General features: G+C 35.1%; 2 protein-coding genes across 2 annotated transcripts; one reads left to right on the plus strand and one right to left on the minus strand.

Annotated features, from left to right (window-relative positions):
• Window positions 1–38,487: 38,487 nt before the first annotated feature.
• Window positions 38,488–38,652, minus strand: K441DRAFT_534107 (uncharacterized protein; the record flags this gene model as incomplete). Its single annotated transcript, XM_067642316.1, has 1 exon — window positions 38,488–38,652. A coding segment is annotated over one exon (165 nt), but the record flags the coding sequence as incomplete, so codon positions are not given.
• Window positions 38,653–52,448: 13,796 nt separating this feature from the next.
• On the plus strand, window positions 52,449–52,625 carry K441DRAFT_533485 (uncharacterized protein; the record flags this gene model as incomplete). The annotated part of the gene is made up of 1 exon (XM_067642289.1): window positions 52,449–52,625. A coding segment is annotated over one exon (177 nt), but the record flags the coding sequence as incomplete, so codon positions are not given.
• Window positions 52,626–72,089: the final 19,464 nt, after the last annotated feature.

Below are 72,089 nucleotides of genomic sequence, written 5' to 3' on the forward strand. Positions count from 1 at the left end.
CGGTAGAAGTTACAAAAGCTAAGGAAAGATTGGATTCCTTTTACTATATAAAGGGGCTTCTAGTTACGGATTGCCTCTACCTTCTTAGGGTTAACCTTAATTCCTTCCGTAGTTATAATAAACCCAAGGTATTTTATACGTTTTACCTTAAACTCGCATTTCTTAATATTAACTTATAAGCCTGCGTTCTATAGTCTCTCCAGGACCTTCTTAATATAAACTTAATATTTAAGTTTGTCGTCTAAGTATATAAGAATGTGGTCTAGGTATGCCGTGCAGAATTCGTTAAGGTAATTAAAAAGAACGTTATTTATATACCTTTAGTACGTAGCCGGTTCGTTTATTAGTCCAAAAGAAAGAACTTTATATTTATAAGAACTATAACGGGTATAGAATATTGTTAAATCTTTAGATGCAGGGTTTATCCTAATTTAGTAAAAAGCTTGGCGGATATTAAGTTTGGTAAAGATCTTTGCCTAGCTTAGACGTGTAAGGGTCTTATTAATTAAAGGAATAGGATACTAGTCCTTTTAAGTAATAGCGTTTAGCTTCTAATAGTTAATATAAAAACGAAGGCCTTTATTAGGCTTTTTTATAAATAGGATAAGGGAAGTAAAAGGGGCTTAACTTAGCTTAATAAACCCTTTATCTAGGTTGTTAATTAAGTACTGCTTTATTACTTTTAGCTTATCCGTTAATTAATAGTAAAGGGGGCTATAGCCTAGTGAGTTATTGGCTTCTAATTAAATCTTATAATTATATATCCGGTAGGGGGGTAACTTATCTAAGGCCGCCTTTGAGAATGCATCCTTATAGTCTATATAAATGGTAGAAAGGAGGCATTCGACTAGTTCTTTGTTGGTTTCCTTAGCTAGCCTTTCCTCTCTATTATTAATAATTTGGTTAATCTTATATAGGCTCGTTATAAAGACCTTATTGTCCTTCTGGTATATATTAAAGTGGAACGCTATAGCGCTAATTGCAGCGATGTTTATGGTAGGGGGGTTGCCTAATAATAGGGGCGTACGTGACTTTAGGGACTTCTAGGGTACTAGCGTTATTATTACTTCTTTTAGCTTTTGTTGCATCTTTTGGAGGTCATCCCTTATAGCCTGTTAATACGTTCTTTTCTATACCGGTTAGATCTATATAATTTGGACGTTATCTACGCCACTATTTATCCCGCTTCCGTACGTAGAGTCCTCTTTAAACGTAGCGCTTTAGGAGAGTATCTTTATCGGTATAGAGTTCTTTCTAGCTTCGCGGCGGGCGTCTTCTTAGGTAAAGGCTAGGTCACGGGCCCGGACATCCTGCTAGTAGGTAGGGTTAGCCCTTACAGCTAGTGTCTTGCGGTTGGTTTAAATCTCCCTAATAAAGGAGGATAACCTTGGTCTATCCTCCGGCTAAACAAACCGTCTTTATTACACGTTTAACTAAATATTAAAATAGGACATCTATTTTCGTCTAAGGATTATATTGTGGGACCCCAGGTCTAGGATGCAAAAGGGGATACCGTATTAGCGTTGTCCGTTAAGAGTAATATATAACTTTAAGACGTGGGTAACGGGCCGGCTAGCTTAGCTATTATAGCCTTTTACCTAGATAGGCTTCTCTAGTCGGATGGCTTCTATATTTAGAAACTTGGCAATATTATTTATATAGGTAGTATTTATAAAGGCGAAGCCATTTGCTCTAGTGTTAATAAGGGCGGTTGTATTAACTCTATATCCATTTTAAGATACTATATATAGAACCGTAAAATACTTTCCACCTATTAACTGACTAAGATTAATCTCTTTAAGATTAATAGGGTACCCTAGGGGGGAGTCTTTCCCTAGGGTTCTTCTTTTCCCGACTTATCGGATATTTCTCCTTCCTCTATCTCCTTAATATTGCCTATATCCTTTAGCTCCAGGCAGGATAAGATAAAGTAACCCTGCTTATTACAGTTATAGTACGTAGCCAAGGTAGGGTTAATTGGAGTATTACGGCGAATACTAGTTGATGGCGTAGTACGTAATTAGTTAGGCGAGGCTCGCTAGTGCGTAGTTATAACTGCCTTTAGTATAAGAGTAGTTGTAACTTATCTTCCTGCTCTAGCTCCTATAGGTATAGCTAGCGAGTTCCGATCGTTACGGAGTTACTTTTACTAATTAGGGTGGGCGTTAATCCGCTTTAGTTCTAAGTCTAATAATAGGTAATAAGCTGCGAGTCTTTTATAGGTTGGTAGGTTATCTAATATTATAGTAATCTTTTCTTATAGCTAGATTGTTAGCTTATTATATAGGTCTAATTGGTAGTTCTTAAGGGGAACCTAGCCTTCTTCTGTAAGGTATAGGAATTAAGTCTAGAATTTAGTAAAGGGTTGGTTTAGTTTTATTATTAGGCGATTATAGTTATAATAGGCATCCCGTACTTTGTTCGGGTTAATATAAATAGCCGCTAGGTACCGTATTATCTCATTAACAGATATAAATTAGACAGGGGAGTCGTCCTTAAACTTGGCTTAAAGGTGCCGTTAGGCGTCCCTAGTGGTTTAACTAAAGAGGTAGAGCATTTTGGCTTCCTTAGAAAGGAAATAGTTATGGTTAACGCGGAGCTTTCCTTATACTTAAATCCTCTAATTCTTAAAGGTAGGGTCTATCCCGTCGGATAATAGTAGGGGGTTAGGGAGCTTAACAAACTTTAATTGCTTCGTTATTATATCCGTACTCCCTAGTATATTACATTTAGTAAAGTAAATAGGTCAGCTAGGGCTTTAAGAAGGGGAAGCTGGGCTATTTTATAGGGCCGCGAGGCTTTCTAGGATCTCTTATAGGGTCTCTTGTATATTTCTCGCTTTAAGATAATTGGCTTCCTGGCTGGCTGCAAGGGCGCGAATCTACACGCGTACGTTTATAATAATATTATTATCTTTAATTTCTAATCCTAATTAGATCTTAGGTTCCTCTTAGGTAGAGGCAGCTCTCTTAAATAAGCTTACTTTAGGTGCCATTATTAGCTTCCTAAGGTTCGTTAGTATTATACGCTTTAGTTTCAATTCTAGGGGTACAGGTCTAGTCCTGTCTAGCTTATAAGGTGGAATATTATTTAGGCCTTCCCAGGTAATATAAAGTTGTTTTAGTGTCTAAGTATAGCGCGTTAATATATTATTACAGACGAAGTTTCTTTAGGGTGGGATATTATTAAGGCCTTCCTAGGCAAGGTAGGGTGAGCTTAGTATAATATCACGGCTTATACAAATGCCTCTAAACCAAAGCTTGTAGAATGCTATATTACGAAGATACTAAGCTAAAGAGAAGGAAAAGGGGTTGCTAGGACCGATGTAAACAAATATATAGGGTAAGCCGCCAAGGCGCTAGCTTTAGGCGGGCCAATTGCAGGTCGGCAGAATATGGCAGAATTTGGTAGGTAACGCGCGATAGCGCCGTTATATAGATTCCGTTAATAATATACTCCTCTTAGAGTCTTAACACTAAGCCCGTAGCTCCGTTGTGTCCTTAAGCTAGTCCTTTATGGAAATCTTCTATAAATTGCTCTGCTATGCTTCTTAGGATGTACTTTACTTCTTGATTTTTGTATATATCCGACTATAGATCTTCTAGCTATACTTTTAGAATTCTTTATACCTAAAAGCTCTCTAGTAACTTATAAACTTTCTCTAGTTCTTCCTAAGTCGCTATAATTTTTAGATAATTGTATCTAATCAGTCCATCTATATCCCTTTATAGTAAAGCCCCTAATGGCTTTTTATTATTTTATAATTCAGCTTTTTAACTTAGAGCATCTGCTCTTATATTGTCTATACCCTTAATATACTAAATCTTAAAATGGTATTCTATAAGCATCTCTGCCTATCTAACCTATCTTTAATTAAGTTCCTTCGTTATTAGGAATCCTGTTAGGTTCTTATAATCCGTCTTAACTATAAATGGTTTTTCTATGCCTTATAAGAATGCTCTCTATTCCTTTAGTGCTGTAACTATACCTAATAACTCCTTATTGTAAATGTTATAGTTTAACTTTAGTAGTGTTATCTTCCGACTATAGTATGCTACTGGATGCTATCCGTTTAGATACTTTTGCATAAAGTATACTCCTAGTATAAAGTCTAATGCATCTGTTTCTATAACTGTCTTTAGATCTAGTTAATAGATCTTAAGAACTAGCTCCTAGGTAAACAACCTCTTGACTTCCTTAAATAGTTTTTATTACTCTTTTCCCTATACCTATAGTTTTTCTTTCTTTATTAACCGCGTAAATGGCTTAATGTCCTTTAACTATTGCGCTATAAACCTTTTATAGTAATTATAAAACCCTAGGAACAATCTTAACTATATAACGTTTTCTGGTTTTTACTAATTTACTATAGCTTTAATCTTCTTTAGATCTATGCTAAGTTAGCCTAGTTTAATAATGAATCTAACAAAATCGGTCTTCCTAGTAAAGAACTCGCATTTTTTAATTACTACTAGCATCTGTTCTTCTTATAGTCTCTTTAAGACCTATTTAACGTGTTCTCTATATTCTTCCTTAGTTATTAAGTAGATAATAATATCGTTAAGATATACTATAATAATTCATCTAAGTGTTCTCCTAATATATTATTAATACGCTTTTAGAACGTTGCTAGTGCGTTTATAAGCCTAAATTGCATAACTAATAGCTTATATAGTCCTTCCTTTGACCTAAAGGCTGCTTTTTATTTGTTGCCTTCCTTAATTCTAATCTAATGGTACGCCTATCTTAGATCTATCTTTATAAAGATTTGCGCGTTACCTATCCTGTCTTAGATCTTACTAATTAAGGGTAAAAGATATCTATCCTTTCTGGTAATGCTGTTTAACTATCTATAGTTAATATACAGCCTTAGTTTGCTATTCTTTTTTGGTATAAAAAGTACTAGATAACCCGCTGATAATTGTAATGGTCTAATATATCCCTTTTATAAGTTTTCCTAGATAAACTCCTTTAACGCTCTACCTTTTTCTTTAGTAAGCTTGTAGATTGGAAAGAACCTTAGACTTGTTTCTGGTTCCAATTCTATCTTATAGTCCTATACTGCATACTCTAATAGCTTTTTACTTTCCAATGACTATAGTTTCTTGCTATATTTATGGTATCTCTTTAGTATATAGCCTAACCCTTTCTCGGTTTCTTTGTAGGTTGCTCCTGCTTAGTACTATACTAACTTAGCTTATTATTGCATTTTACGGCGTTAAGTATTCCTAATATTGACCTAACCTGTAACCTAATTAATCTTTAGATTGTATTCCTGTAACTAAGGCATTCCTAATACTGCCTTATTATTCCCTAATGGTAATATGTTAAAAGATATCTTAATTTATCTTCCTTTAATAGTTATCTAAATAGGTCCTATTTTAAGATTGATGATGCCTCCTCTATAGGCTATCGGATCTCCTAAAATTATTACTAATAGGTAAGAATATTTCTTTTTCCTGTGTGGTAACCCTATTCTTTTAACTGCTGCTAGCGAAATATAGTTCCTTGTTGCTCTACTATCTATTAATGCCTTAAACTGTTAATCTTACCACTTTACTTATAAATTTAGGTATTGTCCTTAAATTTCTTTAAGGGTCTAAGGCTCTATTACTAGTTCCCTCTAGTTCCGTGGGCCTCTACTTTTCCTAACTATTAGCTGCTTAATCCTATTTATACTTAGTCTAACTTAAGCCAATACTTAGTTCGCTTTTTGTCTTCAATATACTATAGATAGGTATTCTCTAGACATTCCCACTATTATTGTCTATCTAGGTATTCTTCTATAAGGAATCTTCCTGGTTAAAGTGTTAAGTCCCCTTATTCTTAAACTTCTACTAGGTGCTAACTATATATATACTTAGCGTTTTAATATTTTGCCTTATCCGTTATCTAATATATTCTTATTAGATACTTCCGATTTTTATCTTTAGGTACTCTATGTATGTTATACGCATTATTTACGCATACTATTTATAATAGTGTGTAATGTACTTAGTGTCTTAGGTTAACTTTTGGCTTATCTTTATCCTAGAGTTTAAACCTATCTCTTATTAATCTGAGCGTTGCGACTTTATTTATAAGTACTAAAATTCGTCTTTCGCTTCTCTAGATCTTTTAATATTATAATTAAGGCTTCTTTAATGTGAGTTATAGCCTTTTCTATAATCGGGTGGTCTTAGATAACTTTTTTATCCAACTATATATAGAAATCTTTTTACTTATTATTATATTGCTGTTTATACCACTTTTAGTATAACCCTTTAAGTGTATACGGCTCGTCCGTAAGGAAATATCTTCTTATTACTGCGTCGTGATAGCCCTTTATATATCGTTCCTTAAACCTAGTTAAAATCCCTAGATCCTCTTCTTATTCTAGTTTAATAAGCCACTTAGCTCTTAGTATGCCTACTCTTGGCCTATTAGTAATTCTTTATATAGGTGCTCTATCCCTTATATGATCTAGTAAACTAGATTTTTTATCTAGTTTCTGCTCTTGCCATAAGGTAATTCTTGCTCTAAATTCCTCTATAGTTTCTTTCTTTTTGCGTCTTATAAGTAAATCCTTAAAGTCTTTATACTTCTTAATCTTAGTATTAACTTTTCGATCTTTAGGCTAAACACTATATTCCCCTAGTAAGTCTTCTAGGTTTATATATCTATTTCTTAGTCTAACTACTGTTTATATTGTAGATTCTCTAATCTATAAAGAAGCTCCTTACCTCTTACTTATAGGTGTCCTTATTTATACTCCGAATTCTTAGTCCCTTAGATTCTTTAATCCTAAGCTTGCTTTTAACTTAAGCTTAGCTCCCGCCTTAGTCTAACTAGGCGTCTATAGTGTTCTCATCTTGTCTTAAGAGTCTTAAATCTTATTTATCTCGTCTTAAGAATCTGATGCCTGTAGGAAACTCTATCCCAAGCTTATTTGTATATCTTTAAACTAAGATATTACTCTACTCTATTGGTTGTCGTCCGTTATAGGTCCTTAAGCTATCCTTATCCTGTCTTTAGAATCTTAGATTTCTCTTATCTTATCTTAAGAATCTTAAGCCTTTGGCCTTTTGCCTTTATCGAGTAGTGAGCTAGTACTAGCAGTCGTCTGCTTGCTTAATCTTCTTTAGATATTGCTCCTTCCGTCTTATAAAGCGATGGATGCCGTATCTAACGGTGTTATAATGCCCGTTATTAAACCTTGCTCTGTAGCGGTCTTAGTCTCTACTTCTATTATAACTTCTTTAAAGTTTACACGTTCCCAGTAAACTGCCTTTATTTCCTCGTTATCTATAAATGTTTTGCCTGTGTTAAACTCATTATCTTCAATATCCGATCTGTGTAATGGTTTATTAGTTCCTCTACACTCTATAGATTTTGGCTCCTATAGCTAATAGCTTACGCTATACTTAGCGTCTTTATAAATTTGGTATACGTTATTGTAACAAAACGCGAAACTTCTAATTAAACATTCTTTTATTCCTCGCAGTACACTATCATCCCTCTATACGTGTATGTATTCTACTAGTTAGGTTCCCTTTATTATATAGTAACTTTAACTATCTTTATAATCCCTCGCGAAATGACCCTGTTTCCCGTAATTTATATAAGCTCTATCTCTAAACCATTAACTTTACTATAGAGTCTGCCTAAATATCTTCTACTGCTAAGATCCCTAGTCTAGCCTATGCTTCTTAGTCCTGTAATTACTAGATCCTTAACCTCTAGGTTTTTATAGTTTCTTACTCCATCTCTTGTAGGTTTCTTTAGTACCACTTAGGTCTATTAGCTCTACGCCATACTATAGTTTTTAACTTGGCTTTAATTGTTATATACTCTACGCCTTATATAACTATAGAACTCTATCCTAACCCTTCTTAGCCTGTTCCCTTTAGAAGATCCTATTATTAATCTTAATCGCTTAATCTATTAATTCCCTTAGGGTATCCGCATCTTCTATCAGAATAATTATATCCTAGACTTTAGCCTTAAGTCCCTATTTATACTATGCTATAAGCGCCCTATTATTCCACTTAACTTACATTACTAGCGTTTAGAACTACGTTGTGTACTTAATTGCTAAGGTTCGTTGCGTAATATTTTAGAGTTTTCTTTCCGCTATAGTTGCTAACTCTAGGTCTCTAAACATCTGTATAAGTTACTCTATAAATCCCTCCTAACTTAAGAATATAAACCGTACGTCTTAGTTTATTATCGTTATTCCGTTTACTTATATCTCTATAAGGTAAGGCTTAAACTATTTAAGTGCTCTTCCTAATAAGAATAATCCCGCATAAGCTATCCGATCCGTGAGTATTACTAGCTTTACTCCTTCCTACGCTACCTTAAAGTGCATTTACGTAAGAAATCCTTTAAGCTTTAATCTTTCTCCTAAGAATCTTTTAATTAATAGTAACTTAACCTTTGCTGCTCCTATCCTATTAATCCTTTATTTAAGTGTCGCATTATTCTCTATTAACTAGTCAACTATCTCTTATAGTTGTCCGACCGTTATAGGTTGCTGTGAGTTAGTATCTGCTATACTAGTGTTACCTCCTAACCTTAAAGTAGTTGCCGCCGTCAATAGCGTTGTGGTGGCTACTTTTAGTGGCATATTGTTTAACTTATTAAAACCGTAACTAGGTAGTAATTATATAACGGAACCTTATAGCAAGTACTACGGTAGGCTTGTTATTGGGCTAGGTGTGTAGGTATTACAAGTAAATTAACAACGTAATAATAACTAGTGGAGTAGTTGCCTAATAGATTAACTCTAATTATATTCTAAGAATTACTATAAGGAAGGAACTATCTAGGTAGGGACTAAGGGTCCTTAAATACACAACTATACTCCTATAAAATCCTTCTTATACGTAATATACGTGTACTCTATTTACTCTGTCGCGGATTATACAGATTACACAGATTATACAGATCACATCACGTGACTCGGTTACCATTCCTCGTTACATAGTTCTACCGGATCCATCCTAGACCGTGCCTATATTAACTAACTAGCTTCTTCCAACTCTTCTCTAAGTAGTTATAACATCGCACTTAAAGCGTCCGTAACAAAAAAGGTCTCTATTATTTTTATATTTAGGCCTTTATAATTAAGGCGGGCGTTCTATACCTTAAAGGGGTCCTTATAAATAGAAGATAAGTAGTTAATTATTTCTTCTTTAGAAGTAAAAGGGTTTACTAAGTCCTTAGTGTATTAAAGGCGTAGGTACATCTAAGCGTCCCTACTAGTACGGCCAAAGACATAGGCCATTCGGGCCTAAGGGGTAGGAAAGTGGTCGGTATTAACTTTAAGCTTATCCTATAGTTAGAGCTTCTAGTTATTAAATATAGGGTCTATTCCGTCTATAAGTAATAGGGGGTCCGCAACTTTACGGACCGCGATAGTGCTATATAGGGCTTAGTAGGTCCGCTAAGGCGCTAGGATAAGGCCTTAAGGACTATAGCAAGTCTCTAGGTGTTTAATAATTCGTTACTAGATATGAAAGTAGGGGTATCTCTAGCTTTAAGCAGCTCTCGCAGTTATTTAATCTTAGTATTAGCTGCTGCTAGCTTTGCCTAGGGGTTTAAAATATTAACTATTTCGTCATCTAAGGTATTTAAAAGTCCTGCAGCTACTTTACTAGCTGCTATGTTTTTTAGTATAGTAGTAGGGGTATTAGATAATTTTGGGTAAATTCTTTAGGGATTCTGGTCCGTGCTTATCCTATTTTTAGGGTTTGTATTCTTTTTATATTTTTTAGTTCTAGTTCTTATTCTAGTTTTTATTCTTTAGATATATTTAAGTTCCTTCTTAAGAAGAAAGGGTGGATAAGCTTTAGGTAATATTAGCGACTTAGTTAATTAAGGTATAAGCACGGTATAAGGTACGCGTAAGCCTATATAATTAGATTGTCTATAAACGAGAATCTAAAGCTAGGGAAAGGAAAGGAGAAGAAGAGTAGCGCCGCTTAATGTTTTATAAGATCTTCGCGTCACGTGACCGCAATATGCGGCAATCTGTGGCAACTTGCTAGTGCGAAGTTCTGCTAAGTTCTGCTAGTGCTATAACAAATATATTCTAATCCTCTTTTTTATCCTCCATCCTACCGTACCCCATACTCGCATTCCCACTCTTAGTTATCTATTCCATCTACTATAGGTCTTAGATAATAATCTCTAAAAGTGCTATTAACTTATCTTAATAATAGTAATGCTTGCGCGTATATTACTAGTAGTTCCATACTTAATTTCCGCACCTATTAGTAACTTAACGGCTTTTAGTAATAGTGACTTAATAGTTTTTAGTCCTTCTATAGCTATAGCACGTTTCTACGTATCTCCTATATATAGAGTGCTAGACTTCTAATCTAAAGAGCTTACCGTCGTCCCTACGTAAAATGCCATAAAGTATATAAGAGGGAAGGTCTCTTTCTAGATAAGAAGTTACGGTGCTATCGGTCTATTGGTTGGTCGTAGTTAGTTAGTAGAAATTAGTAGGAAAGCAGTTAGTAAGAAGAGAAGAAAAGAGTGTATTTTTCAAAAGAGACTCTCTACCTGTTGTGCCTATTTAAGTTATTAAAGACTCCAGGGCTGCGGGCCAATCTATATATCTACGGAAGGCCTATACACTCCCTAAACTATACCAAAACTAGATATTAAATCTAGTGAGCCAATTTACCCCACTATACTAGTACTAACTTACCACTTAATAAAGGTAAAAAACTATAGGCTTAAGATTATTAAGATAAGATAAAATAAGAGAGACCTAAGAGTTTAAGTAGACTAGGGTAGCGGCTTACTTTAAAGATAAATAAATAAGTACGGAATGAGAGTTTTTAGGGACCTAGATGTTTAAGGAATAAATAGGGATTACTATAATAGGTAAGTATAGCGCTTAGCCTACAGGTTAAAAGGCTAACACTATAATTAAGAAATTTAAGAATCTTAGGAATCTACTCGTTAAATATAACCTAAGAGAAAACTAAATAGGGCTTAAAGTATAAGTTATAGCGTAGTAGAAACAGTAAGGATACTAAGGGCTAAGTATACTAAGATATCTAAGGGGTAGGGTATTTATTGACCCGAGGTACGAGTGGTCTATACTTTCAGGTGGGTGGGTGTCCTAGAATTCAAACTTCCGCCAAGCCAGCTTTTGATTGGTTTGAAAGTTGGCTTCTAATTGGTTAGAAAAAAACTTGCGGGCGGTAACGTCTTAGCCACCTAAACGAAACAGCTACCCACCTGAGACAATGCACGGACCTCCTACTAAAATCAAAATCAAAACATCAAAATACTCCTTTACTACACCACCACCATGTCCTCTACTACCCCCTAATTACTGTCGCTTAACCAAGAAAATCGAATGCAAGTTATTCTTTAATTATTGGAAGCCAATCCTAATTAGTTTACCCGTTTGCTTGCCCGAATATACGGTTTATCGCCTTCTTCTATTTACCATTGTTGTAACGGCCGCCAATTAAGTAAGGAGTATTACTAAAAGCTTTAAAAACTCTTAGTTATTAAGGAGGACTCTATAGTTAAATAAATTAATATAATAGGAGCCTAGGGTTAGCCACCTTAAATTTAATACCTTAAATCTATAGCTAAAAGTATCCTTACTATAAAGAAGCGTCCTCTAGAGCTTAGCCAATACTAGTATAAAAACTTCCTTACCTGACACCTAAAGCTTAAAGTTTAATTTACCTAAGGCCTTAATTAAAAGTAAAAGGATGCTGAGGATCTAGAGATTATTAAAGAGTGGTTTAATCTCTATAAAGCTACTATTACTAAGTATATAATTCCCCTAGGCGATTAGTACAATATAGATAAGAAAGGAATTATAATAGGGTTAGGCGATAAGGTTAAGGTGCTTATTCCTTAATTAGAGGCTTAAGCCTTTATTATAAAGCTAGGTAATCGCAATTAGGTGTCTATTATTAAGTCTATCTCTCGCACGGCATAAATAGGTCATAGTCCATTTCAAATATATCGATTGTGGGGGGTGCAGGCTTATAGGGCGGGATCTAGGCAATATCGTAGCGTTTATAAGGCTTTTTAGGCCTAAACTTCGGAGATCTGGCCTAAATCCTACCCGGTGCCCCTAATAGGGTAGCCTGCCGCTAGACCTAAATAGGACTGCAAGTATCTAATCTAATATACATCGGAAGGGGGGTAGGTAGGTAAAAAGAACGACCTATTAAGTACAGTTATAAGCGATAATGCTATTAACCGTGTTAAATATCTAGTTAAATACCTAAGTTGCAGGGTTTTCGGCCAAGTAATATATAGACACGTGATATCTATCTCTTGCACGGCACGAATAGGTTATAGTCTATTTTAAATATATCGATTATAGGGGGTATAGGCTCATAGGGCGGGATCTAGGCAATATTATAGCGTTTATAAGGCTTTTTAGGCCTAAACTTCGGAGATCTGGCCTAAATTCTACCCGGTGCCCACTAGCGAAGCGCCTACTACCTATAAAGAATTAAGTTAAAACGGGGGTAATTTCCGTAGTTTGAAAAGTATAAAGTCTTAATTCCACCTTAGGCTTAGCAGTATAGTAGAACGGCAGACGGCAATATACGGCATATTGCGGCAATATCGCGGCAATATGCTAATGTTGGTATGCTTTAACATAGTATAATAGACGTAGTATATATACAGTGTCGCGTTCTACCATGTTCTGCCATATTCTGCCATATTCTGCTATATTCTGTTATCTTCTGCCTATTACCTTCTGCTATATTCTGTAGATATGGCAGAACGTACTAGGTAACGCGCCTCTAGCACCATTACATAGCCAGTATAGGTACACTCCGCTGGAAATTCGAGTTTAATTAAAGTCGTTTAGTTTCCGAGGTATTATAGTAAAGTTTAACCGTATTTAATGTCTATTAACCTAACTGCGCTATTTATAACTCTACGAAGCCATAATTATATATATACTATACTGCACCCTTATAGAAGGAGTAGTTAGAGTAGCCGTTAGGCAGGATGCCGCTAGCGGCTAAGTAGGTTAATAAAATCTTACGCACTACTAGCGCCAAAAAAGCTCTATTATTAACGCTAAATAATAAATCTAATAGAAGCCAGGGGTTATAGTTAAATAACCGTATTATTACGGCTATGGGGTATAGACAATCTCCTAGTATAGCGGCGATCTAAATATTAACGCCACTATAGGTTTTATCTGTCTTGCTCTATTTTAAGTAAAAGACTATTAAATAGCTATTAGGGGCGATCCTAACGTCACTATAAAGGGCCTTTATAGTGCTAAAGTCCTTAGCTTTCTTATTTGGGTATATAATTTCTCCTATACGTAGGAAACCTATAAACGCTATTATAAATACCATATCTATATTTACATCCGCCTTATAGGGCCTAAGCGTAATAATCTTGTCTAGGATATCCTTCGTAATCGGTAATTTAGTCTTTTTAGTAGATGGGAATAGTAATATAGCCCCCGCTAGGGCCCTCTTAATAGTATAGTCTTTAAAGGCAGCGATTAAGTAACCTAGATCTATATAACAAGATCGGATTATAAAGATATAATTAAAGAGAGTTTCTAGCTTAACCCTACTTATTAGAGGGGCGGCTGTATTAAACGCTTATTAAGCAATCTATTCCCCTAAATCTATCTTCTTAGCTAGATACGGTAATAAACCATTTAGGGCTAAGAAGGCCTCCCAGCTCTTAATAGCGGAGGAGTAGCCCTTCCTTATATTAGCTACTAAGCCATGCTATATAAGTAGCGAAAAGCAGTAAGACCCACTAATCTCGCTTTAGAAGGTTAGGGGAGGTTAATTAAACAACTCTAGGTTAACTGTAAGAGTTAGTAGCCACCTAAAGAGGTATTATTTTTCTAGCAAGAAGCCGTTATTTATTTGCCACTTAGGGCANATTAATAATAATTTCTNNNNGTTAAATNGCNAGAGAATATTAGTAAGCCTATTTNGCGCTAGAGACCTATATAGTNATTATTTATCTAGTAAGAAGCCNTTATTTATTTGCCACTTAGGGCANATTAATAATAATTTCTCGCGGTTAAATTGCAAGAGAATATTAGTAAGCCTATTTGGCGCTAGAGACCTATATAGTCATTATTTATCTAGTAAGAAGCCATTATTTATTTGCCACTTAGGGCACATTAATAATAATTTCTTGCGGTTAAATCGCAAAAGAGTATTAGTAAGCCTATTATTGGCGCTAGAGACCTATATAGTTGTTATAGTAATATTATTTATTATTAACGATATAAGTATCTCTTAGAGTAATTAGTTTCTAAAACCTTTTATAACATTATTCTAAATACCGCTATAAGTAACTATATTATCTATATAAATATAAAGAGACCTATACCGCTATACCAATAACCACCTTTTAAATGCCTCTACAATAGCATATATTTCTTTTAGATTAATATAGTTATCCGCCTAGTCTAATAGGGGGTAATAGCTAAAAGCCTAGGCCTAGGGCAGGGAAGCCATATAATTAGGCTAGTAACTATTCTCTTTACTAAAGTAAAAGCCTCTATAGCCTTTAAGCGATAAGGCGTTAGTAAATAAGTAAAACTATAGCCTTTCCTTATTATTAAAAAACAGTACACCGTTACTTAATATAAGAACCTTAAGCCAGAGGTTAAGGTCTTCCTTAAGCTCTAGGAGAAGGCGCTAGTGCGTATATCTTAATAGCCTAATAAGCCATTTTATTATAAAGTCCTATAAGGAGCAAGAGTACGAGCGCCTAAGGCAAATAACTTTTACACACTATATTAGGCGGCCCGCCAGTTATTAGGCTTGCTATAATAATAGCCAGCCTATTTAGAGAGCTTTAGTTACCTAATTAATATCTTTCTATTACTTAACTGGTAAGAGTTTTATCTCTATCGCCGCGGTATTAATCATATAACCCAGTACTTTAGCCTCCATACCTTTAATATTTTTAGTATTATTTTAGGGTACCCCTAGCTAGTCAATAACTAAGAGGTATACCTCCCTTAGTAATAGTAGTATAGTTAGATACTTGACCACAAATATAAAATTATTAAGGTAGTACTTAATAGCAGAGTTAATCTATTATGCTAGGATCTAGTAAAGGCCTTTAGTAAATAAGTTAAAGAGAAATAAGGCTGTTTATAAGCCAAATAGCAGACAGCATTTAACGTATATAACTCCCTTCTAAATAAAGCTAAGTAGGTAACGCGACCGCACTAAGACGGNCATGATCCGGAAGGCATCTCTAATATCTCGTTTAACTAAATAGCAGCCCCTACTAGCTATAATTACGTGTGCTAGTATAGTCTCTACCTAGGTATAGTGTAGTGTTACCTAAGCTAGGTTAATAGAGTTATTAACTAAGGATCCCTTAGGTAAGGAGAGGTTGTAAATACAGCGAAAGCCGCTATCTACCTTAGGCACTAGGCCTAGGGGTAAGGTAACTATAGAGTCGGTGGCCTATATACGGCCTAAGGCTAGGTTAGTAACGATCTTTTTAAAGATAAGGTCTTCATTATTATATAAGAAGAGGTGGTTTTTATAAACACTAGATAGTATAGGTAACGAGGTACCTATCTCTGCCCCGTAGGTAAGAATACCTTATAAAATTACTAAGAGATTTCTAAGGTACTTATAAAGAAGCGTGCTCCAAGTGAGAGGCCTTAGGGGTAATAGTAAGTCGGCTAGAAAAGTCATTTATAAGTAAGTTTTAAAAAAAGGTACTAAATTAGGCCTACCTTAAAGCCTTAGCGCCTGTAGCAGGTCTATCTAGATAGTTAAACCTAGGAACATATCTTTATCTACCATTAAATCCTAGGTCTAACTACTTACGGCGGAAAGCTACCTAGGGCACGACTTTAATAGGTAGTCTTTATCGCATTTAGAGTATATATAGCGGTAATAATATAAATTATCTCTATAAGCCTACTAGTTGTTCTAGCTATAACAGGGCTTATTAGAGGTAGGGGGAGGGAAGGTATTCTTTCGCGATCTCTTTAATGCTATACTACGGACTTTAAGCCCCTAGCTCTATGCCTTTATATTAGCCGCCCGGCAGTATAGGGCCTTAAACTAGATAGGCATGTCCCAGTTACTAGGCTTAAGCTAATTGCGATCTATAATATACCCATAGTAGTTAAGTGCGAGGTCTAGAATAAAGGTCCAGTTATAGGTTATAAAGTAGTCGCAGATCTTATTTATCTAGAGTAATATCCTTATATAGAGGTTAGTTAGGCATATATAAAGAGTACTTATAATTACTATATAGTTTGTAAACCCAGTAAACCAGACCTCCTTATTCTTGTAGACCTTGCGGCTAATAGTAGGTCTCTTTAAAACAAGTTTTCCGTTTTTAATAGTAGCCACATTAGAGAGGTCTAGGCGGCTAGAGTGTACCTATAGACGTGCTAGATTCTCTAGGCGGAAGGATCCTTTCTATATATTGTAGAGGTCTCTTCTAGCTAGGCCAGGGAGGTTAAGCTTAAGCGTGCCTAAGCCTTCCGGCAGGTTATAGAACTTACCTAATTTGTCCGCCTTGGCGGTAGAGGGGTGCTTTAGTGAAGCAGGCTGCTTTAGAGCGGCTAGCCTTGCCTAGTGAAACTCCTCTTCCTATTCCGTCTTTTGGATCCGTACCTATTCCTCCTATTCCGTTTTTTAGATCTATGCCTATTCCTCCTACTCTCTCTTTCAGATCTCTAGGTTATAGAGTTATTAGGCCCTCTCGTCTTATTTCCTAGCTCTTTTTTCTTCTAAAGATAAAACTATGGTGTGTTTAGTAGATGGGATAGTAGATAAGGAGGTAGATAATAGGGCGGTTAAGCGAGGAGTTTTCGAGCGAGTGCTATTGGCTAGAAAGTCGGTCATGGGCCTTAATAAATTATGTAGGCTACTCAGAACACTAATCGCAAGCAATCTATGATGAAAAGAACGACCTATTGAGTGCAGTTGCAAGCGATGATGCTGTTAACCGTGTTGAACATCTAGTTAAATACCTAAGTTGCAGGGTTTTCGGCCAAGCAATGTATAGACATGTGATATATATATTAAGAAATTAATATCAATTACCTCTTTACCTTATCTTTTAGGGGAAGCAAATATAACGATCTTAGATATTACCTAGACTTAATCGCGAGACAGTAATTTAAGTAAGCGATTTAGGGTGGACAAATTCGGATATTATAGTTAATTAGTTAAAACACTTTAACTAATATATAGAGCCACGCCTTTAAGGAATCTATCACCTATTAATTCTTAACGGATACGAGAGCCACGTATTAATATAGTTTGCTAAGTATTGCGAGGCTTATAAGATTATCCCTCTCTATCTACTACCTTATTTAATACACCTACTCTAACCCCTAAATATTAGTATATTCAGCCCCTTATTAAAAGCCTATTAAAAGCATATCTATAACTTTGCCTTTTATAGAGCTGTTAATATTACTAAGCCTAAGTTCCTTAAATATTACTAAGCTATACGATGCGAAGCTATATTATTAACTAATATAATAAGTGCATAGCAGGTAACTGGCCTTCTACCATTCAATCCTTTGGTTATTTTAGAAAAGATTCGGCTAATAACTCCTTCCTATATAAGCTTTACAGATAAGAATGGCCACTAATTTAATATACCCGTGTCTCCTTCCGTAGAGGAAAGACTTACTAAAATATTTGGGCAGCTCTTGTAAGGTGCATTACCTCTATATTCTTAAGTTATGCATAATATTCGGCAGTTTATATTAAGTACGGTAGCTAATAATACAATCCTTAAGCGAACAAATTAGGAGCTTCTTAAAAGATAGAAGAAGGAGTGTTGTAATAAGACAAAAGCTGCCTATAGGAAGGCACGAGTTTTATTAGTAGTAGAGGTATAAAAGAAGAATAAGGAAAAGCTTTAAAAGGAGTAGGAAGAGAAGAGGGTAAAGGAAAGGAAGGCTGTATTATGGGGGGTTATTACCTTTACAAAGAAGGTTTAGAAGGAACTACCAATGGATTATAGTGTATTTATATAATAGGGTAGATTTGGGTTGATTTTGAGGTTGATTTTGAGGTCAAATTAATTTTGATTTTGGTAGGAGGTCCGTGCACTGTCTCGGGTGGGTGGCTGTTTCGTTTGGGTGGCTAAGACGTTAGGTTGCAGCAGAATCCACGTGATGAACATCAAAACATCAAAACATCGAGTTCTACCAAAGCTCTGCAAAAGCTCTGCACCGAGCTCTACCAAAGCCCTGCAAAAGCTCTACACGAAGCTCCGTACGAAGCTCTGCAAAAGCTCTGTAAAAGCTCTACTAAAAGCTCTACCAAAGCCCCTACTAAAGCCTCTGCAAGAGCTCTGCCTACGCAGTAAATGGAGCACGTAGTACGCAGGGGGGGTCTAAGGGGGTCTCCCCCTTGAGCTTAAAGCTCTACTCGGATCTCCACTTAAAGCTTAATACGGAGCTCTAAAGCTCTACTAATACACAGCCCTAATGTACTAGGAAGGTTCTATAATTAGCCGTATAAGCGCCCGTACAAACGCCCATACAATCAATCGGTTAATTGCCTATATGAACGCCCGTATAAACGCCCATACGATTGATCAATTAAACGTCCATACGATCAATCGATTAAACGCCCATATAATCAATTAGACGCCCGTATAAACGTCTCTATAAACGTCTCTACAAACGTCTATAATCGCCCATACAATCGTCTGTACGAACCTCTGTACGATTTTCTCTACAAATGTCTGCACGAACGCCTGCACGAACGCCTACACGATTGCCTGCATGATCGCCTATATAAAGCTCTGCTCGAAGCTCTACTCGAAGCTCTATTAAAGCTCTACATGGAGCTCTACTAAAACTCTACAAAAGCTCTGCACGAACCTCCGTACGAAGCTCTGCAAAAGCCTCTGTAAGAGCTCTGCCCACGCAGTAAATAGAGCACTTAGTGCGCAGGGGGGGGTCCAAGGGGGTCTCCCCCTTGAGCTTAAAGTTCTACTCGGAGCTCCACTTGAAGCTTGATATGGAGCTCTAAAGCTCTAAATACGCAGTACTAATATACTAGGAAGGTTCTACAATTGGCCATACGAATGGCTCTACGAACGGCTCCATAAACGTCTGCATGATCGCCTGTACGAACGGCCATACGATTGATCTAAACGTCTACGATTGGTCGTCTGTACGAACGTCTGCACGCCTGCATATGGCTCTATAGAAGCTTTGCAAAAGCTCTGCCCAGGTAGTGAATGGAGCACGTAGTGCGCAGGGGGGTCCAAGGGGGTCTCCCCCTTAAGCTCGAAGCTCTACTCGAAGCTCTACTCGAAGCTTAATACGGAGCTCTAAAGCTCTACTAACACGCAGCACTGATATAATAGGAAGGCTCTATAATTGTCTACACGAACAGCTCTATAAACGGCTCTACGAACGTCTACACGATCGCCCGTACAATCGTCTATACGAACGCCTATACGAACGCCTATACAAACTCCCATATAATTAGTTAATCAATTAATTAAACACCTATACAATCGATCAATCGAACGCCCGTATAAACGATTAATTAAACGTCTATACAATTGCCTATACAATTATCTCTACAAACGTCTGCAATTAATCGCCAGTATAAACGTCTGTATATCTGCACAAAGCTCTGTACAAAGCTCTGTATGAGGCTCTACCAAAGCTCTACACGGGGCTCTTTTAAGCTCTACATAAGCCTCTATCAAAGCTCTGCACAAGCCTCTACCTAAAGCTTACCCCCTACTGTAAAGCAGCCCCTATAGCATAGTACGACGGAGGTATAAATATATTCTAAATTAAGCCTAACTTAAGTAGGGCGCCTCGGTTACTATAGTAGATCCTTTTAACAAGATAATACTACCTAGTAGTAACTAAGGCGCCTTAGCCTTACTACTACTTTTAAATTAAGTAAAAGCTCTATATAGGGGGGGTCCAGGGGGTCTCCCCCTGGAAAATCTCCTATCTATATATATATTAATTAAACTCTATATAATAAGGCTATAAGTTAAAGCTTTGGGTTAATCAATCAGCTTATTAGTTATAAACTCAGGTCAAAATTTTCGTTAGCGGACCCCAATAATCCGCATGTTATAAAAGGTTACTAATAGACTAAAAGTAGGTATTGGAGGTCCGGGTTAGGCTTAGTATAACCCCCTAAGGTCCGCAATATATCGTCTCAATATTACCCCCCCCCTTAGGTAGTAGTCCCTACTTTTTAGACGCGTTTTTAAGGCCTAGGTTAGTACTAGGTTAGTATAGAGGGCCTTAGCGCGCCTCTAACCTTACTATCGCCTTAATAATCTATTTTCTACCCCTCTCCTATTTTTATGCCCGCGTTAGCTTATATAGAGCTTCTAATTTTATATAGAAAGGCCTATTATAATTCTAATTCTATAATATAGAGCCTATTACGGACCTTATATTAGCAGTAGTAGAGCTACTAAGGAGAGATATGTACGGGTTGGTTATAATAGTATAGGAGGCGCTAGAACCGATTAAGCTATAGGATGAGGGGTAGCTAAGTTATATAATACGTTACGTTATAAGTTTAGAACGTGGGAATGTAGGAATGTGGGAACGTGGGACGTACTAACTTACTAACGTACTAACGTACTTAGTATATTTCTTAGGCGCAGTCTTATATATTTAAAGGACTATAGTCCCTACCTAGATAGTTCTCTTCTTTATAGTAATTCTTAGAATATAATTAGAGTTAATCTATTAGGCAACCACTCTACTAGTTATTATTGTTATTTAACTATTCTATGCCTATATACCTAGCCTATTAACGAGTTAACTATAGCATTCCTATAATGCTTTATTATATAATTACTACTATAGTTATAGTAGAAGAAGTTAAAATAATATAATACTAAAAGTAGCGGCTATAATACTATTAATAGCAGCTATAATATTAAGGACAAGCGGCGATACTAGTATAGCGGACACTAACTTATAGTTAGTTACGGTCGGATAATTATAAGAAATAGTTAATTAGTTAATAGATAACAATGCGGTACTTAAAGTAAGACTTAATAGAATAGGCGCAGCTAAGGTTAAGTTACTATCTATTAAACAATTCTTAGGAGAGAGATTAAAACTTAAGGGATTTCTAATATAAATGCACTTTAAGGTAATATAGGAGGGAGCTAGACTAGTAATACCTATAGATTAAGTGGTATACGCAGGACTATTTCTAATAGGGAAAGTACTTATAGAAATACTGGCCCTATAATAAAGCCTTATAGAAATACTACGGTTAACTTATTAATAGGCTAGGTATATAGGTATAGAATAGTTAAACAATAATAATAACTAGTAGAGTGGTTGCCTAATAGATTAACTCTAATTATATTTTAAGAATTACTATAAAAAAGAGAACTATCTAGGTAGGAACTGTAGTCCTTTAAATATATAAGACTGCGCCTAAGAAATATACTAAGTACGTTAGTATATTAGTATATTAATATATCCTATATTTCTATATTCCTATATTCCTATATTCTATACTTATAATATAATATATTATATAATTTAGCTACCCCTTATTCTATAGCTTAATTAGTTTTAGCGCCTCCTATACTATTATAACTAACCTATATATATCTCTCCTTAGTAGCTCTACTACTGCTAATATAAGATTTGTAATACTATCTCCCTCCTCTTTATCTTTATCCTTAAAGATATCCCCTATCTCTAAGTCATTAATTAGAGGTATAGCATTCCTATCTTTAATCTAATAACCTTTATTATTTCTAATGCCTCCTATTAGATTCTTTATATTTAATTATTATAATTAGCTAGTAACTACTATACTTTTATTTAGTAAAAAATAAGATAGAGACCACGTATTAGGAAATGGAGGTTCCTTTACGGGCAAGGCGCGCTCGCTTTCCCACCCCAGTTTGGCCAAGACCCAACCTTAACCTCGACCATAAAAGGCCTTCTCCCTCGCTGCTTTTGCCCTTATGCTCTATCTCCTCTTTTCTTTCCCGCTACCGTGCTACCTTGGACTCTAGCTGTTAGCTATAAGGCATTTTCCATCCCCTTAGCGTCTATATAGGTGCTCTGCCCTTTCCCTAATCTCCGTATGTTTTATACTAACAATCACCTAGCGCTGTAACTCTTTAGCCCTTTTTATAGAATATATTTATACTCTTTTCTAGTGTTAACGCATGCTTTAGTCCTACCATATTCCTTCTTTCTTCCTCTTCTCTCTCCTTTTCTCCTGCCCACGTCTCCTACCAATTAGTATACCGGAATAATATTTCCGTTTATTCTCTTCTTTACCTCCGCCTCTAGTAGTGTCTTAGATGTAACTATAATATACAACTTAATCCCTATTGGAATAGATATAAATGGCTATGCCAAGAACCGCCTAGTAATGGATTATACGGGTTATAGCTGCTGCGAGCTGCGGGACGCGTTAGGTAGTGTTACATTACAGCGTTATAATAAAGGCAAAGCTAGACGCCGAAGTGGGTCCTTAGTAAAACCACAGGCTGATACTAGTTACTTAGCTTAGTTAAAGCTGCGCCGCCGGAAGCTGGAAGCCTTTGCCCTCCTTAGCACTTTTTTAACCTAGACCTAAACCTTACTCTTCCCTAATAATTAGAGGATTGTATTACAATTAGAGAAGCCGCCGGGCTTTAGTCTAATCTAGCTCCCTATTTAGCTGAGGAGGTATAGGTTATATAGAAATATCCTTTATATAGACCTAAGACTTATAAGGTGGAATCTAGGGATAAACGGCCTATCTAGTAGTATAGCCTGGCTTCTAGTAGAGCTAGTATTATAATCTTGCTCTTAGCTAATAAATACTAGAGAAAAATTCGTGCATTTAATCTCCTAACGGAGACGGACTTTATGCGGTGGCTGCATTAGCTAAAAGGATGCAGTGAGATGGATATAGGCGTAATTGCCTAATCTACTCGCGCTATCTGGGCCCTTATGTTATTTATAACATCCGGCTATAGGTAAGGATAAAAGCGAGGCTTTTGTATATATTTAGGAGGTTAAGTAGCGGCTATAGGCTCTATAGAGTGTGACTAAGGAAGTTCCTTAGATTTAGGGGAGAGATTTAAGGATGCCCTTATTACTCGGAGTATCTTTTAATACTTATAGTAGAATTACGGCACGCCCCCTACCTGTCTAACCCTAGGAACTATGGTCTTGTAGAAGATCTAGCACGGAAGATCTAGTTTACTGGTATAATCGGGTTAGAAAACGGATATATTAGCGCTAGCTTTAACTTTAAGGAATAAGGGTAGAGGCACTTTACCACTAACCTCCTTAATAAGAAGGCTTGGTGTAAAGCCCCTGTTAGAGGCTAAATGTGCTAGCTTAGTTAGTTAGGTCTTAATTATAGTTTTCTAATAGGCGTTAATCTTATAATAGAGTTTAAGCCCATGTAAACCTTTATATATTATAAACGGTAATTGCTAATAGAGCGTAGATTACACGTTTTAATTCGCTATTAAGTTAGTAGGGTTATTTTGGTGTAAATGCTGCGGATATAAGCTAGTGGCGAAGAGGGGACTAGTATAGACTTAAAAGCCTAGCGTAACCCGTTCTTTAGGGCTATTAAAAAGGTATAAGGCAATAACAATTCTAATAATAATGGCGGTAATAACAGTGGCATCTTCTTAACCCCTTCGTTTTGATTTACAAATTTTACTTAATAATATTAATTTCTATACTACACCCCCTAAAAAACTGAAGGCTTCTTAGTATTATGCGATTACGGCTTTTAAGTTAAATGTAAGTAATATACTTAAAAAGAGGACGAAAAAGGGGAGAGTACCTCGCTTCCCTTTAAGAGATAATTCTGTAAAATATTTGGCCTAGTTATGCTTAGGCAAGTTATTTTATATTGCCTTTTTTAAATATTCTACCTAATAAGGCACCCGTAGATCCTAAGGCTTTTAATAAGTATAAAGATATTTATAAGAATATAAGTAACAGCTAAGACGCTAAAGGAAGTAATTAAGGTAATTTAGTAATTATCCCCTCCTTTTTCTAATAACTATAAATATGTCTAATGGGCAGCAGCGAATCTAATATTTATTAAAAATAATATAGCCGACTTAGACTTAGAACCTAAAGCTAAAGGGGATAGAGCTAGTAATACTAACAATAAAGCTAATAAAGTTGGCGATTAACTAGCACCTTATAGGTTAGGTATATACTTCCCCCCTATATAACGGCCTTGCTTAACAATTATTAGGTAGCGGAAATAACTATAGCGATAAGGACGATAAGGATAAGGGGTTACCTTCTTTAGAGGAGCTAGAAGATCTCTTTGGCGTATCTATGTATAACCATCTTAAACCTATAGTAGAAGACGTTAATGAAATGGATAGCCTAGCTAAGGGAATTAATGTTATAACTATCTCCTAGGCTATATAGAAGTTAGAGACCTATGTGGTAACTAACTAAGACTCCTTAATAGCTAATAATATAGATAATATTGGTAAGTTATAGATATTAAAAATATTGTTACTATAACTTAATAACTATAATATATAGACAATCCGCTTATTAGGGAGGGTAATTATAAGAAAGAGAATATAGGAGGTAAATTATTCTTTATGTTAAGGAAGCGGAAGCTTAAGCGGGATAACGTTACTAATTATAATTCTAACAACCCTGCTAAAGAGAGTAGTAGGGGTAGTAAGGGTGGTAATAATCCGCGTTCCTAGAAGTAATAAAGGCCACCCACCTATTGCAAAGACTTGTCTTCTAGCCCCCCTATACCCGACCTCAACTCTTAATACCCGCAAGTTAACTAGTAAGTGGTATTTACTCCACGGCCCGCTAGCCCTTTGCTTTAGGAGCCTACCCTTCTCTATAGCTCTAAACCGCCGCATAATAAGGCTAGTAATTATACTTATAATAAGGACAAGGACGGTAATAGCGGTGGCGCCGCTAATAACTAGAGCGACGTTTTAAACCTAGAGCCTACTGTAAAGCGTTATACCTAGACTAAAAAAGATAAAATTAATAAAGTGAGCTTAGATAATGAATGGGAGATTAACGATATTTTAGGGGAAAGAATAACTAAGTTAGGGCGCAAATATAAGGTGGCTTGGAAGCCTACCTAGGTTTATAAGAGCGGGCTTTCAAATTTTAAAGATGCCCTTAAGTCTTACTAAAGACGCGTTCGATAAGCTAAAGCTAGATTATTATAGGTGCACTCTTTTTCTAAAGTTGCGGAAATGAATGGCAGAGTTGCTATGCAGAAGGGATGGGGCTAGTAGCTTAGGCGTATCCTTATATTTCGGTTGGTCCCGCGGAAATAGAAAGTTGGGGTTTATATTTAGTGGTCTAATTGTTTAAGTGCATTTTCTTAACGCGGTATTGCTATATGTAGCCGTTTTTATCTAAATTTTGCTACTAACTTATCTGTGTTATATATATCTAATTAAAACAGAGCCTTATAAGTTGTAAGACCTATTATATTATTGGGTATTATAGCACCTATTTATTTATATTACAAATCCTCTCTTTTACCATTAATATACTTAAAAGAATTCGTCGAATTATAAACTTCTCTATACTTAAGATGTGCTAATCTATTAAGATTACTGTTAAATATAAAAAGTACTAGAAGAGACCAAGACATTCCTTAAAGATAAATCGCATTATACCCTACCCTAGCGCCATTATATAAGGTAGGCAAGCGTGTCTTAACCTAATACCTATAACATAAAGTATAGCGCAGTTTAGGAGCTCGCTAGCAACTAGAGATTATCTAGCATGTTTTAAATAAAGGATAGTTAGTATATTACACTATATAGAAGGATAGTAAAACTAATAGACTTATAAAGTATAAAACTTATCTTTATTAACGCTAATAACGCCTAAAAAATGGGTAAGGTATAAATCTGGATAGAGAAGCCTTTAGATTTTTAAGCTAAAGATAAGATTTTGTAAATGTTAAAAGGAAAGCCTTAAGAGTATAGAGGAAGTGCCGTGGCGCTGTTACTAGGGATGGATTCCGTAAACCTACGAATAAGTTTAGATAGTTAAAATTCCTAGTTTTATAAATATACCTTACTTATCCATTTCTTTAATAACGTTATTTATGTGGTTATATTTGCCGTTTTAATAGCCTCTAATAATAACTTTAAAGGCCCCTAGGGACTTTAATTCGGGAAATATTCCTTATTTATAACGATCTTCCATATTATTGTCGGAAAGCTCATAAAAGGCAATATAATGTATTAAGATGTGATAACAAGCCGATTTAAAGGTAAAAATTTCGTCCTTTTAAGGCGTGCTTAGATACGGAGCTTGGGCTTAAATAGAGTACAAAGCGAGAAGAGGAGACCTATTAATTAATAAACTAGCAAAGTTAATTAGCTTTGCGTTTAAATGTTTATTTAAGAGAATATTATAGCACGAAATATTACCGTGTATAATATATTTGGAGTAAATATATTTAAGAACGTCTATAAGCTGTAAAATCTAATGCATTTATAAAATTTAATTAACGTCGTTGCTTTTGTCCTAAAGAAACCCGTAAAGCTAGCTGTTTAGAGCGCGTTCTAGATATATCGCCGTACAGTTATTCTTTTAGAAAAGTTCGCTGCTATAGTATTATAAGAGTCTATTATATTAACCGAGTTTCTTATAGATCTCCTTTTTAACTTTAATGAAGTATTAAGAATTCGCGTTATTTGGAGCTTTAATAACCTCGTTTTGAAGTTTATCGCGATACACAGTGCCCGAAATTCCCTAGCCGATAAGATTCTCACAGCTGTAGCTAGGGGGTAGTACTACGATAAGGTCTATAAGTGTTGAAGTAGTAAAGGGCTTTAAAGAGGTGGAAAAATCCCGGTGTCTAGCTGACTAATCTATTATTTACCCTAGATTTTAGACGCTATTCTTAGATGAGATTAATCTTTATGGCAGATGCAATAACCTTAGGTCCTCCGTCTAAGCTATACTAAGTCTTATTTATTTTAAACCTTATCTTAAAAATATAACGACGAAAATGTTTTACAGGACTCTATATTCCTTAATAGTCTATATGAAATTTTCTAATTATTCCCGTGCACCTACAAAACATTCCTTTATATAATTGGATAGTAGTATTTCCGTAGCCTCTAATATATAGCACCCTTAATTTAGCAGCGAGTAAGCCGGCTTACCTACTCCTATAGCCTAAGCTTTCTAGCCATCTATGTAATCTATCCTTTATTCCGTTGTTCTGCTATATATTCCTTAAGTACTTATTTAAAGGCTTCTTTTCTAGTTTTTGCCCCTTACTCTATATTGTAATTAGTCTAGAAAATTATATTATTAAAGGATATATACTTAGATAGTAGCGTAGAACCGTAAGTTTATTAGAAAGCTTCTTATAGGCTTTACCGGAAATATTATACGCACTAACTGCGTACTTAATACCTTCTTTATAAATTATATTACGAAGGATCTCTAAACTTAATATAGTGTGGTTACTAAGAGGCATTGCGACATAAATAAGCATAGAGTAATTGCTATTAGTTATGCAAACGCTTTTATTAAAGTTAGCGGCAAGGACTTAAAATCTCACCGCTATAGGGGCGGCTTTAAGAGTTGTAAGAGTAGCTATAAGAGTATCCTTAGGATTAGGAACCTCCCTAGGAAGATATGATATAGTAAGTAATAAGAATGTTGGCTCTGGAGGTCTGGACTTAGTGGTCTATTAATGTATTGGCTGATAAAATAATAGTATACGCTATGTTGTATGCATGTCGAAGACCAGTTAAAGGTTAAGTATGCTATATGTGGCTAATGTCTTACTAGAATAATAAGGGCATATATAGGTCCGAACCTAATACACTAAATGCATTAAAAGGTGGCGTTAGCAATTTAATGCGGATATATAGTTATGCGTAGCGAAGGTTAGTGGAGGGCTAACTGTAATATAGTTTAACCCTAATTGTTTAGAGGTAGTAAAAATATATATAGGCCTAAAATCGGAGGTGCTAATTAACCTAGAAAGCAAGAACGGAACACTAATTACCTATAAAAAAATCTATTAGTGGGCCACTATAAATATAGAGACGTTTTAGTAGCTAAGCTGGCAAGCCCTAGAGTACTAAATTATATTAATATCCTCCTAACTTTAAGCTAAGTAATAGGCTTAAGGTATAGGGCTGTATATAAGGGCTTAGTTCCGGTGCTAGTTAATATATAGGAGCTAGTACGTTTTAGATTAACGAGTAAGAGAGTAGGTAGTATTTAGGGCTTTCTTAAATTAGTAGTTTGCCCTATAGATTGCGGCTTAGGCTTTAAAATGTAAAAGTCTAACTATTTAAAAGGGGTAAAGTAAATACGCTACACTCTGGCTCGTGCTTAGGTGTATATTCCCCTAATTACCTTAGTTACCCATCTGTAATGAAACCTGTAGATATTTAAACCGTCACTTATTAAGGCTTTGTCGTATAACTGGAAGTAATTAGCCAAGTTATAGAGCGCTAGCGTGTCCCCGCTCCTAGCCCTTAAAAATTTGGTATACTTCTAGTATAAAAGTTTTATATAATAATAAGGGACTCTATATAAGGCCTTCCCTCCTAAAAATAAATAAAAACCACAGTCTGGTTTTATGTGATGAGGTATAGAGCTAGAGACGCGTTTAGTAGCTTTAATAGAGTGCATCTTAACCTTAGCTATATAAGGCAATTTTAGATAATACTACGTGCCTTTAAAGGAGGAGCTATACCTTAGCTAGGTTTTCTAAGGAAGTTTAAAGGTAGTAAGAGGCTTTGAGCTTTAATAAAGTCTATATATAGCTGCTACCTAGAAAGAAAATTCCTCCTAAATAACTTAATAGTTCCTTATATATACCTCTTACAGCCTTAGCTTTTCTACAGCCTCCCCCCTTAAGTTGCTAAGCTCTAGTATCCGGGATATAAAGTCTCTCTACTCTTGCTTAAGATATATGCGTTTAAGGTATAACTAAAGTATATAGCGATTATCTCTGAGGAAAACCTTATCCGGTAGGAAGTTATCTATAGCTTTAACCTTCTTAGGTAGAAAGATATAATCCTACTATAGGCTATATACCTTAGATTAAAGGCCTTTATTTAGCGGGGGATTATCTACAGCTTTAAAATTCTTAAATAGAAAGGTTTTACCTTCTCTCCGCGCCTTATAGGTTATATTAATGGAACGGCTAATGTAAATATTAAAACTACTAAGCTGGTATTAGCCTAAGAAGTAACTAAGATAACTAAGAACTAACCTATTTCTCCTACAATTAGTTTTAGTATAGGAGGATTTAGGGTTTAATATCGTGGCTTCCTTTAAGTTATTAGGGCTAATGGGTCAGTTAGGGTATTTAAATATCTCTGTATAGCTTTCTCTAAGTCACTAGAATTAATGGGTGTGTTATAAGATGTTATATTATATTATTGGTGTTTAATATAAAGCGACTAAGCTTATAGCAAAATGACGGCAACGTTTGTGATATATTCTATAAGAGAGTGTCCCTGTTTATATTAGTGGAGGTTACTAGAGCGTTACTATAGTAGCTTACTAAAAGGAATAGATATGTATTAATAAATGCAAAGTAAATGCTAGAATATAGTATAAGAATAACCGTAGCGCATAAGAGCTATAACACTTTTAACCTTTTATATTTTCTTACTATTTAGGTAGAAGTAGTAAGAGTTATACCTAATAATGTATTTATTAAGAGACTACCTAAGAAAGCTAACGAACGCCCTATTATCTAATATTATGGGAAGAATACTAGTACGAAGCCGGAAATTAGGAGTAGAAAGGTAAGTATAGTAATACTGGTAACGACTAGGAAATCCTTATTAAAAATAGTTTTTAGAATATTTATATAGAATCTCCACAAGAATAGAGCCTAATTTTTAGTTAGTAATTTACTTTAAGAGGCTGTACGTATAAACCTTAATGGCTAGTCCAGTACACTAGGATAGCTTTAATAATATATATAACAACTTGGCCGAAATAGAAGAGATGTTTTTAAGCTAGTAATAAAGGAAGACTCTAAAAATAGTTTAGAGAGGGAGAAAGCAAAAAATTATTTAAAAGTGGAAAGAATGCTGTAAGGTAGTTAGTAAACGAAGCTATAAAAGCACTACTTAACTAAGAATAAGTAAATAAATAAACTTAGTGCCAATAAATACTATAATAGGAAGTTTATATATTGTTTTAAAAAGTAGGGGTGTCTGTTAATAAAGAGATTAACTAAAGTAAAAAAGGGTAAGAAGGTAATAAGGCGATAAGGTAATAGCGCGATAGGGTAGTAGGGTAATAGGGCGGCTGTAAGGCTAGGTTATAGCCTAATTCCCTCTAACTACCTTTATAGAATATTATGCCCCTTAATGGCAATCTTTTAGTGATCCTCTAGGAATCTTTTAGGACTCCTCTGTGACTTCTCTGGGACTTCTATATAACTTATATAGGACTTTTCTACAACTCCTATAGCGCCTTAGGAAACTAGCCTCTTTAAGCTAAAAAAAGGTAGCGAGAGTGGCTAGGGTCTTGAGATTAGTTTTAATAGCCGTATTTATAGTGCCGCCTTCTTTTATATGCGCCTTTTTAGGCTTTAATATCTCTAAGTACCTCTTTTACTAAGGTATAGGCTTGCTTAGCACGCTTTCTATTTTTAGTGCTCCTGCCCTAGCGGCTTATAATTCTCCATTTAATAAGCTTAGCCCCTATAGCCTATACGTAACATGCTAATATAACGCGTATTATCCGGATTCTCGCTCTTATTCCTTTTAATCTTTCCCTATTTTATAGTCTTGCTAATAATAAGCCCTAGTTTTGCCTTCCTTAGTATCCGTATAACGACTCTTTTAGTATTATAATTCCTCCTAATTATAGGCAGCCTTTTTATTTGGTAACGAAGCTTAATAAAGTCCGCGACCTTAGAGATCTACGCTAATTCCCCCGTAGTACCTAGCAGCCTCCTACGCAAATAATGAGTATCTATTGTTAACTGCAGTAGGGACAGTTTAAAGCCTTCGGTCCCCTATATAGTAGGAACTATAAATATCTCTCCTATACTATATAAAACACGTATTTAGAGGTATAGGAATTATAAGTAATAGAACCTGTCTAATCTCTATCTACTAAAACTTAGGAATTTAGTATAACCCTATATATCGCAATACCTCTAATGCGAAAACGTGGTTATTTTGCGATCTCTAAACCTTACTAAAGTAAGTGGAATGTTAGGTATTATTGGACTAAGAATAATATATAAGCTATAGATTGTATATTATCTCTTAAGAAGGGGAGGGAGCCTTTAAAGAAATTTCCGTGTCTATTTTGTACTCGCCGTTTTAGTAAGTTGTATAATGTCTAGAAATATATAAGGAAGTTCTATAAAGAAAAGAGTTAACTAGATAAATACTGCTATATATATAAATAAGAGTTCTAAAAACTGTTAAGTTTTACCCGGTATATAAATATTTATAAATTTAAGGTAACGCCCTTTAGTTCTTAAGTAGAGTTTAAGTAATTGGTATTATAGCTATATAGAGAGCTGTTTGGGCGTATATTAAGTATAGTACCCTTAAGTTCTCTAGCGGAACTAGTATAGCTACCCAATTAGAATACGTTTAATGCTATGCCCTTTAATCGCAATTAGGACATATTTAATGCTACGCCCTTTAATAATTTACTGGAGCTAATGCAGCCGCTATCCTCCTAGGGCAATTTAAGCTTATTAAGTGCGGTAGCTACTAATTCTTTAGCAGAGCAAGTACGGTTATTTTATTGGAACACGTTTAATGCTACTCCCTTTAACGATTTATAAGAGCTGATATAGCAGCCGCCCCTATAGGATAACTGGAACACTTTAAATGTAATAGGGTAAGTGCAGTTATTTCGCTGGAATATATTTAATGCTATGCCCTTTAATAATTTGCTAGAACTAATGTAGCTGCTATCCTCCTAGGATGATTTGAACCCGTTAAATGCGGCACCCTCTAATTCTCTGGCAGAAGTATAGTTATTTTATTAGAATACGTTTAACGCAACACCCTTTAACCTTCCATTAAAGTTGATATAGTAGTTATTCTCCCTAGAGGGTCCTTATATAATAAATGCATTACTCTTTAATCTAGACTTAAATATTATAGGCCTGGCGTAAGCCTTTTAAAATCCCCGCTATAGCCTAGCACTAACTAAAGCGTATTAGCGTGACTTATAGAACCGCCTCCTAAGCTCGCTAGATCGCCCCCCTTCTAAACTAAATCTACTTTTAATTATGCGCTACTAGTTCTTATCTAGGCTTAAAGTAATATTTAATACTTTGGTAGAGGGATATATAGAAGAATCTGTAGCTAGCTACAAGCGATAATCTTTATTTCTTTTACGTGCTACTTAATATAGTTACCGCTTCTAAATTATATATTTGCTACTTCTAGAGTAATTATTTCTAAACTGCTCTAGAATTTTATTACTAGTTTAATTATCTAGTACTCCGCGCCTAGGATACCTGGTCTATATATATAAAACCACAATTACGTGTACTAGGGAAGGTAGTTTATTTTTAAGAAAAGGTCTTAACTATAATAGCTAGTGATGGTAAATAAAGCTAGAGGAAGTTTAGTAAATGCGAAAATGTTTATAGGGTTTAAGAGTATATATATATTACCTCTATTAGCCTTAATATCTACTATTTTTCTAGTAGCTACTTTATAAGAATATACATCAACCTAAAATATCTATATAATATTTTAATCTCCTCCTAAATGATAGTATATAGCCCCTATAAGATCTTTAGTAGAAGCTATTTTTTCCTATTTATAATCGCGTCCTAACTCTTTGCGGGTTAGAGCAGGTTTAAATAGAAGGTAGGCGGTAATATAAAAGCTATTATCTTAAGCCAAGAAAAGTATTGTTTTAACAGCCTAGAGGGATGTTAGTCTTGCTTATAAACTTTAGAAATAGCTTACCTTATTTAAGATAATCTCCCTTTTAATAAAGCTTAATAACTCTGATGACTCCGCTGAAGGGGGCTTAATGCTTATAGCTTTTTTAAGAATAAGAAACCCGTCTTCTGTAAAAGCTTACAAAGCCTTACTAAGATCTTCTTTTATAGAGAGCCCTTGCCTACTGCGTTTAACGACTTTAATATCTATATACTTGTTACTTAGTCGTTCTGCCGTTAGTTTAAGGTTGTTATCGTTTTGCTACTTAAAAATTTAAGCCGCGTGGGGTAGGTTTGGTGGGGTATAGCTATAATCTAAAGCCTCTAGTATATATAATGCTTTGCCTAGTGAGATTAATAAATATTATTATATATCGACTTTAATAACTAACTATTAACATCTAATATCTCTAGCTTAAATGTATATAAGCTTGTTTTGTTAACCCTTTAGATAACGCTTACTAGATCTAACTGCTTTAGGCTAAGATTAAAGAAGACTTAAGCTTAAGCTTAAGCTGAAATGATATCCTTAGGGAAGTGTTTAAATTCTTATATACCGCAAAATACTAGTAGTGAAATCTAAAGGAGTGTACTAGTTATAAAGTAGGGGTTATAAAATTGGTGCCTTAATTAGACTAGGGGCAACTAGAGGTCTAATAGGTATTAAACTCTTAGTTTGAAAATGAGGAAGGTTAGGTTTAGAGGGAAAATAACCTTATTTAGGTGCTAACGTCTATCCTCTAAAATGATAAGTGGATTTTAGAGATGGAGGTCTTGGGGATTGCTGTGAGATCGCTAGGGGATTCCTATAGGAGTTTTATAGGAGTCCTAGAGAAGTCTTATAGGAGTCCTATAAAAGTCTTATAAGGTTATTATGGGGCTATGACGGGATTGCTAAGAGATTGCTAAGGGATTACGAGGAGTTGATATAAAAGGTAAAATTTTAAAGGTTTAGACTTATAAAATATACCCTAATATAAGAATGTCTGGCTGGTTTAAATAGTTTCCTTATAATACCTTTTAGCTAAATTATATCCTCTACTCTATCTATAATTTTAATTAATAGTCCGCTATGCGTTTTAATAAGCTAACCGTCTAATCTTTTTAGCTGCTTTAAAGCTTACGGCAGTTTCTATCCGGGTAGTTATCTCTAAATTATGCTATAAGTAATAACCCTAGATTGGATTAAAAGGTCTCTATGCTTATATCCCTATAATATTAGGAGGATATAGTTTATAGGTCTCTTGGTATTTTAGGCACTACGTTTTTACTTTATTAATGAAATAGCCGTATTTAAGCGTTATTTGAATATAGTCGTATATTTTGTAAAGTAATGATAACGATTTTCCGTTTAGGTGAAGTATAGGCAATATATGGATTCTAATGTTAGAGCTATTCTGGAATTTATAGTATATATATACTACTTAACACGTGGCTAAGATAGGAGATAATAAAGGAGATGCGTTATAGGAATGTATACTATTAGAGTTCTTACTTCTAGGACTAGGTGTATAGCCCCTTATCTACCCTAGCTACCTAAGTTTATTAATTTTCGCCCTATATGCACGTTGAGACCTATTTATTCTATGCCCTTATAATAGTAACTAGCAAACCTATCTTATAAACGATGCTCCCTTTCTCTTATATAATTGGAAATTATATAACCATAGACTAATATAAAAGGATGCTTAGCTCTAATCTTTACGCTATAATTCCTAGTATAATCTAGTAATTAGTCTATAGGAGTTAAACCTTATTAGCCTATACTAAGTATATTTACCCTTTCTTTACTTTATAGTAATCTTTAGAGTCCTTTTAATCTTTATATACTTCCTAAACTGTTTCTCCTACCGCTTTTTTCTAAGTCACGTTCTCCCTATGCAGAGAGAAAGCCAGTTGGCGATGTTTAAAGCGCCTGTTTTAGGGCGTCTTTATAAGGCGGAGGTCTCTAAGGCAAAATAAATAGCACTTATTACTACTGCTGTATACTTTTCCTCCCCTATATAGCAATATTAGAGACTATACTATACTAAATTTCTAGGAGATATACTAATAAGCTTTAAAAACCTTTTTAGATAAGAAATTAAAAATTTAGATAAAATTGTACTTATTATAGACGATGCTTTTGAAAATAATAAATATAAGATAGTTTATAACGCACTTAAAAGTATATATCCGCCTATAGAGAATGCTAAGTTTATAATTGTTAGTGTTGCGATTTTGTCCCTACTAAAAGGTTTTAATTGGAGCGGGCAGTTTTAGCTAGAAAGTAAATATTACTAAGTGTTACGGCAATTATAAGGCTTTATTAATACTAGCGTAGACATTAATAAGCTATAGGAGGAAGTCCTAAACCTAAAGTAAGATGAGAGTAAAGAAGCTATATTGCTCTATGCGAAATATACTAATTTAGCTAAGTTAAAGTATAATGCCTTACCCCCTTAAATCTTAGGATTAATTCTAAACTTTTTACCTAAATAATAGGTGGCTCTATAAATCTGGGCCTTACTATATACTTTAAACGCTAGCACTATACCTAAAATACTAGGGGCGTAGGTACGCTAAAGCCTTTACGTACTGGTTTAAAGCGATTTTGGTTCTTAATAGCATTCTACTTAGCGTTTCTTCCGTGGCGGGTAGCGAGACTTTCTATACTAAATATGGGTTTGAGATAAAGGAGGAAGTCCCTATACCAGAATATTAAGATTATTTAAAAATCTTTCTTTATATATATATTTTCTAATTATCTATATAGCGTATCCTAGTAAATAAAAGGGAGTTTACTAATAATATAGGATATATAGTGGATAGTATAGAATGGTAGAAGGAATTTAAAGACTTTAAGGTAGGTTTCTCTCCTATTTAGACTGTCTTTTAGATTAATTATAAATAGGACTAAGTCTGGATTAAGCTCGGATCTCTACTGCTAGGCCGCCTCTAAAATTTTCCTAAAGGATAGAATGATATTACGGAGGAAGAAATAAGGGCCGTAGAATATAGGATTATCTAAAATGGAAACTAAAATGGGTAGTATATAAAAGGATAGTATATAGAGGATAAACGTAAATCGCGTAATGGGATTGTTTAATTTTGTATAAAAGCTATTTATAAAGGAACTTTAAAGGAAATCCTAGCCGGGGAATGGGCGAATATAATATAATACTGCTAGAGTAGTATATAAGCGTTAGGATTGTTGTCTTTATCCCTCTTTATAATACTAAGAGAGTAGTTAGATATATACTCTAGTATAGTAGGATACTCTAACCGTATTGGAGCTAAATTCTATTATACTATAATAGGACAGTTACAGCGGAGTTTAGCGGAGAATCTAGATAAGATGATAATTTATAAATATATTTAGCTCGAGTTTAGGGCTAAGTTATTATGAAAAAGCTCTCGCTAAGTAGGTTAGCGTACGCCGTTTGCTAAGCCTAGGCCTTCTATAGTACTAAGCGTTGGTTAGTTAATCTATTTAGGGGCTTAGCTGTTAAATTTTGCTATGCTAAGAATACACTATATATAATTAGGAAATTATATAAAAAGAACTACACTTCCTTTACTAATCCTAGTATTAAAATAGGAAATTATAAAGGCGCTTAAAAATATCTGTAGGAAGCAGAATATAGTGCTTAAGAGGGTGATTCTATTTAACTTGGCCTTTTACTACTAGTTACGTAAAAGGCGGTTATAAAACTAATTCTAATATAGTAGGCAAAAGTAGGTATATAGGATTAAGCCTAGTTTTATACGCGTGTATATATAGCATTTAGTATATATTACGCTAGGTTAATAGACGCTATACTAACTGTAGTAAAAGACTATATATTAAAAAACTTTTCTAATTCTACCGCTGCTATAATTATAGACGCCTTAATTTTTCTTCTTTACTAGATATAAAGCCGACTTTTTTTTATAGAGATTAATGCTCGCTAGTTATATGGAGTGGGGCGTAAGCTAGGCTAAGCCGACGCCGCCTAAATTATTTTTACGTTAATCTCTTATTGGGCACTAATGCCTTAAGCACTTATGCGCCTGTTAGACTCTATAACTTATTTATATTCTTAAATCCTTTCCGTTTTGCTTTATTTAAGTATATAATCTATCTCTTTTATACCTCTTTAATCTCTTTGTTGCGCAGAAGCTGTATACTTACTATTACCTATACTAGTTTTTCCTTAGCTAATAGAATAGGCTGCTAAATCTATTGCGTAAGATATAGCCTTTATTTACTTCCTAATTAGTATATTTCCTGCCAGAACCTCCTAGGGCCTATTTCTATAATAACTTTAACGCCCTTACCCATAATCCTTAGGTCGCTGTTTCCCCCTACTTTAGGTCCTTTTTAATAGCGCGAACCTATATAGAGAATGTATACTACTCCTAAATAGAGCTTAGCTTTGTCTAAATTTACACTATTTATTTACTGGCAATATATTCCCTCTTAGAGTTATACCTTTATATAATTTATTATGTCCAGAAAGGTCTGTTAAAGCCAAACTTAGTTAAATAAACTTTAAGCTAACTTGGGATTTATATACAGGTTGGGGAGGGAGAAAAGCTAGACTATATATTATTTTATATATTTAATATGGTAGATTATAATTAAACAATAATATTTAGAGGTGTATTTATTAGGATCTCTAATCTTAAAGCACCTAAAGGCACTAGACTACTTAAAGATATTATATAGGATGAATCGCATCCTATTCCTACTGGGTGTGGGGTTAAGGTAATAGATGGTTAGGTAAAGATAATACCTAAGTCCGCTAGAGCTTAAATAAGTTGTATATTAGAACCGCCTCTTAATAACCGACCTAGAGGGTAATAGAGATATTTATGTTTTCTCCCTTAGGAATTAGTGTAGTTAAATATTCTGTTATTAGAAGTCCTAGTCTTCTTTCCTTTTCCCATTAATTGCTAGTCTGGACTGCCTTGGAAAGAAAGTTGCCTAAAAGGGGGATATAATTGGTAGGCGCGTTTGTGAATGCGTATTGAATTTCTATAGTATATATTGTTAGCATAGCCTTTAATATAACGAAGGTGAATCCTACTTATGTCTATATATAGGCTTATTAATACGCCTCCGTTTCCTTAACCGATTTAATACTATAGGTTTTTCCCTGTCTTCTATGGCGGCTAATAGCTGTTAGCTTTATGCTTAAAAGTTCTTGCTAAAGTAGATCTTACCTTTTAGGAACTTATAATATTTTTAGAATTCTTATAACGGCTCTTTGGTTCCTAAACTATTTAGTATATAATATATATTGGATAGCCACACTTAAATATCCTCTAGGTCAATCCGCTTGACTATAAAGTTGAACGTATCCTTTAATATTAAATTTGCCGTCTATATGGTAGGGTTAAAGGCCGCTGCCTAGGAAATTATCCCGTTAGGACTTAGGCTATAAATCCGCTCGCATTTTTCTTAGGTTGCTTGCTTTCTTATTTAGGTTACGTCTAAATTAATAACTAAATCCTTTAGACCGCTAAAGAAAAGTGCTATGTTTTTTGTAAATATCCCTTAATTCTTTAAGTTCGAACTAGTAATAGTGTCTTTTCTGTTCTCTTGTGCCTAGTTTAACCGCTATTTACCCTCCTTATAAGCCGACTCTATACGTCTTTTTTTAAGTGCTTTAATCTCCACTGGGAGCTTTTTTATAGCCTTAAAAAGCCTTATACCTAAATCTTTAATCGTCCGATAGTTGCTTTTTATAGGATGTATATAAGAGCGCGGGATACTTTTAATAACCCGTTTAAGCTTCTTAGTAAGGTCTATAAGTTATAAGATAAATTTAGTAGTTGCTATATTAGGGGTTAATCTAAACGTCGTAAACTGGGCTAGGAAAAGGAGTAGTTCTAAATATCTCTCTAAGGACGATTAGGGGCGGGGGCTGTTAAGAACATTATTATCTTATATATATCTGCAAGCTTTTATTGTAGTTAGGTGACTAGGGTAGCTAAGGGGCAATATACCTAAGTTTTATGAGCTAGGGTGTAATATGTCTGTTTACCCCTTCTTTACTATTTAGTGACCCTGAGTTAGGTTAAGACCTTTACTAATCTTTACCACCTATGGTATATAGCGGGAACTTCTTTATACGTAAGAATAGAAATATAGAGTGAGTGGCGTCTTCCTGTGTTTATGCGGTTTAGTGATTTGGATTTAGGCTGCCTTTACGCGTAACTTTGTATTTTATATTGTTTATAGCCCAGCTTAAGTCTATGTACGCTTTTATTGCTCTAATAAGAATTGTTATATAGCTTGGCCTTATAGACATGCATATATGGCCTCTGCTTAGTATTTTACTAACTAATATATAAATAGACTATTAAAGGCCTCTAAGGACCTTTAAAGACTTTTAAAGACCTTTAAAGACCTCTAAAGGCTAGTAACTATAACACCTGCTAAAGGTAAGTAGTATATAACCTACTCCTTCTATATCATTAATAATCTAACTACTACTCTTAGATACCTGTTTTTATAATAGATACGTCTAATATAGGCAAAACTTCGATCTATTGGGTTCTAATAGTAGGGGAAACTATCTTTAAGGAAGAGAGGAAAGGTCTCCTATATAGAATAGAAAGAAGAAAATTTAAGAGAGGTAAAGGTAAGTAATTGCCTATATATTAGGTGAGCAGGTCCCTAATATCTTAAAGATTTATAAAATTGTTGCCATTGTGTATATTGTGCCCGATATTCGCCGGCTTGCGGTTCCTATGCATAATTTATTTAATTGGCTTTTTTTAGGCGAACTTAGCTACTATGGTGGCAGAGTAATTCTGGCGGAATTTAAGTATAAGGGAGCATTGATGAGGTCTAGAGCCTATTCCGGCGATATAGCGTTTATAGAAGGTAGAAAGGAAGCTTTAGAGTAATTGGAGATATATATATAGGAGCTTAATAAAGCTACCTAGGCTGCCGCGCCTCCTTTTATGTTTAGATTTATATACTAGGCTAGGCTGATGCTTATAACAGCTGTGGTACTTCCGTATAAGTAATAGTGTCTTCTATAGTTATAGGCCTGTATTTTAATAAATATAACTAGATAACCTAAGGTGCCTACTATTTTCCTAAAACCGCAATTGCGGGTAACTAGTGTATAAATGGCTTTTATTTCTATACGGGGTATAAGCATATATACTTGCTTACTCCTATAATAACAAGGCCTATATAGTAGGCTATAGTGGGGGCGAATTACTAGTAGATCTGGGAATAGGAGAATGGAAGCCGTAGGGCATTAGTTCCCGTAGGGGAGAGGAAAACATGGCTGTGGGCTTCTGTAGGGGAGTAAAAGCTATATAGGAGTGTAAGCTGCAAGGGATTGGTTTTTGTAGGGCGGTAGAATATATGGGCATTAGCACCTATAGGGGATTTGTTAGAGTAAGGGATTCGTTAGCGTAGGGGATTTATTAGAGTAGGGGATTTATTAGCATAGGGGATTTATTAGAGTAGGGGATTTGTTAGTATAGGGGATTTATTGGTATAGGGGATTTGTTAGAGTAGGGGACTAAATCCCGTAGGGGACTAATTCCTATAGGGTGGCGAAATACGTAGGCAATTGCTCCCGTAGGGGATTTGTTTAAGTAGGGGACTTATTTAAGCAGGGGATTGGTTAGAAGATAGGATTAATTCCCCTATGGCCTTTATTTAGGCGGTATAAAGCGGCTTCTAATAGGCTAGAGAGTGGATTGCGCGCTTTATGGAAAAATAAAGCCTATATAGGATAATAGGGTGTAGGGACCTGATAATCTGGCGGAAGATTAGGTTATTTACTCTTCTAGGTTTTATTTAGCCTAGGCGACTCGCCTAACGCTATTTTATATGTGTTTTAATTAAGGCTGCTGCCTAGTCTTAGCCGCCCAAATCTCTATAAAACTTTAACTTGTATGGTAGAAGAATATAGGATAATAAAATGTTATTTTATCTACTCTGCTAATACCTCTAGATCCTTCTATGCTTATTAGAGAATCTCTTTTATCTAGAAATAAAGCGCCCTATCTTCCCTCTTCTACTTCCCGTCTGTTAGGAAAACCACCTTTTGTATTTTATTAACCTATAGGACTAGCGGCTAGTAGTAAGGTGTAAATGCCTTAGCTATACGGTTAAGAAAATACCCTTCCCTGTTTACTAGCCCCGATTTTAACTTAGCTAACTTAGTGGTATTCTTATAGTTCTAACGCTTAAACTTAGTTAGACCGATATCTTTACCCGGCCTATTATAGTGTACGTATATTTAGAAAAGCACCTAGAAGAATGACTTTAGATTATACCTAAAGGAGTGTTTCTCGCCTAGAAGCACTCCTATAGCCATAAACGCTCTTGTGTTAGTCTTACCCCGTGCTCTTAAAGGTCCTTCTCGCTTCTCTTTAATCGCGAGATTAAAGTTAATTAAGAATGCCGGCTAAAAAGGATTGTTGTCTTCCTTGTTTATTATAAGGTTGCCTATTAAAATGTTATATTAAATAATGCCGGCCTGCGTATATAAAGACTCGTATCCTTTAATGCCACCCTCTAGTATAGTAAGCATTGCAGCCTAAGAGCTTGCCTTATAAAGAGGCTTCCTGTAGTTACTAGTAATAACGCGTTAGTGTACGCGATTCTGTATAATAGGGCGCTTAGTTAAAGAGGTTAAATATAGGCGCTTACCGGGTGGTAATAGGGCGCTGTAGCTAGAAGACCTCTTTCTGCTAGAACTTTAACCTTTTTTTATACTTCCTTACACTCTAGCTAGTTTAGGAGGCATTATTAAGCCTTTTAGCTTATAGTTTGTTGCTTTTATAATATCTAGCCCCTTATGGATATTAAAAATATTATTATCTTGTTTACTTACGCGAATAGTCTTATAGTAATAGTACCTAGCTATATTAACCACTTCCTTCTCTAATATCTTATATAGTAGTTTACCTTCTTCCTTACGCTCTGGGTACTACTATAAGTCTTTAATAATAAGGGGTATCTTAGGTGTCCCCTTACGGTGTGCTTTTTAGTAAGTAGTTGCTTAACTAGCGATATAGCGTGCCCGCTTTATAAGTTTATTAAGGATAAGATGCTTAGTTTAATTATTGCGCACGATCTTAATATATCGCTTGCTGTCTGATGTTAGAATAGTAGGGTTAAACCTAAGCTGCTCCTTATTTATCTAGAGAAATCCTAATATTATTAAGGTAAATTATAGTCCGTCTTTATTAATATTAAATAGTAATGATGTAATGCCTCTTACCTAATTATACTTCTATAGCCGTATAATAGATCTATAGAGGGTAAAGCCTAGGATAAAGTAACGAGTGTCCTAAGTGGCGAAGACTTCTCTTATATATTTCCCTAAAGCAAACTATGCCTGTAAGGCTATATTAGTATTTAGATTACTCTTTAGCTCTCTTAGTATAAGTATATGTAACTAATAGTATTAAGAGCTTTCGCTAGCCATTGGATTATTTATAAAACTAATGTCTAGCTTTTGCTTCGCCGTAGACCCTTATAAGGGCTGCTTAGTATATATGACAAGCTTTTGTCATATCTTTAGGGCGGACCTATGCTTCTCTACAATACCTAAAAATGATTTAATTAGGTTATTGAACTACTCTAGGATATTATTTTGCTCTGCGCTTTTAGGCTAGTTACGCTAGCCGCCCTTATTGGCGTATAGTGGATTATTCCCTTCCTTACATTTCTTAAAAATGGCAGCGCTTGCCTCTTTAAGACCTTCTACTCCCCTAAAGAATGCTTTATATAAGCTAGGAATCCCCATATAAAGAGGGCCTAGCTCCTCCTTTAAAACATTATCTACGTATTTCCTATATTTAGACGAGTTAGCGAAGCTGCTTGTGTTATATAGATGTAGGGTTTAAACGTAAAATGGTAGCGGTTGGGGAAGAGGCGTAGGCTTTGTGATAGTGGCGATAGTTTTGCTCTAAACGTCCTTATCTAATTTATAATTGAGAACTGTTTTTAGGAGAGGGGTGAACTGTTTAATATTAAAGTTATTAGAATTAACCGAAAGGAGGAGTTGGAGAAGGTCACTATAAAGAGTGCCGCGGCCAGCGCTAGATGGGAGTAGTTAAGTAGTGGGAAGGTTTTGTAATGCTAGGATAAGGTTAATAACGAGATTCTTAGGCCCTATGTGTGTTAGACGGGATCTATAGTAGACTAATTAATAATTACCTTTATTATCTATTTAGTGTAATAAGTCTAAAGAGCTAGAGATGCCTAAATTCTAATAAGTTAAGTTAAATAAATTATAAAAGTTATTTAGTCCTTCCCTGATAGGTTTCGCTTTAATTATCTCTAATTTAGAGAGATTTGCTATTATAGGCAAATTTAATAAAAGCTATATTAGGGTGGCTGGCGTGGTAGGCGGATAGGTAAGCAAAAAGGGGAGATTAAAGAGGCTAGCATATAACGGACGGTATAATGGTAGAGAATTAAATAAGTGTAGGAAGGTTGAGAATACGTTGGTGGTGTCTTGCAATGAGAAAATAACTAGGGAGAAAAGTGTAAGGAAGGAAGTAAGGTGCGAGTAAACACGTAGAGGATTAAAGATTAGGTGCGGAAAAGTTAAGCTAATCTAACGTAACTTAGACTAAGGCTTTGTAGGGCTTAGTTAAATACTAAGCTATAATAACCCAAAATATAGGGCCCCCTCTAGCTGTACGCGATTGGAGAAAAGTTAAGCTAATCTAATGTGGCTTAGACTGAGGCTTTGCAGGGCTTAGTTAATTACTAAGCTACGATAACCTAAAGTATAGGAAATATCGTTTGTAGTCCTAGTTGTGTGGGTTAAAAATATAGTGCGTATATAGGGTTCTGGTATTATTGGAAAGTTATAGGTAGCATTTATTAGTAATTATGGTTATTAGCTTTTAGTTTATTCCGCGACGTATAAGGCTTAAATAGAGTAAGGCTCTAATGCGGCGATGCTAAAAGGCGCTAGGTAAGGTACAGCTGGCGATAGTGGGTTAATTATTGGGTTGGTCGTGTAAGCACCTATAATTAATTACGTGGCTGGTTTTAAAATGAGCTAAACCTAATATGCTAAATATAGATATAGCTAACCCTATTTTATAGCGCGTAATTAACTTGTTTCCTATAACTAGGATCTAGTTTTTAGAACCGGATCCTTTTTTGGGATCGCACCCTTTTTGTAGTAGTTAATTGGTTTACTTTATAAACCTAAATTAGGATCTTAGTTTTAGAATTAGATTCCATTTCCGGAATTATAACTTAAGCTATAACTAAAAATAGCTTCTTTCTTTTAAGACCATTGAACCGCTTGGCTTAACGCTATACCTTTTTAGCTATGTTTAGTATATTTGGCTTAGAATTGGGATAGGATATAGTCTTTAGAATTAGATCTAGTTCTTAAAGTAAGATTCTATTTTTAATATTAAGAGAGATATTCTATATTTATTTTTAACATTCCTACCTTATTAATATGAAATTTAGAGTTAACCTATACCCTAGTTACTTATAAAAACGCTAGAGACTTTAATACTTTAACTTTAATTCTTTATGGAGGACTAAGTAAGTTATAGGGCGGCTAACTTATTGCTGCTAAGTATATAAAGGTGGAGGACTTATAAGCTTACTATAAGCGAGTTCTTAACTTTAATTTAATGTATATGTAAATAATAATGAGATACTTTTAATATGGAAGTAACTAGATAGAAAAACAATACTAAGCTAAGGAAATTCTAATTGGCGCCTTAATTTTTAGCGCTAGAAAATATAAATGTGATTGCGAAAATCTTTTCTTATAAGAAATTTCTTATTTCTTTGGCTTCTTGGAGGCTTTATCTATGGTGCAATCTACTTTTCTTTTGCGTGTCCCTCTTATTAATAGATCTTCTAAATAATTATCTGGCGCCTTTTTTGGTTGGTCTCTTTGCTTATATAGTTTACCCCTTTAAGCTATCTCTATTATAATATCTTTAAGCGGTTTATATATCCTAGTATAACAACGGAGGTGATATGGGTTTTTAGTATAGTATGATATAAGTCTCTTATGCGGTATACCTGTGGGTAAAACCTAGGTAGGATACTAGGATATTATTGTGATAGGACTATATATAAATATAACTAATCTATATTTAGGGTTTTAAAGACGCTTTAAGTCCTCTATTATATAGTAAGTTAGTAACTATAATAAGAGATACTTTAGTTGTCCGTCTAAAATTATAGCATTGGAAATTGTTAACACTTTAGTTAGGGGAGGTATATCTCTAAGGAAGTTTATAGGATTAGCTAAACTATTCTTTATTTAATTATTAGTATTGCTAAATAATATATAGGTGTTTTATAAATATACCTAGAGGTACCGGTAAACCTTTAATATGAACCTCTTTTGGTTAAGGTAAGTCTGTCTTAGCCTTGCTATAGCTCTCTATTGGTTTAGGTAAGACTGTTTTAGTTTCGCTGCGGCCTTTTAGGCTCTTGAGGTAATTAGCGTATATTTCCGTATTTTCTTATATATTACCCTCCGTATTATCGTCGATTTTATAAGAGTTAACCTCCTTAGTTGTGTAAGCAGGTGTAAAGGGCATCTACTACTATCCTGGTTAATCTCCTTACTTATACGATTTACCCTTCTTAGCTATCTCAATTATAACATCTTTAAGCGGTTTATGTATCTTAGCATAATGGTAAAGGTGACGAGGATTCTTAGTATAGTATAATGAAAGTTTCTTTTGCGGTATAGCCACTGCTAAAACTTAGGTAGGATACCAGTATATTACTATAATAGGACTATATAAAGATATAATTCCTTTATAACTGGGGTTTTAGAGATATATTATATCCTTTATTATATAATAAGTAGGTAACTAGGATATAAGATACTTTACTTATCCGCTTAAGATCTTGGTATTAGAAATTGTTAATACTTTAAATAGATATATAGAGACTAAACCATTCTTTGCTTAATTATTAGTATTGCTAAATAATATAGGTGTCTTGTAAATATACCTCTAGGTACTAGCGAAATATATTTAAAACCTACGACTATATTTATCTACTGGGATGAGCCTTTAATATGGTTCTCTCTTAGTTAAGGCGAGTCTATCTTAGCCTCGCTATGGTCCTTTATTAGCTTAGGTAAGTCTATCTTAGTTTCGCTATAGCTTTTTAATCCCCTAAGATAATTAAGGTATATTTTTTATACACCTCCCTAAACCGTATCCTCTTATATATCGCCCTTTGTATTATTATTGTTTTCGTAAGAATTGGCCTTATTAGGTGTTTAAGTAGGCGTATAAGGTATCTGTTTCTATATAGGGTTGGAAAGCTACAATTGTTTCTCCTCCCCGCTACTAGATGCTGTGTCTTTATTATTAATACAATTCTGAGATAATTTAAGGTTTCTAGTAGGTTAATGATTAGGTATATTATCTTTAGGGCGATAGTATATTGTGATGTTTTTATAAGCACTAATTGAGGACCTATAGGTTATGTTAGCAATGTATTTAAGCTTAGTTAAGGTAATATATATAATGTCTGGTATTCTTATAAAGATGGTAAGGGATATATAGTTAAGAGGTTAGATTTAAAGGTAAGTTAAATTAATGGCATATAAGAATTAGGAGTATAACGTTTATATTTTATTTCTCTCCTAAGGCAAAGTTAGGATAAAAGGTAGAAGGGAAAGGCGGAGTATACTAGCCGCCCCTTTCCACTTTATATGGTGTCTGTAGTATAATATTTAGTAGCTGTAATTACTCTCAGCTTATGTATCGTCTACGCCCGAGACTATAGGTGCCTAGAGTGATCTATAAGTGAGGCATTATTAGGGGTAGCTATTAGCTAAGCTGCTGTTGAACTTAAATGGCTAATAATCCCCAATGGATGCTGTATACCTTAGTAGGGTTTAAAAGCGTTTATATAAAGTTATAAACTAGAATTAGAAGTTAAAAATGACCCCTAATAACGCCTCTCTTAGTAGGAATAGCATTATATAATCTACTTCCGACACCTATCCTTTTTGGGGCAAAACACTGCCTAAGTAGTAAACTTATCCTAGCTAGTTAATCTTGTATATTAACCCCCTATCTATGGCAAAGGAGCTATTAGTGCCTCTAGGGTGGTTTAATTGCTATTCTGGCTAAGCCCTTTATAAGCGCTCCGCCTTATATAGGTGGTAATTAACTTTTATTAATCTGCCTTGCGTTAAGGGAGATCTTTTACTTAAAGCGCTGAGTAGCTAGTATTTAGAGGTCTATAGGCTTGTTCTATATCCCAATAATATTAACTACGATTTCTCCTTAAGTGGTATCTGTAACTCTAAGTACCTATAAGTGCAGCATCCCTAGATTATTAGCTAGTAAGTAGGCGTTTATAAATAGAGAAATCGACTTTAGAGATAACGGCAACGTAGAGGCGTTAGCTGGTTGGGAAAGTGACTTTAGTAATAAGGATTAAGAATGGGATGTAGAGATATTATATGACGGAGAAAATGGTTTTAGTACTAAAGATTAAGAAATAAGGGTAGATAGTAATAAAGAGATATTAAGCGACGAGGCCATATAGGCGACGGTTGGATATAGTGGCCTTAGCTTTATAGTCTTAAATCTATAAGTATAGGATATAAATATAAAGAAGATTTCTAATAAAAGCTGGTAAAAGGGTTAAAACTTTGGCCACTTTTTGTTTAGCCTATTACGAAATAAAATAATATTTTACTATTCCTACTAGAGTCTCTACCTACTTAACTTATAGCGAGCTATAAAGCATTCGCGATAATCTATGCTTTTACTTAGATGAATTTATTTACTACCTTAAAAGTGATACTAGAAGGTAAATCTATACTAACGACCTAGGATTTTTTAAATTTCTTATAGACTTAGGACGCATGCCACCTTAGTAACTATTAGTTGTATTTAAGACTACGGTACTTATAGATTTATATCTTAAGGATATAAACATGTTTTTTTATAGTATTTTTTATTTATTTAAATTATTTCTCTGCTTATAGTATATAGCGGTTGTTTATCTATTCTAGTATAGTAGGGAGGGGTAGTTGGGTTACATAAGAGGGCTTAGACTTATAGCTATACTTATAGGGCTGTTTATATAGGAACTTCTTTAAGTATATATAAGGGGTCTTTATATAGAAACTTCTTTAATATTTCTAAATCTAGGACTTATATATTTCTTTTTTTTTTATAGTTCTAGTATCTTTCTAATATTTGCTTCCTATTTATATGCTAGGCGTTAATAGAGGGCGCTAGGTTAGATCACCCTACTTATATAATTACCCTACTTGTATAATTACCCTACTTATATAATCGCCTAGCTCGCATAATTACCTAGTTCGTACGATTACCTAGCTTATACGATTACCTAGCTCACACAATCACCTAGCTCGCACGATTACCTAGCTCGTACGATCGCCTAGCTCATACGATTGCCTAGTTCGCACAATCACCCAGCTCGCACAATTACCTAGCTCGCACGATTACCTAGCTCCTATAAGCACTATACTCGCATAGTTACCTAGCTTACACAATTACCTAGCTTATAGAATTAGCTAGCTCTTATAAGCATCTAGCTCGCACAATTACCTAGCTCGCATAATTACCTAGCTCGTACAATTACCTAGCTTATAGGATCGTCTAGCTTACCTATTAATATCCTATTTACACGCTAGGCGTTAATTAGAGGATGAATAAAAGTTATATTATACATTTAGTTATAACGGGGGAGATGATCTATTAAGCACCGCTATACCATTACTAAGTCATATCTAGGAGCTTCTTAAGGCCTATAGTATATCTAAATTCCATGTCTTAATGTCTCCTATCCTTCCTATAATATTTTCTTAGTAAGTATCTCTTATTAAGTCTTACCCTAATTAAGGTTAAGTAGTATCTCCTTTAAATATTAAACTTTCTCTAGATTGTTATAAGCGTTGTAGTGATTAATAAGGTTTTGGAAAGCCTTATCTTCTTTATCGTTTATTATTAACCTATAGTCTTTAAAATAAGAGTAAATAATATCGCGTTGTCTTTCGAATTCCTTCTTTTAGTCGTTACTAATTTTACTCTATTTTAGTATTAGAAGTTAGATTAGCTACAATATATAAAGCTATAAAAACTTATATATAAAGACTGGTAATTGTTCTATATATTATATATAGAACACATTACTAGGGACACGATTTCGTGGATGTTAGAAACGCTAGGGGAGTGTTCTTAGAGCTAAGTATATAACTGTCTTTAATTAACCGTATGCCGTATCCTTAACCTTAACTTAGACAAATTAAAAGACTAAAAATATTAAAGAGTAAAGAGATTTGTGCGAAAGTATACATAGGTCTAAAATTAGGGGCGTTAAATAACCTAGAAAATGAGAACGAAACGCTAATTACCTATAAAAAAATTTATTAGCGGGCCATTGCAGGTATAGAGGCGTTTAGATAGCTGAGCTAGTAAGCACTAGAGTGCTAGATTATACTAATATCCTCTTAACCCTAAGCTAAGTAATAGGCTTAAGTATAGGGCTATATGCCGGGGCTTAGTTTCGGTCCTAGTTATACGTAGAAGCTAGATATATATCTTATATTAACAAATAGAAGGGAGTTAAGTTATAAGGCATATGCCATTTCGTCTATAACGCGTCTTATAGCCTATATATTAATTACTGGTTTATATCATTTGTGTAGTATATAAGATGGGTGCTATAGGGTATATAGTAGCGAAATAAGGCATATTGTCTATGTGTGTACCCTAGCTATAACCGTATATGTTAACATTAGGGATTAATATAAACATTTTCTATCTAGCTCCTTATCTTTCTATTAACCCTTTAAAAGCCTAATCTCTTTAACAACGTCCGGTATAAATGAGCCTCCTTAAGTAAGAAGACTTGGAAGTAGGGGTGCTGCTAGAGTTAATATATAAACTACTTAGAAAACTAAAATAACCTTTTTAAGCAATACCCCTCTACTCTTATATCTTATAGGGCCTATAATATATAGGTTACCGGTCTATATCTCTTATAGGATTATATTGCTTAGTTAATACCTAGGGTTAATTAGTTGATTTGCTTGCTTCCTCCCTAGACGCTATATTTAATAAAGCTAAAACTTAAGTTAGTATAAGTGTTCTAACTATAATATAACAAAACTAATAATGGGCTTTTCTAACGGCTTATGCTATGCGCTAATTAAGGACTTTAGTAGCCACCTAGGGTATACTCTTAGCCGCTAGCAGCTCGTTTAAACGCTCTAGAAGCTCCTCTTATTTGTTTATAGGAACCTTAAACTAAGCAGAGCGTATTAGATATAATAAGTAAAGTCGTTTAGCTTCTTCCTATATAAGTGTCTACTGATCTTTATTACTAAGAGTTAAGGCTATGCTTATATCCCTGCTTACTAAGAACCGCTTCTATTAAGTTTTGGAATGTCTAGCAATAGCCTATATATTACTAGCTTTAGACCTAGTAGTAAGACTTATTATACGTGGTGGCGTTAAAATAAGAAGTTGGTGTTGCTGCGTAGAGTGCCGTTTGCTAAGGTAGGGCTATTGACTGCGTTAACTCTGTTAACCCTATTAACCCTATTAACTATATTAACTATATTAACTACGTTAACCTAATTAACCGCTAGTGATATAAAACCGGCTAATGTTACTAGTCTCCGCTTCTGCCTTCTTCTAATATAGCTAATAAAGTTATAGATATAACAATGGGTCGGCCTGCATAATAATACTATATTAGTGCCTTTCCAGGTACGTTAACCCCGCGTTTACCTCTGTTTACTAGTTCTCTTTATGTTCTAATAGGCTTATCCTATAGGTAGCTTTGCATCGCTTTCTTTGTCGTAAGCCTATAATAATTACCCTGTTTTATTGTAAGATACTGGCCTCCTTAGCATCGCGTCCCTAAAGAGTTAAATTAATTACTTAAACTGGACAGATGGGAGATTTCTAGGATGAGTTAATGTGAGCCTTAATTAAGGTTTTATATTATAAAAGCCTTTCCTGCTAGGAACTAATTGGATTCTTCCCTATATTCCTTAGAGAATTGACTTAATCCTAAATCTAAGTAGGTGCTTTAATATTGCTTTACTAATGGCTGACTATATTAAGCCTGGGTTCCGTTTACTATTGCAAAATTTAGGGCTTACTAGTAGAGTTATAAGGCCTGCGGGCTAACTAGGCTGAAATGTAGTTACCTTCTTTTCTTTACTATAATGCACGCTCCTCTACCTATAGTTGCCGCGTACGTTTATATAGTGTTTATTTATTGCCTTATAATTTTCCGTACTTTTACTAGATATGGATAGTAGGGTTTTTCTAGTTATATAACTGGCTTTATCTAGGTAAAGGGGTAGCGGAAAATGCTTAGTATATATATAAGCCAAATATCGACCTAGAACTTTAGAAGTCATATTAGTCCTTAGTTAAGCGACTAATATTTAAAGCTCTAACTAATTAACTAAATCCGTCGCAGGTTAGACGAAGCTAATAATGACTTCTTAATATATATATAGAGGCTCTAGAGCCACGTTTAATAAAGTAGAGTTCTCGTTCTTAATCGTCCTGTTTAACACCAAATTACACCCTTAAATATTACTTAAGATATAGTCGAAACTAGAACTAGGAAAGAAAACCAACAAAATATATTATCTAAAAATGTTCTACTCGGCTTAGCGTAGCTTATAGATAGCGAGAAATATAGCGACTTGAAACTTATATACTAGGGGCTAAAGTTTAAAGTTTATAAAGCGATTATATGCACCCAATCTTCTATACTTATAGCTGCCTATAATAAAGGCTTTTAGGTAAAAGCTAATTAAATATTTAGTAGAATTGACCCTAACTAGGAACTAACTAATAGGTAGGAGGCGGCGACTAATATTATAAATATTAACGAGTTCGATTTCGGCACTATTAAGAGAATGATCTAATTTATGTATAAGAGGGACTATAATAATGGCGAGGAGGAGCGAGGATCTAATATTGTAAGTGTGGAAAAGCTTGGCTAAGGTAAGAAATATATTCACACGCTAATCTAATTTATCCGTACTTAAGCTTCGATCTATAGAATTAGAGGTAGCGTAACTTAATGACGCTGATGCCTTATTGCTATCTAAACCAGATAATAGCGGTGGCGATAATAAAGATATAATGATACGGCCGACGACGGCCTATATTATACTTCGTTACGTCTATATTAATGCAATTACCAATTACTACGATATATTATAGCTAAAAGAGCTTGCGAATATAAAAATCTAATACATTCTAGGAACTAGCTAGTCCGTAGACGGGTTTCCTAATATTGTTTAGGATGTCTTTAGCCTAATAGGCGACTTAGTATTATATAATATAATTACCTTAATAGTAGCTAAGTATATCGAAGAGCTTATTAAACTTAAGGACTTTATAGAGCTGGACGTTATAAGCGATTTCGCTATCGGTATTGTACGGACAGTGATTACCGCATCTAAGAATATGGAGGAAAACTTTATGCTGAAACTTTAAGCTGTCTAATCTCAGCTATAATAAATAGAATCACTACTTTAATCCGCCGAGGTAAGGTATGCCGTGGCTAAGCGTAAAAGTGAAAATATTAATAACTATCTTAATATCCTCTGCACGACTAGGACCTGTTATAATATTGGTTATAGAGCCGAGTTTATATATTATATTAAGGATAGTAGTTATCTATCCAACCCTAATTACCCTTATATACTTCGTTGCAAAAGGTATAAGCGTTATATATAAGTAAAGATACTTAGCTTAGGAGATTGGCTTAGGTAGGAAGTTATTATATAATACTTCTCTTCCTTTCTCCGTTTAGGTTAATTTAAGAAATTCGAATGTATATCTTATCTATAGTCGATCCGTTAGATATTATATAGCAACTATATTATCTATCTCCTATTAGCCTCCCCTTACCTTACCCCTTACCCCTTACTCTACCCTTTATCTTATCCTTTACCTTACCTTTACCCTTACCCTTACCTATTACCCCTCGCCCCCCTAGACGAATTATAAAATCCTAGTTATTATATCTATTCTACTAAATACTAGAATAGGATTGGATAATAACAGACTAAAATGAAATAAAAAGTGGTAAAGAATAATAAGATAAACGCGTAATAACTAGGAAAAGGTCCTATATATACTAAGCGCATAGTTCTAAAGATGTATTTTATGCTTAAGGGTTACTTTATAAACGTTACATTTGATTTTACCCTGCTATAGGAGTTTAGAGAGATACGCTTGTTGGAAATGCTTCGTAAGAGCAGTTAAAGTGTGGAACCTATATATACGCTTACTAATTAGTAGCTTTTGGTTCCTAAGGTAGATAAAGTATATCTTTAGTCTTTTTTCCTTATATAAGGATAACTTTGCACTCTCTAGCGCTTTAGCCGTTTTTAAAATCTCGACATCTTCTTTAATCTTGACTTGGCTAAGGGCGATACCTACCCTAAACTATCTCTAGTGATGACTTAGCCGATACACTCTACCTTCCTTAATATTGCAGTAATCTATAACTGTATTAATAGCATTATTGCGTCTACGTATTTTATCTTCTAGTGACGTACTAGGTAGCGTTATAATTACTTTAATAAGGCGTTTATGTTTGGCCGATCTATTATTATTAGATTCTAAGGTTGCTTTAATATCCTCGCTAAATGTAACTCTGGAAAGTTGCCGCTTAATATTAATTACAGCTTGTTTATTGTCCTAATTCTTCTTAATATTTTTTAATAGCGCATTTCTCTGACGTTGCCTTTTATTTGTGATTTCTTGGCTAAGCTTTTAGTATTCTGTGCTTCCTATAGTTTTGCGCTTAAGGCTAAGCTTTAGCTTATTTTGAACTTTAATTAAGGAACGAATACGTGGGTTCTTGTTTACCGATAAGGATTGTTCTATTATTAGGTGCTATGGCCGCCGCGGGTTAATTAATTGGCTTATTCGGCATACTGCTTTTATTAACTTTTCTTAAGGCTCTAAGCCTTAAACGATTGCTTATATATCTATGTTAACACGCTATAAAAGGTAGTGCTTTAGGAACGTTTAAGCGTTGGCGTGCTACATTATTAGGTTCTAGAGGGCATTAGTTACGTTACCTAAGTAATAAAAATATTAGAAATGTCTTAGTAGAACCAGCTCTATATAATAGAACTTACTATTTTTATTAAATGCCTTACCTATGCCGTAATGGAGACTATATGGGCGTGTAACCTGCCGAAATCCCGTAATTGTGCTAAGGTCCTTAATTTATAGTAAAAGAGTTAAGTAATATAAAGGTTAGTTGGGTAAGACCTTATAGCTATAAAAAGCTTTAATTAATTGCCGAAATATGGGGATATTATCTAGGTCCGGATAGAGTGGTAGTAGTAACTAGTTACGGCCAGGCTTAATATATAGCTTAATAAGCTACTCCGCAGATATTAGGTTAGGGGCTCTAAAAGCTTAGTTAGTAAAGAGGAGGCCTAAGAGAAAAACATAAGGGCTAAGAATAAGTAAAGGGTTAAAGATAATCTTAGGAATTGGGAAAGTATTACTAGTTCTCTATAAGCATAAGGTAAGAGGAATAGGGTAGAAAGATAATACACGCTTCCTTTATACTAAGATATTCCTTAGTGAATTTAAATATAAACTTAAGCATAATATTATAGGGACTACCCTTTAGGTCCTAAATAAGTGTAACTATTATATATCGGTAGTATAGGTTTAGAAGAGCTTTAGGTTAGCTTATAGTGTAAAGACCTAGTTATATTAAGAAATACACTTATATTTAATGTCGTCTAACTATATATCGCTTCCTTGTTATAACTAAGTTAGTCTTAAGGACTAGGGCGAGATCCTCCGCGTCTATAATAGTCTTTTCTCGCTTTTTCTTGCTTAGACTATATTTCTCCGCTAGTTTCCAAAGTACCTAAGAAAGATATCTTAGCTCTGCCTTACCTTACTAGGTTAAAGGATTAACTAGGAATATAATTACCTTATATATCTAGCGGTTTAGTTTACTAGCAATTTTCCCTTTAGTCGCTCTCTTGTATATAAGGCGATAGTACTTCTAGTTTAGGCTAAGCGAGCTAGAAACCTTTGTCCCGTACTATTTCCTACTATTTTTCCTTTATTTCTAGTTTAGGGACTAGTTAAAGAAGCTATAAAGGAGCTAAAGCGAGAGGACTTAGTACGTTTTCTTAGGGTCTTTCCCTATATAGGTGTAGTATCTAGAAATTATTAGCTTTCTACCAAGTTAGGCCTAAGAGGAAGCCGCTAAATAGGTTATTACTTACTAATGCTAGTGTTCTTTAATGCGGTTAAGGAGAGCTATAGTAGTATTAGCGTAGTTCTGCGTCGTAAAATTGGTTTCCTTAAACTTTTTTAACTATTTAAGGTAATATTCTAGTAAATGGTCTTGATCCTTATAAAGCTATGCTTAAGTGGACGCTTCGTAAGCATTTTTAGATTTAGTAGTGCTGTTGGTATTACTGTTAAGGACGGTTAGTTTTGTTTAGTAGCTATTACCGTCGCTGTCTATATCTATATACTTATTATTAGTAACGCTAGATAATAAGCTGCGATTTAATAATTAAGCGTACCGTATTTTAGGGAGCTAGAAGAGAACTTAGGGTAGTAACGGCGGAAAGGATATAGAGAGTAATGTGGGGTTAAGGAGATGGGAGGGTAAAGAATAAGAGAAACGGGGCCTAGGTTAAACGGATTAGAGGTAGGAGCTATAGAGTATATATAGGTTTAGCGCTAGGCGCGTAGAAGGGTTATACTTTTGGATAAACTAGTCTGCCCGTAAAAAATAGGGTATAGGCTAGGTAAGCGAGAGGCTTAACATTAGACTGGTAAGCAAGAGGCTTAGAGCGGCGGGGAGTTTTAGTAATATAACCTCTAAAAACGGAGACAGAACCCTCTAAAACCGGCAGTTAGATCTCTATTTTCTTTTTTAATAGAGTAAAGTTATACTATTCTATTCTTATTTTATAGAGAAGAAACTAGTATATATTATAATTACGGCTCCATTTAGTTGCTAACCTTTTTCTTATATTAAGTATATATAAGTAAATATACGGTTGTTTTATAACGTTTAATCCGTTTCTAATACTAAGTATATATATTTTATAATTCTTTATAATTATCTAGTTCCTTATCTAACTTACCTTAGGGTTTTATATCTAATCTGCCGTATTCTATTTTAAGGATAAGTTAGCTATAGCCCTAGCTAAAGTATAAAAGCTCTAAGATAATAGGGAACGGATTTATACTAAAGAGCGAAAAGTATTTAAGGCTTAACTAGCTACTTATACTCGTTTACTTCGTCTTAAGTAAGTTTATAAGAAGGTGCGCTTTAAAGAGCTTTATTTTACTAAGTAAGGTCTTTATAAATTTAAGGCTAAGAAGGCTAAAACGGATTCTAATTAAGAAAAGGCGGAAATAATTTATACGCTAGTAGTAGATCCTATAGATAATTTAGCTCGTTTATTACCTTTAACTAATCCCTTTATCTTTAGCTCCTTTTTAATATTACCTAACCTATTTTCTATTAATACTCCTATACCTTTTCTATAGCGTTCTTTAGGTTCTATAGTAGCTCCTAAGTAGTCTTATTATAACCTATTTACTTTACCTTATACTATATTTTATCGTCTATATCCTTATAACTAATAATCTTTAAAACTTATTATTTATCTTTCTCTTATTCTCTATATATATCTACCTTATAAACTAGTAGTTTAACATTTCTATATACTAGCTTTAGTATTATAATATATTATATAGGGTAGATCTTTATTCTAGCTAGTAGGTTTAACTTAAATATAACTAATAAAATCCTTTATATAATAGTCTAATTTCTTACTTAGTTATTAACTTTTAAAATTTTTATATAGTAGCTATACTTTATCTCCCTCCTTAAGATCTAGTCCCTTAGATCTCTTAACGTTATAGTACTTTTTTATTCTTTATTATACTATCTTAGCTATTTCTATAAGGTTTATATAAAGATTTATTAAATTCTCTATTCTTTACTTAGCTATACTACTTATCTTTTTTACTTAATATAGTGATAATAATATCCTTAGCTTATATCTATAATTCGCCTTAAATAATAATATACCTATTCCTTTTTATAGTATTATATTATATATAAACTATATAACTAGTAATAATAATACCTAATTATTTTATATATAATTAATATAATATCTTAAATACTACTCTAGTATCTAATTTAATTTTTTTTATTTAACCGTCTATCTACGGATAATATACGGTAAAAGTTACTACTTAAACTCCTTACTCCGCTAAGAATATCTCCTAAAATACTATTATAAATCTTAGATCTCTATTTAATATAATCTTATTTAATGCTTTATATTTTATAAATACTTCTTTTATATAAATTCTAGCAATATCTTCCGCTAAGATTCCTTTTATATATACTATAAAGTATCCCTACTTTATAAGCTTATTTACTATTACTAAGATTATATTATAATTTTATCTAGTAATAGGATCTCTTAACTTTAATAATTTAATAATAAAGTTCTATAATATAACCTCTTATAGTCTTTCTAGTATTTTAATAAGTTATAGCTCTCTATATAGCTTATACCTTATTAGTTTATTTCTTTAATAATTTAAATATTCCTTTATAACTTTTCTTACTAATTTCTAAATTCCATTAATAATATATTCCTCTTAAAGTTTTAACACTAAGCCTATAGCTCTATTATATCCTTAAGTTATTCCCTTATAAAATACTTTACTATACTTTTTAGGATATATATAGCTTTTTAATTTTCGTATATATCCACTTATAGATCTTTTAGCTATATTTTTAAAATTCTTTATACTTAAAAGCTCTTTAATATCTTATAGATTCTTCCTAATTTCTCTTTTTAAGTTGCTATAATTTTTTAGATAATTATACCTAATTAATCTATCTATATCTCCCTATAGTAAAGCCCCTAATAGCTTCTTATTATTTTATAGTTTAGCCTTTCTACTTAGTATGTCTACTTATGCGTTTTCTATACCCTTAGTATACTAAATCTTAAAATAGTATTCTATAAGCATCTCTACCTATTTAATTTATCTTTAGTTAAGTTCCCTTATTATTAGAAATTTTATTAAGTTTTTATAATCTATTTTAATTATAAATGGTTTTTTTTATACCTTATAAGAATATTCTTTATTTTTTAAATACTATAACTATACCTAATAACTCCTTATTATAGATATTATAGTTTAACTCTAGTAGTATTATCTTTTAACTATAGTATGCTACTAGGTGCTATCTATTTTTATATTTTTATAAAAAATATACTCTTAATATAAAGTCTAATTGTCGGTATACTCACTTTATTAACGTGCACGAATATCACTTATAGTGGTACGTATGCGGTATTAAAGTTGGTAGTTAATTAATGTCTAGAAGAAAGGGGTTACTCCAAGGTTAGACCAGTTAGTCTCGCTTCGTAGTCTCATGACTACGTCATATGATTAACGTTCCGACACTAGAGCAACTCTAAAAAAAAGGCTAATCTATACTCCAAAGTTAAGTCTTCTAGACTACTTGTAGCATATACGTAATAGCTAGCTCTTCCGTCTATAATACGCAATAGCTCTACCTTTAATCCTAGGGCGCGTCGCCTGTTGGATTCTGCCATACCATTAAACCGGCCAATTAGGATTTTCTATCCCTGGGATAAAAAATCGCTATTAGCTCGCCTGCTACTAGCGCCTTAGCGGCTGGCTTTATATAGTACGAGTCCGTACCTACTAAAGCCGAATCCGTTTGTTTAACCCACCCTACGGCCCGTAATTCAACTTGATTCGTGTTAATAAGTTATAATAGTGCCGTATAAGGCTTACCCTTTATTATAGCGTCCGTAGGGTTAGTATCTCTATTAATCCACTTAACTTTAGTAATCTATCTTTGTTCGTAAGCTTAGTAAAGGCACATTATATTAATTATTAAGCGTTTCTCTTGCGTAGTTCCTAGTCGGACGAGACAGTCGTATAAGGACTTTAAATTAGTATAAAGAACGAGTGGCAAGTTGACCTATAGGACCTTATCTAGCGTAGATTTAATTGCAGCGCCTATGTTAAAACCGTGCGCTATACCGTACAGCTCTGAGGCTAATACACTCCTAGTAATTCTTTTGCACTTGATTGAGGACCAGTAAACGATATTTGCCTTATTTGAGGCGCCTGCTAGTATAAGTACGTAGCCGATTTATAAAGATAGGTCCTTATTATTAGCGAAGGAAGCGTCCGTAAATACTAGGAGTTATAAGGTGTTAACGTTTAGCTTAATAAACTTTAGGCCTTTATTTGCGTTCTTAATCTGCTAGCTTAATCGCTTATTAAGACTCTTTATATTATCTTTAACTGGGTTAATTGCCTAGGCAGTAAAGGATAGGTTAAATAAGGCCTCTAGCTAACAGACTAAGGCGATATAGGCTCCTCTGGCGCGTTAAGCGATATACTAGTCCTTTAGCGTAAGTAGGCTACGCGTAACTCCTCTGGAGCTAGTACTATCTACTAGCGTAGTATTAACCATACTAAGGTTCTTATACTAGCGCTTTTACGTTAGCGTAATACTTCTGTCTTGTATTAATTAAATAAGTCCTTTGTTAAACTTAACTAGTATATTAGCGGTTAGTTACTCTCGCTCCTTAGCTATAAATTTGGCCTTGTATAGTTCGCTTTATTTAGCCTCTATAAAGGTATTATCTACAAGGAATAGTATATCGTTAGTCTATAGGCCGACAATTCTAAAAGGCTTATTGCTATAAAGCAAGCAAGGGTTATACATAGACTGGTCCATTTGCAGCTAATTAACGTGGTATAAATGGTAGGTCTTAAACCAGTAGTTTCTAGCTTTAGGTACTCTATAAAGTGGCTTTATAACCTTTAGAACGGAGTCCGTATTAATTCCTAATTGTTTATTTAGCTTATATAGTAGTCGTACGTAGAACTCGCGGTTTAGGTTTGTAGTAGACTGGACGTAGGCTTATAAGATGTCTCGGAGGTAGAGTTATATTTACGGTAGCATAGCAGCGATACAGAGAATTAGCCGCTGGCTAACTCGTTAAATTATTAGTGACTAAGTAAGGACCAGCTCTTTCTCTAAGTCATTATAGGCCTATACAATGAGTCGTGATTTCTTAAAGGCTTTATTGGTTTCCTTATTCTTAATCTCGTTAATAAACCGTGAATTAAAAAGTTTAACCCCCTTTAGTATATTATATAGTTTAATAATCTTAAAGACGCCTTTCTTGAGTAGGCCTATGACCTCCTTTTATCGTAAAGCGCTAAATTGGGTGTTGCTATCGTTTTGTAAGTAAATAGTAGTGCTAGCTGTATCTGCGGTATTATCGTCCTATAAGTAGATAGCGATATCTATAATATCCGCAATATCCGCAATATTACCCGTAAAAGCGTCTATATCTATCGTAGTATCTGTAATAGTTGTATCTGCGACAGCCGTAAGCAATAGGTATTTGCGGGGGCGACCTCTACCTTGCTTTAGCGGTAGCTGTAGTTTAGCCTTAAGTAATAATTAAGGTTCGGCTAGTAAAGGTACTGGTTTATCTAATTCGGCAGACTCTTATGGTTTAACTAGGTCTTATGGGTCTAGTAGGTAAGGTTTTACAACCGTAGAGCGGAAGGTCGTAGGCCTATTTAGTAGCTTTATGGTATAGGTCTTGCCATTAACGGCAAGTAGTATATATAGTCCGTCCTAATAATCACTTTGGCTAGTATTGCCTTCTCTCTAGACTAAAATAGGCGAACTAGGTAGAAGGCCGTAAATAGCGTTAGTTTGTGGTCTATTTCGCATATTAAGAGTGTTAGCGATCTATCGTTTAGCTTGTAGCTTCTAGATTTCTACCATTGCTTTCTTAATAGCCGTAGCTCGTTATATAACTAAAGGTGATAGCGCGTCTAATTTAACCATTTGGGGGTAAGCTTTAAAGACTAGGAGTGTAGAGACTAGGCTTTTTGGGCCAGCCGTATTATTAATGGCTTTGAAGGCCATTTATAGGGCCATCTCCTTACTAATTTTAGGGATTTTAGTTGTAATAATTTGGTAGGCTCGTTGTAGCGGACTATAGTAGCGTTCTACCATTCTAATAGAATTGTGTAATTTGACTGGAACCAATTTTATGGTTACTCCCATAGTAGTAGCATAGTGCTTAAACTCCTTACTAATAAAGTTCTTTTTAGCATCTATAGTAATTAAGTCTGGTGGTCCTAAATAGCTATTAATCCAGCACATTTAAAGAACGTCTTAAGTGTGCTTGGCGCTGATGTCTCGTAGCTATCTACTAGCTTAAAATTGAGTTGCTTTGTTAACTACGTATAGTAGGGGGGAGCCGCTAATATATATAATGTTGATAATGATATAATAATTGAAATTAACGTTGTCTTATAAGGTAAAGCGAAATCTACCTAGGGGTCTACTAAAATTTTAGCAGTAGTGGCAGAGTTTGGTTAGCTCTTTAATAGCAGATCTATTAGTGTTATAGCCATAGCTAGCCTTATTAAGAAGCTTTTATAGTTTATTAACTAATGGGTAACTAAATTGACGGTATAGGCGTCGTAGTTCTACGTTAGTTAAGTAGTAAGGGTTTGTATTAAAAGACTTAACTAAATAAGACTATAAGGAGAAGCTCTATAAGAGAAATGGGTGGCCGAATCGTCTAACTACTAGCACCCTTTTGGTGCGAGTAATAATGATATTCTTTAGGTTATCGTATTTAATATAGAGTCTATCTATATCTACTAGGCAAAGTAGGAAAGGAGTATCTGCTTTAATAATATGGAATTATACCTTACCTATAGGGCTGTTAACGTCTATAGTTCTAATAGACGTAGAGGCTTCAATCCCAAATTAAATAGTTACTTAGCTCTTAGTTAACGTGTTAAGGCTTATAGACTTATCTACGGCCTATAAAGCTTAAAATTGGCCGTAGCTAGCCGTAGACTTACGCGAAGTACCTATATTAATTATAATTCCTATAAAGACCGTTGAGGTATATTGTGGCGCTGTGGTTATAGCCGTACTATAGGTAAATGGGTTGGTCTTCGTGTAAGGTTCTATAGTAGACTCTGTAGTAAGTTTTAAAGCTATAAGCAGGTGTATATAAGCCTTATTGGCTAGCTCTACGCTTATAGAGGTTACTTCCTCCGTAGTAAGTATTTTAAAGGTAGTAATATAGGCAGAACTGTTATTAGGTTCTCTGGTATTACTCCTAGAGCCGTTAGCGTTGTGTATATAGGCTTTAAAGTCTAAGTCATTATTTTTATCTCTTTTGTAAGTAGCAATATATTGCTTAAAGTAGTTATCGAAGTTGCCCTTATTGCGGCCCTTAATATCAATAAAACGTCTCTTATAGTCGTCTCTAGACTAATTACGCTCCTCCTCTATATATTTCTATAAATGGCAGTCCTTTTTCTTATAGATATAGCACTTAGCCTTTAGTCTGCCGTTAGTCCTATAGGGGCGATTGCTACTATAGTAATTGGTGTTTTGGTCTTAATTCTGGTTATTTCGGTAGTAGCGTTAATCTATAAAAAAGGCTTGGTGAGATGATCTTATTAAGGCCTATAGGGGGTATTCTTTTTCCTACGTAATAATAGAGAATTGTAGCTTACTAATTAACTAAGAAAGGTTTTCTAAAGGGTTGGAGATAGTAATACGGTATACTAGTACTCCCTAGCAAGTAGTAACCAACTTATTTATAAGAATGCGGTTTATACGGAAGTCTAAGTATAGTCTATGACGTTGCTTTAGTAGCTTATTTATAAGTAGTTGGAAGTTCTAATAGATTAACTTATTAGGGTTCTTATTTATAACTCCTTAGAGGGTTATACTATTCCACTCCATAAAGTTCTTGCGGTAGTATTTTGGCCCTTTAAAGAACTGTTATATATGGTTATAGGCTTCAGTAAAAGGTCTTAACTTAAGGTTACTATTATAGTAGTGGTCCTAAGCAAGCCCTTTTAGTATGCTAGGGAATGCTACTATATAGCCTTCTAGTAGCAAGCCAGATCTCTTACAGATGTTATAGAAAATAGTCAACTTAAAGTTAAAGCTGTCACTAACTCTATTGTACTTTTAGTTGTTTGTGTAAATCTTTGCAATTATAGCCACCTTTTTACTATATCTAGGTCCTTATCTAGGTCCTTACTTTACACTAAGTATAGCTAGTTTAGGTAATATATATATATGTAGCTACTACGGTTACTACAGCTGCTATAGCTACTATAGTTACTGCTCTCTTAGCTATAGCAGTTAGTTAATAAGAGTGTAGATTTAGTTATAATTGGAGAATTAAGAACCGGGAGGGGTAGTAGGGATAGTAGGGGCAGTAATTAGAGTAGCTAGCGGTGTAACGGTAAGAGTAGATTTAGGGGGGGTAGTAGGGATAGCGGGGGTAGCGACCGGAGTAGCTGGTAGTGCAGTAATTAGAGTAGCTGGTGGTGCAGCGAGCTTGTTTAGGGTTGTATTAAGTCGGTCTTATAGAGCTATAGTAATTATTAGCTTAATATCATTAAGGGCTAGACTAATCTCTTCGTCCGTCCATTTGTGAAACTCTTCTTTATTAGTAACGTTTGTTAGTACCTTGCTAAGGGAGTATCTCTTGTCTTACTTAATAATATATACTCCTTTCTTAACTAGGTATTTACGGATTCCTATTTTAGTATTAGATTATACTTGTATAAAGATCTCTAGCGTAAAGTCCTTAAAGTCTTCTTAAAACACTATCTATAATAAAGAGTTTGTAAGATTAGATTATATATATAGGTGTATCTTAGTCTCTATATACTCCGCTAGATCGTTATCTATAGCCGTCTTTAAGTTAATTCCGTTACTATATTTAGTAACTCTTTCCTTCTAGTTAATTTCTATGTTGTTATATTTTTGTGTATATTTAGTTTAAGGTTAAGTAGAGGTTCTAGAGGTTTAAGTTTAAGGTTAAGGTTTAAGGTCGGGGTTAAGGTTAAGGTTAAGGTTGAGGTTAAGGGTTATATTAAGGTTAGGGGTGTGGTTAAGGTTAAGGTTAAGGGTGTAAAGGTATATACGTGTCCTATTAACGAATCTATAGTTCTTAGATACTATAGACGATTCTTAGTAGAGATACGGTCCTCTAGGCGATCTAACGCGTCAATAGTTAAGTTAATACGTGGTTTTAAGCTTTAAGGGTCCTCTAGGTAATCTGGCGCATTAGTAAGCTAATACATAGTCTTGAGTTTTAAGGATAACGTAGCTCTTTTTAAGTAAAGATACAGTTCTCTAGGCGATTTAATATGTTAGTAGTTAAGCTAATACGTAGTTTTCTCCTTTAACTAAAATAGGGCGATAGCTCTGCGATTTAACGCGTTAGCAGTTAAGCTAATGCGTGGTTTTAAGCTTTGCTATTGCGTATTTCCTAATCTATACGTCTACTAATTAGTATCGGTATACTCACTTTATCAACGTGCACGAATATTACTTGTAGTGGTACGTATGCGGTGTTGAAGTTGGTAGTTAATTAATGTCTAGAAGAAAGGGGTTACTCTAAGGTCAGACTAGTTAGTCTCGCTTCGTAGTCTCGTAACTACGTCACGTAATTAACGTTCCGACACTAATATATTTATTTCTATAACTATTTTTAGCTTTAGTTAGTAGATCTTAAGGATTAGCTCTTAGGTAAATAACTCCTTAAGTTTTATAAATAGCTTCCTTTACTTCTTTCCCTATACCTATAGTTCCTCCTTTTTTATTAATTTTATAAATAGCTTAGTATTTACTAACTATTACGCTATAACCCTTTTATAGTAATTATAAACCCCTAAAAATAATCTTAACTATATAATATTCTCTAATTCCTACTAATTTACTATAACCTTAATCTTCTTTAAATCTATATTTAGTTAGCCTAATTTAATAATAAATTTAATAAAATCTATCTTCCTAGTAAAGAACTTATATTTTTTAATTACTATTAGTATCTATTCTTCTTATAATCTCTTTAAAACCTATTTAATATATTTTCTATATTCTTTCTTAGTTATTAAGTAGATAATAATAATATTAAGGTATACTATAATAAATTTATCTAAGTATTCTTTTAATATATTATTAATATATTTCTAGAATATTACTAGTACGTTTATAAGCCTAAATTATATAACTAATAGTTTATATAGTTCTTTCTTTAACCTAAAGGCTGCCTTTTATTTATTACCCTTCTTAATTCTAATCTAATAGTATACCTATCTTAAATCTATCTTTATAAAGATTTATATATTACCTATTCTATCTTAAATTTCGCTAATTAAAGGTAAAAAATATCTATTCTTTTTAGTAATACTATTTAACTATTTATAGTTAATATATAGCCTTAGTTTACTATTCTTCTTTAATATAAATAGTACTAGATAACCCGCTAATAACTATAATAGTCTAATATAACGTGTTTTATCACCAAGTCGACATTATTACCAAGTCGACACTTTTTCGCCAGCGACTTAATGATAACTCGAATTACGCAACGCAACAACTAAAAAATAAAATTATTGTAATTAAATATTATTTATTAAAACCTTCGCTATTAAATACGTCCTTAATTTTAGTAGTATAAGCACGGGAATTATATCCCATTTTACTATAAGTGCTATAATACCTCTTTACTCGCACCCTCTTCGACGGCCCTTTATTAGCGTTATAACTACTACCTACGTTTTTAGCTAGTAAGTTAATGTCGGTATACTCGCATTATCAACGTGCACGAATATCACTTGTAGTAGTACGTATGCTGTGTTGAAGTTGGTAGTTAATTAATAGTCTAGAAGTAAGGGGTTGCTCTAAGGTTAGGTTAGCTAGCCTCGCTTTATGGTCTCGTAACCACGTCATATAACTAATATTCCAACACTAGAGCAACTCTAAAAAGAGGGCTAATCTACACTTTAAAGTTAAGTCTACTTCTAGACTATTTGTAGCGTATACGTAATAGCTAGAGATCTAATTAATACGCAATAAGAAGAAGAAAAAAAGTTGTTAGGGGTAGTAGGTTAATATATTGCGAGGGCCGCTAAGGCGCTAGTAGTAAGCGAGCTAATAGCGATTTTCCATACCGGGTATAGAAAATCCTAATTAGCTAGTTAAACTTAGGGTCCGCAGAATATAGTGGGTGGCGTACCCTAGCACCGTTATAACCCGTAAGCCACCTTCTATTACTTCTTACGCTCTACCTAACCTATAGCCTATATATTAACTTAGTTTATATTAATAAGTCGCTATAGGGCAACGCAAGGTTTCCCCTTGGTTATCGCGTCCGTAGGGTTAGCTTTACTATTAATCTATTTAACCTCTGTAATCTACCGACGTTCGTAAGCTTATTATAGGCACATTATATTAATTATTAATCGTTTCTCTTGTGTAGTTCCAAGTCGTATAAGATAGTTATATAGTAACTTAGAATCGGTATAGAGTATAAGCGAGAGGTTAATCTATAGGACTTTGTCTACCGTAGACTTAATAGCAACAGCAATATTAAAGCCGTAAGCTATTCCGTAGAGTTTAGAAGCTAGAACGCTTTTAGTAACTCTTTTACATTTAATTAAGCTCTAATAGACAATATTAGCCTTCTTGGTTGCGTTAGCTAGTATAATAACATAGCTAATTTATAAAGAGAGGTCCTTATTATTAGTAAAGGAGGTATTTATAAAGACTAAAAGCTATAGGGTTTTAGCCTCTAATTTAATAAACTTAAGACCTCTATATAAGTTCTGAATCTGCCAACTTAGGTGCTTATTTAACTCCCCTACGTCTACCTCTTTAGGATTAATTGCCTAGGTAGTAAAGGATAAGTTAAATAAAGCCTTTAGCTAATAGACTAAGGTAATATAGGCTCCTCTAGCGCGTTGGGCGATATACTAGTCCTTTAGCGTAAGTAGGCCGCGCGTAACTCCTCTAGAGCTAGTGCTATCTGCTAATATAGTGTTAACCACACTAAGGTTCTTACACTGGCGCTTTTACGTTAGTATAATACTCCTGTCTTATACTAATTAAATAAGTCCTTTATTAAACTTAACTAGTATATTAGCGGTTAGTTACTCTCGCTCCTTAGCTATAAATTTAGCCTTATATAGTTCGCTTTATTTAGCCTCTATAAAGGTATTATCTACAAGGAATAGCGTATTATTAGTCTGTAAGCCGATAATTCCGAAAGGGTTATTACTATAAAGTAAGTAAGGGTTGTATATAGACTGGTCCATTTACAGCTAATTAACGTAGTATAAATAGTAGGTCTTAAACTAGTGGTTTCTAGCTTTAGGCACTCTATAAAGTGGCTTTATAACCTTTAGAACGGAGTCCTTATTAATTCCCAATTGTTTGTTTAGCTTATATAGTAGTCGTATATAGAACTCGCGGTTTAGGTTTGTAGTAGACTAGATATAGGCTTATAAGATGTCTTAGAGGTAGAGTTATATCTATAGTAGTATAGCAGCGATATAGAAAATTAGCCGCTGGCTAACCCGTTAAATTGTTAGTAACTAAGTAAAAACTAGCTCTTTCTCTAAATTATTATAGGCCTATATAATAAGTCGTAATTTCTTAAAGGCTTTATTAGTTCCCTTATTCTTAATCTTATTAATAAACCGTAAATTAAAGAGTCTAACCCTTTAGCATATTGTATAGCTTAATAATCTTAAAGACGCCTTTCTTAAGTAGGCCTATAACCCTCCTTTTGTCGTAAAGCACTAAATTAGGTATTACTATCGTTCTATAAGTAAATAGTGGTGCCAGCTGTATCTATCGGTAATTATCGTCCTGTAGGTAGATAGTGATATTAGGCGATATCCGCAATATCACCCGTAAAAGCGCCTGTATCTATTATAGCATCTATAATAGCGCTATGTCTGCGACGGCCATAAGCAATAGGTATTTACGGGGGCGACCTTTACCGTCGCTTTGCGGTAGCCGTAGTTTTTTTTTTTTTTTTTTTTTATATCCGTTGTATTATACTATGTACAATACTGCGCATGCAGCCTCTAGGCTATGGCGCTATAGTTCTATATATACATAAATCCTTTCTAGGCAGCTTAACATGTACTAGTAGCTAAGTGGACACTCTGGCCCGTTTTAAAATGCTAGGGGAGCTCTAGCGACTGGTGTTTTTTTTATTCTGGTATTTTGCTTACTATGGTCCAGTTTGCACCAAGAAAACTAAGGAAATCCTGGCTCTTTTATTCTATTTCTGCCGTATTCTGCCGTTCCTAGAGTAGAAAAAGCGCTCTAAAAGATATATTTTTTTTTTCTATAATTTTGCATATAAGAATAAGAGAACAACATAGCTTACTAGCTTGAAAGTAGCTACCAATTACCCCTAAGCGACTTTTTTTTTTCTGTACCTATTTTCCCCTTCTTGCTAAAGAAATAGGTAGGGAATTAGTAATTAATAGCTACTCTCCCCAAAAGTAGGCTATTAATGGTATTTATAAGGGCGAACCTCGTTACATAAACCCACTCCCATAGGAAAATTTTCACGAGGTTGTCTTGTATAGGGTATAAACACCAATTTCGCCTATAACACCTTATATTTTACGTGCTAAAGTAACACGGGCCGGCCCCCCTCCCCTCTCCCCCTGCTGTAGCTACCCTATCTGCGCATCTGCGGTACGCCTATAGTGCGGTGTTGTATGGTATATTGTACGGTAGTGGTGGTAGTGGTTGCGTTGTGGTAGAGGTCGTCTGCAGCCTGATAGCTGCAGACAGGTTGCGGTGGAGGTCGTCTGCAGCCTGGTGGCTGTAGACAGGTTGTGGTAGAGGTCGTCTGTAGCTCGATGGCTGTAGACAGGTTGTGGTAGAGGTCTTCTGCAGCCCGATAGCTGTAGACAGGTTGCGGAGGTCGGTCTGCAGCCTGATGGCTGTAGACAAGGTTGTGGTAGGGGTCGTCTGCAGCTTGATGGCTGTAGACAGAGGTTGCGGAGGTCGTCTGCAGCCTGATGGCTGTAGACAGGTTGTGGTAGAAGGTCGTCTGCAGCTTGATGGCTGTAGACAGGTTGCGGAGGTCGTCTGCAGCCTGATGGCTGTAGACAGGTTGTGGTAGAGGTCGTCTGCAGCTCGATGGCTGTAGACAGGTTGCGGAGGTCGTCTGGCAGCTTGATGGCTGTAGACAGGTTGCGGAGGTCGTCTGCAGCCTGATGGCTGTAGACAGGTTCGGAGGTCGTCTGCAGCCTGATGGCTTGTAGACAGTTGTGGTAGAGGTCGTCTGCAGCTCGATGGCTGTAGACAGGTTGTGGAGGTTGTCTGTAGCCTGATGGCTGTAGACAGGTTGTGGTAGAGGTCGTCTGCAGCTTGATGGCTGTAGACAGGTTGCGGAGGTCGTCTGCAGCCTGATGGCTGTAGACTGGTTGTAGTAGAGGTTGTGATGTGTCTGGTATTTGGCGTCTGGTGACGTGTCCGTAGGGGCTATATAGCCAGGGGGGCCCTAGCGACGACGACGGAGGAGCGAAGGGAGCAGGTAGTTATATATACTAGTAGTACTAATAATACAGTAGAGTTTCCCATGCCTGCTTATCCAGGCCTCTACCTCAGTTTTCTAGTGCTTTGTCCCAACCATAAGTAGTTAGCTGCCACCACCAATCGCACGGGGATTCTCACCAGTTCTTACGGATATCTTATAATAGGGATAGCCTAAGTACCAGTCCGCCCCCCAGCAGTCTGTATAAGAGTTTCCTCCTAGAGTTAGTACGCTCTTGCACAGCTTAGAAGCCTTTTATAGCCTCTAGTTTTACGCCTTTCTTTATTGTTTCCGCCGGTATGGGTATAAGCTGCTATTTATAGGGGTCGTAACTCCCGTTTTATATACCTACTGGCGTAATCCTACAAGGGCGTCGTGGCTGCATCCTATAATATAGTTAGGTACACCTTTTACGGTTAAGGCCTAGCTAAAGCTTCTTCTGCCTAAGTAACTCCTGTTTGCTCCTTAAGCGTACCTCACTAGCGTACTACCCTATTGAGCGAGCAGTCCCGTCTATTGGCGCACCAATACGCGCATCCGTTCTCTTGAGCCGCGTAGTAGTCTCTCTGGCTAGGACGTAATCCTACCTGCCTACTAGGTACACTAGGGGTTAAAGCCTAGCTAAGGGGTAAGGTCCCTAGAGCTAGCAGTGGCTACTACGCACTACGCCCCGTGACTACTCTAGGTAGTTGTTTCGCGTTGCCTGTAGGAGTCTCCTTATAACAGGCCGACCGTGTCTTGCAGGAGGGGGCCATAGAGACGGGTCCCGTGCTAGGCGACCTACTCCCCCCTCTCCTACTAACTAAGCTTGTGTCCCCCCTTTTTATAAGCTGGCCTATATCTCTAACCGTCAAGTCCTCGTCTAACTAGCCTATGTTTCCTTAAAGCCTCCCCTATATATATACGCGTTAGGTTACGTGCACTACGCCTATTAAGACCCTTCTGTGAGTTACCTGCGACCGTAGGTCGAACGCTATAGGGCCGTTGAAGCTGGCCTATGTTTCCGCTACCTAGAGCTTTGCCCGTGTTTCCACCTCATCAAGCCATCTGGTTGCCGTCTGGTCGCCGTCTAGTCGCCGTCTAGTCGCCGTCTAGTCGCCATCGCGTCGCTATCGCGTCTAACGTCCAGGTCGCGCGCACCACGCCTATTAAGACCCTCTTCTGAGTTACCTGGGTGTACCGGATACCAGATAGGCCCTCGTAGAGGGGCCTTAACGAGTTCTCTAGGCAGGGCCTTAACAAGTTCTTCGCGGTGGCCTTAGGGCCTTAATAAGTTTCGTATAAGGTATCTGCGACGCGTTAACCTTAACAAGTTCTTATAAAAAAGGGTTTCCCTACGCCCTNGCCTTGCGATCTTAGAGCTNGTGCAAGCCNAAGGGTGTCCTGTTNTACAACTAGGGCGNGTCCACGTCCGCTNGCTAGATGATAAGGCCAGTTTCGGGCCTAGCTACGAGCTAGGTAGTNGTANATCGGGTGGTTTTCGTATCCCAGTTTCCCTTNATGGCCCCCCTAGATNATAGAGCAGGAGCCCNAGGCGGGGGCAGTAGGACTCCTGGTGTTGCTGAGGGCGATGCATCGTACGCGTCGCAGGCTCAACACCACNGAACCGCGACGACAGCGCGCTGCACGCGCTGCGGCGGCTCCCTACCATCGCCTCTGCACTTGGCCATCATAAGAAACGAATTCCTGATGATGTTTCCACCCGCGGCGACGTGGACGCGTGCAGTAGGGCTTCGCGGGCTGGTAGCCGTAGTTCAGCCTTAGGTAACGATTAAGGTTCGGCTAGTAAAGGTACTAGTTTATCTAATTTAATAGACTCTCGTGGTTCGACTGGGTCTTATAGGTTTAGTAGGTAGGGTTTTATAACCGTAGAGCGGAAGGTCGTAGGTCTATTTGGTAGCTTTACAGTATAGGTCTTACCGTTAACGGTAAGCAGCATATATAGTCTATCCTAATAACCACTTTGGCTAGTATTACCTTCTCTCTAGACTAAAACAGGCGAACTAGGTGGGAGGCCGTAAATGGCGTTAGTTTATAGTCCGTTTCGCATATTAAGAGCGTTAGTAATCTATCGTTCAGCTTATAGCTTCTAAATTTCTACTATTACTTTCTTAATGGCCGCAGCTCGCTATATGACTGAAGGTGATAGCGCGTCTAATTTAACTATTTAGGGGTAGGCTCCAAAAACTAGGAGTATAGGGACTAGGCCTTCTGGGCTAGCCGTGTTATTAATAGCTTTAAAGGCCATTTATAGGGCCATCTCCTTACTAATTTTAGGGATTTTAGTCGTAATGATTTGGTAGGCTTATTGTAGCGGACCGTGGTAGTATTTTACCATTCTAATAGAATTGTATAATTCGACTAGAACTAACTTTATAGTTGCTCCTATAGTAGTAGCGTAGTACTTAAACTCCTTACTAATAAAGTTCTTTCTAGCGTCTGTAATAATTAAGTCTAGTAGTCCTAAATAGCTGTTAATCTAGCACATTTAAAGAACATCCTAAGTGTGCTTGGCGCCGATATCTTATAGCTATCTGCTAGCTTAAAATTGAGTTACTTTATTAACTACGTATAGTAGGGGGAAGCCGCTAATATATATAATGTTGACGATAATATTATAATTGAAATTAACATTATCTTGTAAGGTAAAGCAAAATCTACCTAAAGATCTGCTATGCTTCTGGTAGTAGTA

The sequence above is a fragment of the Cenococcum geophilum genome (genome assembly GCF_001692895.1).
Source record: "Cenococcum geophilum 1.58 unplaced genomic scaffold K441scaffold_2, whole genome shotgun sequence".
In the NCBI taxonomy this organism is placed as follows: domain Eukaryota; kingdom Fungi; phylum Ascomycota; class Dothideomycetes; order Gloniales; family Gloniaceae; genus Cenococcum; species Cenococcum geophilum.